The sequence below is a fragment of the Phragmites australis genome, chromosome 14 (genome assembly GCF_958298935.1).
Source record: "Phragmites australis chromosome 14, lpPhrAust1.1, whole genome shotgun sequence".
In the NCBI taxonomy this organism is placed as follows: Eukaryota; Viridiplantae; Streptophyta; class Magnoliopsida; order Poales; family Poaceae; genus Phragmites; species Phragmites australis.
The window spans coordinates 4545385-4617473 of record NC_084934.1 but is presented as its reverse complement, the minus strand read 5'-3'; the positions used below and the strand labels follow the sequence as shown (position 1 = coordinate 4617473).

Here is a 72089-nt window from a genome sequence, read left to right as displayed (position 1 = left end):
CGTCAAGTTATCATGGAATTAAACTAATTACCGAAATTAGTTACGAACAATCTTGTATTAAACTTATATCGGGGGATTTGATATTCTTTGGTCGGAGCGTGAGGAGCATGTTCCACGCAGCATAGAATCCGCAGGTGTTGCCTGATGGTTGTCGGTGGCACTGCTGAAAAGAAACTTTACTGTTAGATGAAAAGAAAAAAAAATAGCAACAGAGAATATTTGGTAATCTATTTGGTAGTACTTACCGCGTACTTGTCTTGTGTGTCAGCCTGCGACTGGCTTTCGCGTCGTAGTCAGGTTGAGCTCGAAGGTACTTGTCAAAAGCCCTGCATAAAGAGGGATCGATTATAGAGCCTTTGAATGTTATAAAAGTTTGATATATGAACTAAGACAGAAAGAACTTACGCGTCGAGGAGTTGTTTTACAATGCTGTAATCACGTGATCTAAGTTTGTTTTTTGCAGATATTGGTCTTGACGAGTCGACGTAGAACACCAAGTCCCTCAAGGCAAATGTTAAGTAAGATCCAATGACCACCAGTGTTATGGGCACCCATCAGGTACTTCACTTTTGAGTATTGTTGCATTGCCCTGGCCATATGATTCACAGCGTAGTCGGGGTGAAATTGGATGACCGATATTGTAATGACTTCAGGGTCAAGAAATGCGACGAGATCCTTGTTCTTCATTGTTTCTTTTATCAAATATCTACATATAAGAACACAATTAGATTCAAGACTTAATGATATTAATTAATGAATATCCAGTATCAAGGGACTTACAATGTGAAGACCCATAATAATGATACGTTCAGGCCATCAAGGTTGAAGATGTCGTATAAGTCGTTGAAACCCACAATGAAGTAGCCATCTTGATCAATTAAGAAGTATCATCGTTTGTATTGTACGACTATGGATTGAGCATTGCTGTCTCTACAAGCCTGTATGTAGTAATTATGTAGGTCGACACATGCTTTTCCCACCCTTGCTAGCTCATCTACCGTCATCAAGGGATTCCCATATTTGAATTTCGTGTTGGCCTGAGTCCACACGGGTGCAATGTCCGTGGACTGCTTCACCGGTACAATGGCCTTTGACATCTCCAACAGGGGATTCTTAGAGCCTTTCTTCTTGACCTCCTTTTTCTTCTTCTTTTTTGGGCTCTCTGGGGGAGACGATATGGGTCTGGAAGCGAGGCTGCAGGATGTTGAGGAGAATGCGGTGAAGCCGGCTTCTCTGGCTACCTTCTCTGGAAGTGAGCGGTGCGACGGCGGTGCACCTGAACAATTGATCTCAGTTAACTCACCAACCTGGAATGAGGAAAAACATCAACTCGCTAGTTGTCTTGCGAGTCATATACTACTACGGCAACTGCTTGTACCCGGTGGGCATCACCCGGATCATCATACTGGCGGAGGTGGTTAGTATGATGCAGGAGGTGAAGGAGGTGCTGACCGTGCGGTTCACGGACTGGATGCGCGACGGCGCCGGTGACAACCACTACGACATGCCGTTGGACTACGGTGACAGTGTCGGACCAGAGCGCGCACTCCAAATTTGTTGAGTTAGTTTTGATTCCGTTTTCTTGCTTAGCTTGATTCAATCTAGTCATCTAATGTTCTGGCTAGTATGTTCATTAATTTCAATCTTTATCACAGAAGGAATTGGAGGCCGTTGGAGGCATCGACGCACTGTTAGCGTGCCATCCACCAAATCTTTATCACTGGATGTATACATGACTTCCTATGTTTTGCACAGTTTACTCTTGGACTTTTGTTATATCTCACATATGCGTCCAGATATGTTTATAGTCATTGTATTCTTGAATAAATTGCAAGTTTGTGCAGCCTTTGATGGAGTGAGTTTAATTATGGTCCTAGGTCACTCACCATTTCATGTGTTTCAAAATTATAATTTGCTACATGGATAAATTGCAAGCCTGTAAATCTAAAATTCATATATGCATTGATAGATTATTCATTAATGGAAGACATAGGTACGAGGACCTAAGAAGTTTGAGACAAATGGAGTTGTTTTTACGATATTTGTCAGGTGTAGGTTGTAGGGATGATTTAGCTTCTTACCATATCTGTTTATGTGTGTTTTGTAGAACACAAATGATAATTAAAGTAAAGACATTGGCTAAGACGAAAAGCCCCTCCCAGGATCACAGCTATCTCCAACCTTTCTTCATTTTTTTCTAGTGAGCATCATTCAAGGGATCACCTTTGCCACATCATTTTTCAGTGTCCTACTAAAGTTGTCTTTTTTAACACAAATGTTACACAAGAATGTAGCAAATAGCAAGTCAAAGAATTGGAGCCTATCTTTCTTGAGATGAATTCAAAATTATAGTGCATGTAACAGAGTGCTATATCTTCCTAAAAGGCCAAAGGTAATCTGATGGGTTGACATCTTCACATATGGCTACCTCCTAATCCTTTTTGAGCTATGATTTAAAATATTTCTCTTTTCAATTCATGGTCAAGATATATGTAAATGTTTACCATACTACATGGATGATCCAAATTTGATCTTTGGATTTTTGTGCTTTCACAAAATTTGCAAATCCTGAGTCCATCTGAGATCCCACCTGACCTTTGTCTATGTGCATTATGTCACATGACAAGGTTAATTGATACATTGAACTTATAATATCTACATGGTGATCTTCGAAAATTGGGGCAGCAATATAATAGCCTTAGCCATAAATACAAGTACCTGCAAATATGATCCTCTTAGCCACAAGAATTACTGTGTGCTGCATGTTATCTTTTATTCATGCTATACCTAGGAATATACTAGAGTTAATATTTCTCATATTTGTAGGTTGTATCTGCAACGTGTTATTCTTAGTATTTATGTGTGCGTTTCTACTTCAGATATTTACTATTCACATGAGCATATATCAATTATGCTTTTTTATACAGGTTCCCATATCTCATATCTGAAGGTTGTAGCTTCACCACAAAATTCTTACGAGTAATAAATTGGAATAGTTCTTTGCTCCCTTTGATAATATTCTATTTTCTTACCCCCTTTTTGTTTCATTCTTTGCTTCAATGAATGGAGTCAAAAAGTTATTATCAATGTACTATGTATTGTGTTTAATTGTTAGCCTAAAATCCCAGGATGGTTGAAGTGATCAAGTGTTGATCGATAGTAGAGTAATTTTGTAGCATCTTTTACCAGTATCTCTCTTTACTTGGCATACAAAAGATGTTACTCCAATTCCAAGTTCAGTGATATCCCACTATCGAAATACTTGAACAGAATATGCTAATCTGGCATGCTTGGATTTTATCGTAGAAAAGATAGTTGCGCACTTACTGATCATATAGCTTGAAGTTGTTGTATGTTTTCCTTTTTGCCTAATTATCTTCACTCCTACCTGGGCTTAGCACTGTATGCTTCTTCAAGGATGATTCATGTATACAATATACTTGGATGTTTTGATGAAGTGATTCTTGACCAACCATTTTAGGGTGTAGTTCTTTCGAGGGTGATTGTTGCTGGGATTGTTATGGCTACATTGCCTACCTAAACGTAGTTTCATCTTGCTATTTGCGGTAAGTTTTTCTCTGTTACTCTACTATTCTCTCCTTTATTTAGGTCTAATACGTCCTGATTATCAGCATTTACTCATATATTTGGTTATCTAAAATCACATATTGTCCAGCTTTGCTATTATTACTCTTGTCATGAAATGCAAGACGGACGCAGCCTAGCGCGCCTTCTGTCTAGTAATACATATACCCTAAGGAAATGGAGAAGCATCTGAAGGGGCCACGAACCATAGAGGGACCGTGTATTGTGTGGAACTAGGATGGAAAATGCTCTGCAGAAGGTGTGGCAGATGAAAGTGAAAGGAAAACAGAGCACACACACAAAAGGGAGGGGGCCTAGGTATGCGAGCCATGTTAAATTGTTGATTTGTGGGATATACTTTGGACCTCATTTGCAGCCTATATATATACCAGATCAATTTTGTTAGAAAATTAACTATCAGCGAAAGCAACGGATTGATCTATCAAGATGATGCATACGATCACATACGATACTAGAGACGCGATATTTTTAGTTATAAACAGTGACACTCCTCTTATATTTATGAGGATATCTGGTTACAGCAATCCTATTAGGATTCCAATTAGAGTCCTACTAGGATTCCACTTAGAGTCCTACTAGGATTCCGTCATATACCGCTAATACAACATAAAGTCCTATACATAACCAACTCCGTACAATTATTTGACGTATATCCAACAAACTTCATCTTGGCAAATAATTTGCCACCTTAATGTCATCATAAGCGAATCTCCATATACATCGGACTTGAGTTGTCACCTTTGCCACTCAACGAGAGCTTCTCGATGAGTTTCACTCAAACTCATCGCCTTTAAGAGACACTGCTATCACTACAACTTCTGTCTCTATGACTCCACCTGCAACTGAGCACCTTTCTCTTCTATCAACATAGTCTCTTTGAGCGAAATCAGATTCCTCTTTAGCCTTAACACATGCTAACTCCTCGAAGCACACAACTCCATTATAGATCTGGATTTTGATAGTACCTTACTCCAACAACACGGTAGCATGCATTATCACATAAGTAGATACAACCAGAATCACCGGACTTCACGAAGGAAAACTGCTCCCTGTTGAGCGTCACATGAAAAAACCAATTGAATCTGACATCCATGCTCCCAATTGGTTGCTTCTTGATACTAAGAAATTCACTATTATTTTCTGAGTCACACATAGAAATTTTCACACTAGCATTATTCTTTCACATGACTATTTAGGTTATGATTCTCCGACATCTTACACCGTAGTCTCCTACAGTCCCAGACTAACTAGATTACTCCGGTTGCAAGTAAAGAGCATCTCTACTTCCTTCCAATTCAGCCCTTGATGCATCATCACGCCTATTAATCCACACTTCAAAAACTCATACGTATGAATCGATCCGCGCCCTTGTTGATTTGGAAGCACACAAGACCTCTCTCCAATGCAAATTTGCATCCTAAGCTCGCGCCATGTGTTGCCACGTCACAGAGAATAACCACCAGTAGCCCTCATGCTCATATGTCCTTATTGCCAGCCTCTTTATCTCTGCTACCCGCGGTATGATTGGCCTATCATCACCAACCTATCCACCCTGCACCATGGTATATTCACCCTTCAAGTGAAATGTCCGTCAACTTTCCTTAGACTGTCTGTCATGTTCCCGCAAACTGTTCAGCTACTATTGTTGAACTCTTATTAGTCGCCATATGTATTACGACCAAACATCATCAATAGTCCATGCTCATCATCGAGCACCGCAACACCGGTCTGAGGTCTGACCAACCGGTTAACTGCATCTCCTCTTTTGTTTGCTGCAAAATTCATCAGCGTCGCTGTGACCTTCTGTCGTACTCCAACACATGCGCACCTCATACATTTGCCCGCATAACACATCTTATCACCTGTACGCCAGTTCATCTAATATCTCACCAAAACTTCGATCTCATGTAGATAAGATGGGCGCCTATTCCAATATAAACATCTAATATCGTAGAAAAACCGATTTGTTTACCACTTAGGATAAGATGAGTGCCTATTCCTTAGCTTTTCCTTGGCCTCGTGGCTTGGTAAAGCATCGATGCTCCGTGATGGCCTGGTAATTGTTTAAACGATTTAAGCACCTTCATAAGTGATGTTTATATTGGAAGAGACAATTTTATGTAGATGCTTGCTGATTTGTCAATATTCTCTTCTCATAAGCACTTTTGATATAAGTGTTGTGCTTGATGCGCCGAGTTTGCATCATCACGAGTCACGGAGTCCCAAATTCGACTCCAGCACAGCTACCACGACAACTTCCTGGACAAGGATGAGCACCACGTCACACAAGACGAGACCCCATGTGAGTCGAGTCTGACTCAACTGAGTCCGACTCACGTGTTGCATCAAGCCAGCCGACCACGTGCCTCCGTGCGCCTCCTGTTCTGCTGCGCTCCATGTGAGAAGCATTATTGACTGGTGGAATTTGTTGCCTGCTGCATAACCTCGGGTCCAGTCTTGTCCTCTACTAAGTGTCAGCTCCCTGCTGCTTGGTTACAATTTCCTCAGTCATCAGTTTCATACCGAGCATTACCTTCCGATAATAAGGTGCTTTCCCGGAACCACTCCAGTCCCATGAGTTTGCCGAGTGAGAGCGATCCATTTGAGGAGGCGAGATTTAATTTGTTGACCCAATATTTTGTTATCCTCTTTTTTCAAGTCAATAATACTTCTCACATGGTGTAGACCTTAGGTGTGTAACTACCAATACAAGGTGTAGACCTTAGGTGTGTAACCACCAGTCATGGTGCCCTGAAGTGGATGTGGCCATACCACGTGTGCCACCGCCATGCCGTGTCGTCAGCTTTTGCAAGTAAGCACACCGGTTCGGCAATGTTCAACTTAAGGATGTACAATCGATTCCTTGATCGCTTGACTTGCGCTAGCAGCAGGCACACGGTGTTGAAGATGCTGAGCACGCCATCCTCAATGAGCACCTTGCACCCATTCTCGTCAAGCTACCTCAGGCTCAAAATATTGTTGTGCAAATGAGGGATGTAATATACCTTTGTGAGAACACGGTGATCAGCGTTCTTGTACTCGAATACAACGGAGCTTCTCACGTGAATTTCCACCAAGGATCCATCGCCAAACTTGACAGTGCCTTTCACTGATTCATCGAGCGATATGAGCATGCCATGGTTGCTAGTCATATGGTTGCTAGCACCAGTGTCTAGGTACCGTGAATCATGGCTGCTATCCCGCGGGATCACCTTCTCTTCATTGACGAAGACCTGCTACAGCATGCCACTGGGGTTCTAGACGAGCCCAACCATGAGGAGCGTGGGCTGATCATCCTGCACCTCCGCTAGATTCGCCTCCTGGCGCTCACGTCGTTGTTTGCTACGGCAGTTACAGGCCCAATGCACATACTTGATGCAGTTCCAACACTTGTCACACGAGAGAGATCGCACACATTGCCCTTTGTGTCGCGCGGACCCTCGCCTTTGCGCGTCATCGTCCCGCCACAATGCCGATGTTCGCGGCCCGACCTAGAGCCACCGGAGTGCACCTCACCAACTTGGCGTTGCTTCTGGCATGCCAGCCACTCCCCCTAAGTGAGCAACTGCTTGTTGCTGTAGTTGTTTGATCCCGTTTTGCCATCAAGGTTGTGGCGCTCCTCTGCAACCTTGAGTAGATCCACCAACTCCTCCACATACAGAATCTCTAGATCAAGCAATGTTTCAATTGAAAGCGCAATCTGTGAATACCTAGAGGGAATGGCCTGCAGAAATCTAAGCACAACCATCTCCTCATCATGAGGGCCACCGATGGTGTGAACTGCTTTGCGATGCCGGTGATCCTCATTGTGAACTCATTCACCGTTGCCCCATCACGGAATGTGAGAGCGTCGAAATCCCAGTGAAGTGTCTAGGCCTTGGCCTTGCGGACACGATCGACACCAATGTACATGGTCTTGATCGCGTCCCAGGCTTGCTTGGTGCTATTCTTCCCGGTGAAGCTCCCCATCATCTCTAACGGGATGGTATGGAGGATGGCCTCTAACGCCATCCTGTCCTCATGAAAGTTGGTGGTTTTGGTGTTGACGGTGCCCCACAAGCCTCTGGCCTGCATCATGACCTTCATGAGCGCTGCTCAGTTCGTGTAGTTCATGCTCGTGAGGGTGGTTAGTTCACTGTTCCTCCGATCTCTCCGACTATCTTGTGTATCAACAGGACGTAGTCGCCGCCGCCATCGCTGCTGCCATCTCCGACAGAGAAACTGGGATGGGGTGGTGGGTATGTGGAACGCGAAACCTGTAACATTGCCAATTGATACGACCTAGCTTTGATACCCACTATACCAAAACACATCATCAGTGCTGGTTCAAAATCGTCATCAGTGATGGGTTTTGAACCGACACTGATTACTCAGTACCGGGTATGGAACCGGCACTGAAAATCACTATCAGTGCCGGTTGGAGCTACCAACCGGCACTGATAGTCTGTCTCGATTCAATATTTTTCAGGCCGAAAAAAGTTTCAATTTTTTTTCGCGACCAGAGGAAGCCCACTTGACCGCGCATAATATTCGCAAACTCACGGGATATTCGCTCGCATGTGGCAACCAAGACTCGAACTCAAGACCTCCTGTGCGCACGCATGAACCCTCTAACCATCTCAGCTATCGTCCGTTCGTGAGTATAGTAGCAAAATAAATCCTTTTGACATCTTCTAACCGAACGTTTGAATAGATATTTGAATATATAAATTATCTCAAATACAAAAGTGATCAACTAAAAAGTTGTAGATCTCGTCGAGCGCTACAATTTTCATATAAACTTTTTCCGCATCCGACTTCGTCTGAAAAAGTTATGAATTTTTTTAATGTGAGCTGTCATTGACCACTGCTGCAACTTTATTATAATTATTTGGGCATTTAAATGACCTCAAATTAAAAGGTTTTCAACTACAAAGCTGTAGATGTCATCGAGAGCTATAGTTTTCATATAAAGTTTTTCCCCATCCGACTTCATGTGAAAAAGTTATGAATTTTTTAAGATGAGTTGTGGCAGTAACAATTATTAATGGCAGTTCGTAAATAGAACCGGCACTGATACTAATTATCAGTGCTGATTCGTGTCTATATTAGTGCCGGTTCATGTCTAGAACTGGCACTGATATAGTCACTATTAGTGTCGGTCCGTGGCTGAAACTAGCACTGATGCTAAGAACCGACACTGATCACTATCAGTGTCGGTTCTTATCTCCTCTGCTGTTGTTCGCACGCGGGAATATATGAACCGGTACTGATACGTCTTCAGTACCAATATTAATAGAGCGTTATGAATGTGATGTTCTGTAGTAGTGACCACATGTTGTTGCCGCTCCAAAGAACTCATCGTACCCTTTCACCTAGACACACTCCAACACTCACACATAAATGGCAAATCGAGAGAAACTTTCAGCTCACCGAGGCCTTCACTGAAGACGGACGAAAAACAGCCTGTTTTCAGGTGCGCTACAGTGACTGAAGAAGCTCAGAAACTAAACTCTGATTTTGGTGCTGCCTCACCCGAGATGTAGCGGGTTTTTCTAATTCATTAAATAGACAAATGAGAACAAGATTACATGGGGTGATTGCCCGACTCTTTACCCACGATGCTCGATCGTGGCATCCCACATCCGAGCTCCGTGGCCAAGACTAACTCGCTAACAGCCTAACAAACTAAACTGACAGACTAACTAACTGAAACCAACGCACACCCATTTCAGAGACCAGGTGGTCTGGGCACCGTGCTGTTATCTAACAAACTAAAGACATGATTAGATACTCTAATATGATCACGGTTTGAAGATTTGGAGACTTCAAAAAATTAGATCAATGTTTATGATGAACAGGATTGTACTTCTGTTAGAGTGGTAGTGAGTAGTGCAGCGGCTCTGGTTAGTACCAATGTGCTATGATTTTGAGGCAAAGGTGGTCTATTTTAATTTTGAGAATTAATTTCTTCGTTGTAGGTCTGTTTTGTGTGTTGCCTTGCAACTCTTGATGTGATTACCTATCGGTACAGATGACATTTTCCCTAAGTAGCTGCATATTATTGGCATGTTGCGATGGTAATAATTGATGATTGGAATATAGGATGCATTTAGCACAGGTTTTAATTGTGTTGAATGAGAATGATAACCATGCTGAATATTTGCACACATTTGATAGTGGCATGGGCAGTACCTGTATCTCCACTGTGAGGGTATCGAAATGCAAGGTTCCTCACCAACCTGTCCTGCATTGAACATTGTTGGCTCACATACACTGATTGTGTCCTGCATAAGTGATTCTCTTCATTGAGAGAAAAAAGATTTGATTATACAGGTTGTGTCGATGCTGGTAGGTTGTAATTCATAGGGGTACAGTCTTCTTAGGTCAGAAATGTATATCTTCAAGGGCTTTACAAGAAGGTGGGAAATTGTAGAGACCAAGGTTTGGGAAGTTTGCTGGCGTATATATCGATTTTTATTAAGTAATAATAGAAGGCAGATGCCATGCCAGATTTTTTGTTTTAACTTCCCGATCTCACATATTTGCCCATCACCTGTTTGTTCAAACATTTCTTATGTAGGATCAATTATTCTCTAATATGGCAATCAAAGGAGTGAATGATTACGAAAATCAAATTCAAAATTTAATTCACCCTAATAAAAAATCCAAACTAATCCCATATCCACTCCTAGATAGACTGCTAACATGTCACTAAAAATAATTTAAAGCAAGATCCGTAAGTCTGATCGTCCTCCAATTTTAACAGCAGAAACTATAAAATATTACAAAACTAACTCAACAAAAATTAGGTCAATAAGATATCAGGATCAAGAGTTATGACCACTGCTAAAAGAGTACCTTCACTGTTAGCTCTAGAGTGACCTTCACTGTAGGCTCTAAAGTGGCCTTCACTGCCGGTTTTAGAGCCGGTAGTGGGCAACGAGCAGTGATAGCCTAGGAATCGTCAGTGAAGGGGTTATCATTGCTAACTGAGATTTCAGCCGATAGTGATAGTCCGTCCTAAATCAGCATTTTTTGCCTGAAAAAAATGATTTTTTTGCACCCAAGCAACCCACGTGACCACACCGTCGTAAGTCACAAGTCATTCAATTTTTCGTGTGAAATACACGCTCATGTGGTTCGCGGGACTCAGGGCTCCATGCATAAGTGATTCTCTTCATTGAGAGAAAAGATTTGATTATACAGGTTGTGTCGATGCTGGTAGGTTGTAATTCATAGGGGTACAATCTTCTTAGGTCAGAAATGTATATCTTCAAGGGCTTTACAAGAAGGTGGGAAATTGTAGAGACCAAGTGTTAGGGATGATCTCCTGCTCCCCCTCTTCGGAGGATAGCTCGAAGTCTACTGGAAAGACCACATGCTTATCACTACGTGTTCATTTCAGGAACTGCATCTGAAGGTTGCGAAGATTGCGAAGCACCATCGGTCGAAGGGCGTAGGCGTGCCTGTAGTCTCGACTTCCCGTGCCGGTGAAGACGATGGCGAGCCTTCGACCGAAAGCCAAAGTTCGTGCCAGCAGTCCTGATTGACCACGGCGAGCGAAGGTAGCAGCCGGTTTTCGCTCCAAAGCCGAAGGCCATCCCGTGGACGACAGAATGGAGAAGACTTCGGCGGATCTCCGGAGCCGAAGATCATAACTGGATAGTGGGGCCCGCTTTGGTCGCTCAGGGCAGAGTTGTAATTATGTAAATATGCTTAATTGTACCATAATGCCCTCGAATATTCTGAGAATGTAGCAAGTAAGGGGTACGAGCTGTAAACCACACCTGGCGTGGTCGAGTACGGGCTATAAATAGGATCATACTATACCCGGAAGATGAATCGAAATAGTTCCACTCCAAACACGTGTCACCCCGAGGACCCTTCGGCATTCCCGTAAGCGAAGGTCCACCTTGTCTGGTATTTCGGTCCCAACACCAAGGTTTGGGAAGTTTGCTGGCGAATATATCGATTTTTAGTAAGTAATAATAGAAGGCAGATGCCATGCCAGATTTTTTGTTTTAACTTCCCGATCTCACATATTTGTCCATCACCTGTTTGTTCAAACATTTCGTATGTAGGATCAATTACTCTCTAATATGGTAATCAGTGGGGTGAATGATTGTGAAAATCAAATTCAAAATTTAATTCACCTAATAAAAAAATCCAAACTAATCCAATATTCCACTCCTAGATAGACTGTTAACATGTCGCTAAAAATAATTTAAAACAAGATCCGAAAGTCTGATCGTCCTCCAATTTTAACAGCATAAACTATAAGACATTACGGAACTAACCCAACAAAAATTAGGTCAATAAGATATCAGGATCGAGAGTTACGACCACTACTACAAAAAATGCATTCACTGCTGGCTCTAAAGTGGCTTTCACTGTCGGCTCTAAAGTGACCTTCACTACCAGTTTTGGAGCCGGTAGTAGGCAACGAGCAGTGATAATCCTCGACTATCATTGCCGGCCCAGGGACCGGCAATGAGGGGGTTATTGCTGGTGGCTCAAGGCTTCAGCCGACAGTGATAGTCTGTTCAGAATCGGTGTTTTTTGGCCCAAAAAAGTGAACACCCAAGGAACCCACGCGGCCGCGCTGTCGCAAGTCACAAGTCAAGCGATTTTTCTCGTGAAATACACGTTCGTGCGGTTCGCAAGACTCGAACCCGAAACCTCTCAGCTCGTGCGATACGTCCTTACCATCCCATCACAAATGTACTAGTGATTACAATAACATATGCAATCATTTTGATCTCTTCCATCTAAAATTTCAAATGATTATTTGGACATCTAAATGATCTCAAATTCAAAAGTTTTCATTTTCAACAACAAAGTTGTAGATCCAGTCGACGGTATAATTTTTATATAAAGTTTATACCCGTCAATTTTATATGAAAAAGTTATAATTTTTTAAGATAAGATGTCATCTATTATGAACCGACAGTGATACTATCACTGCTGGTTCTAGCCGGTTCGTGGCTAGAATCGGCAGTGATAGTCAAGTTTCACTGTCGGATCGTAACATGAACCGGCAATGATACTTGACGAACTATCACTGCTGGTTCATAATGCACATTAGCTGATTCTTCCCGCGTGGCTTATAAATCGGTAGTGATACCCCATCATTGTTGGCCCATTAGGTATTGGCACTGATGGGCCGGCATATATAGCCGGTCTTATAGTAGTGGACCCTCAAAAGTAGACTATGATAGATGGTGATCAAGAACTTTGTTAAACCCTGATTTCATGGTTAAGAAAGAATTACCTATATGCCCTAGAATGATTTTGGATGGATCAAAACCAAGATAAAACACATTGAATCAAAATATCTATAAAAAACAAAAACTGGAAGACAAGAACGATAAATGAGGAGAAAAGAACTAAATCACTAACTCATCAACTTACTAAACTCATCAATCAAGATGATCGATGAGTTCACAAGATGCATCTCCACAACATCCTTACTCACATCTCCATGAAATCTCAAACCCGAGCTGGGTTTTTTTTTCTTTTCTTTTTGTTGAAATTCTATCAACTAAATACTATAAGCTAAATCACACTAGATCAAAAGCCGCATCAAAATGTCTTTCTCTCTCTAAAATCTAAAACTTAGTCTCTCCTCTAGATCTTGGAGCCTTCCCTGGTCATGACCTATCTTTTTATAGCCTCCCAAACTAACGTTGGCTTGGAATCAAGAACTCCAAGTCGAATCTGACTCGGATTGTGGCCAGTAGTCCGCTTCCTGACAATTAGAAGGTTTTCTCTCAAAAACCTCTCTGGCGGTTAGACCGCCCGTATCAAACAGAGATAATTTTTGCCGGTCCACCTCCTGTGGCCAATTGATCTTCTGACAGTTAGATTGCCACCTGTGGTCACAGTGCACATTGCTTCCATATGTATTGTTCTCTAGCCTAAATATCTCATATGACAATCATTGATCACTAGAACCTCAATTCCTTCTTGAACCTAATTTTGAACCTCAGTTCCCCTGAACCTAGTTCCAATCCCGTTATTGATCATGTCCACCGTCGAGCAACACCTGCACATGAACAAACACGCAAATGCATACAAGCACAGGTTTTCCTAACTTGAATAAAGATGAGTCCACAACATCACTCACATAAGCATATGTCGAAAACCACAACTATGCTAACAAAAGCGTATAAACCAACGATTCTACTACGAACATATTAAATAATATCTTAGCAACTTATGAACATCGTACTAATATCATTATGCTAATTAAATCACTTTATTTTGCCAATTTCATAATTCAACTATTTTTTTGTCACATGATTTTACAACTTCTCATTTAGTAAAACTAATATTTATCTTGATTTTGGAAGATGAATCTGTACAAGAATTAAAACCTTCTGTAGAAGAATAAAAGCCTAGCTTCTCCAAGGCCACTTGCAATGTTATTGGCTTATAGCTGATCAGAGTTATTCATGTTTTCTTTACAATGTAGGAAGATTAGCTTTCACTCGATTCTGAATTTAACTGGTATTGATTTCATCTTCAGATCACATGCGATTTTTATTTCCCATCTATCTTGTTATTGATTCTGGATTTAACTTATTATTGATTTCTCTACAATGTAGGATGATTCTGGATTTATTCCCCGCGACTCATCCGCCGGCACAAGCAGACAGGAGGGGCCGCACGGCGGCGCTGCGGCACTGGAGCCATGTTCCTCTTCCCGTCCTTTAGCTCCTCCCTTCACTCCCGTCCTCATCTCGACTTCACGCAGCTGCTGCAGAGGCGAAGCTCGAGCTCTGTTCTTCCTTGCAGCTCACGGTGAGCTTCGTTTTTCCCTAAAACCGCCTCCAATCTTCCCCAAATCCATCCTCAACTTAGAGCTTTTATAGAAGTTGGTCATTCCATCGTGTTCTTCCTATTTTCGTGATTCTGTAGGTGCTCTCCCCTCGTCGAACTCGTAAAAAGTGCCGGAAGGCCGTTGTGCCTCACGGGACGCCAACCGCATGGCTGATGCCTTGCCGCCCCACAGATCTGATTCCATGAGCCGCTAGCCTGCTACCAACTGCGCCGCCGTGTCAGCACCTCCGCGCTGACGCCCTGAATATCACCGTATCGATCTTGCTCCGCTCATCTAGCCGGCGAGCTCTGGCGCCGGCCATCTCTTCGTACTCCACGCTGTTCCGGGGAGTGCACGGAGACCACCAACTCACCCCAGTGGAGTCGGAACTCGTCAGGATGGCGTCCTCAAGCTGCCGCGCCCTGCCTCCATGTGGAAGGCTCACAGCCAAGGGACTAGGGCAGTTTGTTGTTGCACGAGCCAACCTGGACAATGAACACTACGCGAGAGTGAACACACAGTAGTTTTTGCGCAGCATACTTGCTTGTTGCCTTTTCTCTTCCTCCTCTTATTTATACGGTCAATACCGTTTTGCTTAAAACTGAAAACGAACGAGAAAATAGCTAGGAACGGGTATTGCGGCCGTGCCATCCCACGTCCACCCGTACGTCGCTATGTTTGCCGCTGCATGAGCTGAAATCGTGCCATCCCATGAACTCCTACAACGGCCTGATCTAACTAACCGAAAACTAAGCCAAGACGTGCACATGCACACGTTGCATGGCGTGTTATTTCTGCACTAAAGAAAGAAAAACAGTAAAGAACTAGGCTCAACGGGATTACATGCATAACATTCACCCCCTTAAGCCCGTTGTGCAGCCTTCACCTCCATGACACCTAGCATCTGCCTCATTTCACCAAATTTGACTCGCTCAAGTGCCTTGGTAAGAAGATCTGCAAGTTGCCCATTTGTGCCAATATGTTCAATGTCAGCTTTTCCCTCCTCGATGCACGACCTGATGAAGTGGTACTTCGTGTCTATATGTTTGCTCGGCTCATGGTGCACCGGATTCTTTGAGAGTGCAATAGCTGACTTGTTGTCCACCTTGAGAGTGAACTTCGCCGGAGCTCGCCCAACCATCTCACCGAGCAGGTGGCTGAGCCAAACACCCTGGCACGCGGTGCTAGCCGCTGCAACATACTCCGCCTCGCACGATGATATCGCCACGACCTTCTGCTTCTTTGAACTCCATGTGACGATGCTACTCCTGAGCAAGAATGCAACCCCGGAAGTGCTCTTCCTATCATCAATATCTCTGGCGAGGTCGCTGTCGCTGTAGCCTGTTAACACCGGCTCCTTCGAGTCTGCTTTGTAGCAGCACCCGTTGCCAATTGTGCCCTGCACATACCTCAAAATCTGCTTGATGATCACCCAGTGCTGCTTGCTTGGAGCTTCCATGTATCGGCTAGCGATCCCAACAGCATAGGCGATGACGGGCCTGGTGTTGACGAGGTAGCGTAAGCTACCAATCACACTCCTGTAGTGTGTTGCATCGACAGCCTCACTTCCATCCCTCTTGCTGATCTTGAGACGACACTCCATCGGCGTGGAGCAGGAGTTACACAAGCTCATCCTGGCGTTCTCCAAGGTCCTTTGGGCATAGCTGGTTTGGCTCACCTTGATCTCACCATCACTTTGTTCAACCTTGATTCCCAAGTAGTAGGACAAGAGACCAAGGTCACTCATCCTAAACAGCCGCTGCATCTCGGCTTTGAAGGTGTCGAGGTCGCTCAAGCTGGTTCCGATGATGATGAGGTCGTCCACATAAACCCCCACGAGCAGAAACGACTCAGCATCTCCTCTCCTGTACACGGCATGCTCCAGTTGGCTCCTACTGAAGCCGAGAGCGTGCAGCGACGCATCAAGCTTTGCATTCCAGGCTCGCGGCGCTTGCCGCAGCCCATACAAAGCCTTTCGCAGCCGGAGAACCTTGTTGTGATCCTTCCCGTCGGTGAAGCCCAGGGGTTGCTGCACGTATACCTCCTCTGCGAGATCACCGTTCAGAAAAGCGGATTTAACATCCATGTGATGTACCTGCCATCTGCCGTGCACCGTGAGAGCGAGAAGCAGACGAACTGACTCCATGCGCGCAACCGGGGCGAAGACTTCCTCGAAGTCCACCCCCTGATGCTAAGCATATCCCTTCGCTACCAAGCACGCCTTGTGCTTTACGATGTTACCGGCATGATCTTTTTTCACTTTGAAAACCCACTTCAATCCGATGGCACGGTGGCCGGTGGGGAGAGTGGCAATTTCCCAAGTGTCGTTGTCGATGATCGAGTCAAGCTCCTCCTGCATCGCCTTGCGCCATGCGTGATCAGAGAGCGCGGCCTCCATGCTAGCTGGCTCCTTGGCGGCGAGAAGACACAGTCCCGCATGCTCGGACTCGTCGTCGCCGTCTAGGGCGTCGAAGTCGGCCAGCGCCTAGACCTCCTTGGTGGTGTCGAGGATGTTCTCGAGGCGACAGTAGCGGTGCGGCCCGCCGGAGTCGGTGTTGAGGTTGGAGTCGTAGGTTGGCGGCGTGGTGAACTCGACCGGCACAGGTGACGGTGTGCGCGGCTCCACCTCCGCGGTTGTCAGCACGTCCACAGCAGTGCGTGACGTGCCTGACCCCAGCACTGCATCAGCCTCGGCTGTTGTGCTATACGTGGCGGGCGCGGCCGGCAGCTCTGTGGTACTGTACTTACACCAGTCCCAGGCGCGGTGTTCTTCGAAAAACACATCGCGCGTCACGTGAAGCCGCTTCCCAACTGGATCAAAAATACGGTATGCCTTTGAGCCCTTCTCATAGCCAACGAACACTCCCAGGAAGGAGCGATCAGCTAGCTTGTGCACTCTGGGACCTAGTTTCTTCACGTGTGCAACACAACCAAAAATTCTCATGTGATGCACACTTGGTTTCTTACCATGCCACGCTTCGTAGGGAGTCACGCCGTCCAAGCCCCTCGACGGCGCTCAATTGAGAATGTACACGACTGTTTTCACAGCCTCTCCCCAGAACGGTCCCGGCACGGCCATCGCCTTCAGGAGACATCGCGCCATTTCGACCACTGTCTGATTTCGCCGCTCCACTACGCCATTTTACTGTGGCGTGTACGGCGCCGTGGTCTGATGGTTGATGCCGTTCGCCTCGCAGAACTCGACGAAGTTGCCGGAGTTGAACTCGCCGCCCCGGTCAGAACGAAAGGCAAGCAGCTTGCACTCGTGCTCCGCCTCAGCCGCGGCCTTGACTTTCTTGAAGAAGCGCAGCGCCTCATCCTTGGAGCTGAGTACTTCTAGCCACATGAATCGAGTGTAGTCATCGACTATGAGCATGAAGTACCTTTTGCCGTCGGCGGTTGGTGGAGTGAGTGGACCACACAGGTCGATGTGTACCAGCTCTAGAGCACGCCTCGTCCTGTACGAGCTGGCTCGGGGAAACAAAAGCTGGTGCTGCTTGCCGAGCGTGCAGCCGTCAGAAAATTCCTCCACATGCTCGATTGCCGGTATGCCGCGTGCCATGTCCTTGCGCGCCAGCGTCCGCAGTGCACGGAAGTGAAGGTGACCGTAGCGTTCGTGCCACAGCCACGCATCATCATTCTTCTGGGCCAGCAGGCTCACCGGTGTGGCAAGACGCAGGCGGACGGTGTAGAGATGATTGCCGGTGCGGTTTACACGGGCGAGTATCTTGCGCGACCGGTCGAGGATGCTCATGACGCCATCTTCAATGGTGATCCTGCACCCGTTTTCGTCGAGCTGCCCGAGCGAGACAATGTTGCTGCGGAGGCTGGGGATGAAGTAGACATCTTCGAGAACGCGGTGATCACCGGTGAGGCACTGGAACACCATCGTGCCCCGGCCCTAGATGTTGACGACCGAGCCGTCGCCAAACCGCACCGTCCTGTGCACCGACTTGTCGAGCGTGGTGAACATCTCACGTACGCCGGTCATGTGGCTACTCACTCCAGTATCAAGGTACCAGAGGCCATTGGGAGATGGCACAGGGATTCACCCTCTCCTCATTCAGGTACACCGCCTAGGGCGCGTCGTCGGTGATCTGCACCAAAGAGCAGAGTTGCGCCATGAGCAGCGCCGGTGCCTCCTCCTCTTCAGCACGTGCGAGGTTCGCCGTCTCGCCCTGGTTCTCCCGCTCACGGTCCCGCTTGGCCTTGCGGCACTCCTTGGCCCAGTGGCCGGCCTTGACGCAATAGTGGCAATTTCCTTTTCGACGCTCGCCGGAGCAGCCAGCACCGCTACTGCTCCCGGCCTTGTCGCCGTTGTGCGGCTTCGGTTTGAACTCCGTCTTGCCGCCCTTGTCGCCGCAGAACGAGGCACCCTGTCCGCGTTGGTGCTACCAGGCTGACCATTCTTCCTCGGTGAGGAGGAGCTTCCCAACGCCATTCCCCATGTCGTCGAGGTCGTAGCTCTCTTCCACAGTCAGCAGATGACCGCAGAGCTCTTCAATCATCAACGTCTTGAGGTCGATGAAGTATTCGATGGCCATTGCCATCTGCCGGTACTTGTGTGGCATTGCACGCAGAAACTTGAGCACGGCTCGATGCTCGGTGATGGGGTCGTTCAGGAGCTGCATGTTGTTGACGATGGTAGTCAGACGAAGCGCGAAATCCACGATGGACTCCCCATCGCGGAACCAGAGTTCCTCGATCTCGCGGCGGCGGGTTTGCGCCCTCGCCTCCCGCACGCGCTTGCACCCCATGTGCAAGGTCTTGAGTGTGTCCTAGGCAGCCTTGGCACTGTCCTTGCTGGCGAGCGTGCGCACCAGCTCCGGTGGAACCTCACGCAGCAATGCCGCCAGTGCCGCGCGATCGTCGCGCTCATCATCGCCGAACTCGACAGCCTCCCATAGCCCCTATGCCTGAAGCTGAACACGCATGATCATGGCCCAGTCGGCGTAGTTAGTGCGGGTGAGCATCGGGTATTGGGCAGAGTCGCCACCCTCCCTCACGACACGCTCACGCACTACGATCTCACAACCACTGCGGCGACCCGCACTACGGCCGTGTCGACCGACCGGAGACTACGACGCCTTGCGTCGTGGCGGCGATGTCCCTGACCCGCCTCCTCCGTTGCCGGTGTCGTCGGCGGCACGTGAGCTCCAGGATCCCGCCATGAACGAGGCTCTGATGCCACGTGTTGTTGCACGAGCCAACCTGGACGATGAACACTACATGAGAGTGGACACAGATGAACACACAATAGTTTTTGCACAGCATACTTGCTTGCTGCCTTTTCTCTTCCTCCTCTTATTTATACGGTCAATAACGTTTTGCTTAAAACTGAAAACGAACGAGAAAATAGCTAGGAACGGGTATTGCGGCCGTGCCATCCCACGTCCACCCGTATGTCGCTATGTTTGCCGCTGCATGAGCTGAAATCGTGCCATCCCACGAACTCCTACAACGGCCTGATCTAACTAACCGAAAACTAAGCCAAGACGTGCACATGAACACGTTGCATGGCATGTTATTTCTGCACTAAAGAAAGAAAAACAGTAAAGAACTAGGCTCAACGGGATTCTATGCATAACATTCACCCCCTTAAGCCCGTTGTGCAGCCTTCACCTCCACGACACCTAGCATCTGCCTCATTTCACCAAATTTGACTCGCCCAAGTGCCTTGGTAAGAAGATTTGCAAGTTGCCCATTTGTGCCAATATGTTCAATGTCAGCTTTTCCCTCCTCGATCCACAACCTGATGAAGTGGTACTTCGTGTCTATATGTTTGCTCCGCTCATGGTGCACTGGATTCTTTGAGAGTGCAATAGCTGACTTGTTGTCCACCTTGAGAGTGAACTTCACCGAAGCTCGCCCAACCATCTCGCCGAGCAGACGACTGAGCCAAACACCCTGGCACGTGGCGCTAGCTGCTGCAACATACTCCACCTCGCACGATGATATCGCCATAACCTTCTGCTTCTTTGAACTCCATGTGACGATGCTACTCCCGAGCAGGAATGCAACCCTGGAAGTGCTCTTCCTATCATCAATATCTCCGGCGAGGTCGCTGTCGCTGTAGCCTGTTAACACCGGCCCCTTCGAGTCTGCTTTGTAGCAGCACCCGTAGCCAATTGTGCCCTGCAGATACCTCAAAATCTGCTTGATGATCGCCAAGGGACTAGGGCAGTTTGTTGTTGCACGAGCCAACCTGGACGATGAACACTACGCGAGAGTGGACACAGATGAACACATAGTAGTTTTTGCGCAGCGTACTTGCTTGCTGCCTTTTCTCTTCCTCCTCTTATTTATACGGTCAATACCGTTTTGCTTACAACTGAAAACGAACGAGAAAATAGCTAGGAACGGGTATTGCTGCCGTGCCATCCCACGTCCACCAGTACGTCGCTATGTTTGCCGCTTCATGAGCTGAAATCGTGCCATCCCACGAACTCCTACAATGGCCTGATCTAACTAACCGAAAACTAAGGCAAGACGTGCACATGAACACGTTGCATGGCGTGTTATTTCTGCACTAAAGAAAGAAAAACAGTAAAGAACTAGGCTCAACGGGATTACATGCATAACACAGTTCCCTCTCGTGTTCGAGGTCGAAGAACGACGGAACATGGCATGAGTCTTCATGCGGCCTGGTGCATGGAGCCCTGAGTGACGCCATTGGCTTGTGGGCACGCTGCAGAGCTGCCGGTCTTGGTGGGCTTGTTGGGGGCACACCGTAACACTCCGCTCGACGCAGGGAGGCATGATGCAGTGAAGACACGGAAAATGTAACTCTGCATGTTCTTGCGTAAGTACTGATTATATTGATCGTCCATTCTTTTTATCTATCGGTTGATTCTCATCTATCTTATGATTTTTCTTACGTACCTCTCTAGCACAAATCTAAACGCAATGAATGGTCCTAATAAACCATACGATCGCGGAATTTTCACATAGTGAAGACAAGCGGTGCAAGGAAGGTGGGGGTGACAGGAGCGGCCGAAGCGGCCTGACCTTAGAAGTTAGAACCATGAGCCCGTGTCAGTCAGCTGGAGAAGCTAGGGTTGTGGACCGTCAGATGGCCAACCGGACCGAGCGTCGAAGCAGAGGGCCTCAGGCGCATTCTTGGAGTAATGCGTGGAGGCAAGATTGGAGACCCCACGCGCGGCCCCGGAGACGGAGCTTTGCACTCATGCACCAGGTGCCCAGATCGACGGCAACGGAGGCACCGAACTGGATCGCGGCAGGACGCAACACGGTGGTCAGAGGCGAGGCAGACCGCGCGTCGACCATGGAGCAGAGTTCTGGAGCGTGAGGGTGACTTGGGTTTGTCTTGAGCGGCGACGAGCTCTCCCGGTTTTTGCACCACCAGTGTCGACCCATGACCTGTATCCGATCCAAGACCACCTGTGAAGTCTTGCTTTGAATGCCCGAGGGGCGCCCAGGCAGCCGGCCCGAAGCTTGACGCGACCCATGGCCACGACTGCCCTAGAGATGGGGGAGAGTGGAGTGGCCGCCCTTGCCCTGCAGAGAATTCATGGTTCTGAACATATATAGTAGCTTGCTTGAAGGCTTCACACGGCGGTGGGCTCTCGAGGTGAAGGAGTGCAGGGGGCGATGAGCCTGGCGGGCGGCATGCATGCAGAGCCGGCCCTGGGGGGGCAAGCAGTGCGGCCGCTCCGAGCCCCCAACTCGCAGGGGCCCCCAACTCGCAGCGGCCTGCGAGTCTGCGACTTGCGCGAGGCCGGCAGTCGGCAGCCGGCAGGCCGCGAGCGGACTCCGAGTCTCCAACTCAGCGAGACACCGCTGAGGGCAGGAGGGCCAAGACCTCCGGCCTCCAGGAGCTCCAGCCGCCACCGCCTGGCCACCGTCCGAGTCCCGCCTGCAGTCCGCAGGATCACATAATGCCGACACCGAGCCGTCGAAGCCTCGAACTGAACCGCCGTCCGCCGACCGCCGTCCGCCGAAGGAGAAGGACCGCCTCCCGCAGGGCCCTGCCGCCCTGGTCTCCGTGACTCCGTCTCTCCGACTCCTGACTCTGCGTGACGCCGGCCGTCGCGGAATCGCGGCGTCGGCGCATCGGCCGAGAGCCCACTCGCTCCTCCAGGAGCCTGAGGAGATCGAGCCGACCAACTGGCAGCCACGGAGCCGCTGCCCACCACGCGGCAATGCCTGGCCGGTCCGCCGTCCGCCGGTGGCCCGGTGCCCCCCCTGGTCCGCCGTCCGCGGTCCGCCCGGTGGCCGCCTTGGCCAGTCAGCCCTCCAGGAGCCTGAGGAGCACCACTGCGCCAGCTGGCAACCGTGGAGCCGCCGCCTGCCCACCCTCCAGGCGCCAGGCGCCAGCGCGGCAGTGCCTGGCCGGTCCGCCATCCGCCGGTGGCTCGGGCCCCGGTGCTAGTGCCACTTCGTTCCTCACGTCAAACGCAGACATGCGAGTAGGCGACGGCAGAAGATTTAGATTCTTTTGGGGGAACAGTCGAACAGAAGCATTGCCCGATTTCAAAAATCACGAGAAACTGTTAATTTCAATTAAACAGAACAGCAGATTTCAGAAACAGAGCAGCAGCCAGCAGATTTCAGAAATCACAATTTAAGGTTAATTTCAATTAATCCCATTTTTTTAGTTTTGTAACTTTGTAATTTATATGAGTTCAACCACTAACATGTTAATCTTTTCAATTATCAGTTCGTCCTAGGTATCATGTCATTGAGAAAGTACGCATCGGGTAGCAAAAAAAGGAAAAAGAGAAAACAGGTGGATGAGTTAATAGAATCACAGAAGTGGGCAATGGACAAATTCTTAAAGAGTAATACGGGCAGTTCACGAAACCCAGATGATTGGGCGATAGTTGCTGTGAAGGAACAAACTAATGTGAACGATGACGACCAGGGCCCTACCCCTACGGAAGACAATGTTGACATCAACGAGGATGATAACAATGTAAGTGGTCATGACAACATATTTAATTCATCTGCTACAGAATCTGCTAGTGTTGATGAGCAGCCGGTTTTTACTACGGATATTTATGATCCAAGAAATTGGGATAATCTTGATAACAAAGCTAGGGATATATTAGTGGAGAAGGGGCCTATAAGAGAAGAAAATATTGTATTCCCTTTAGATGACAACTCAAGACATTTTTTGTATGCTCATTTCTCTAGAAAAATGAGCAATGGGCAGGTTCATGACAGAAAATGGTTAGTGTATTCGAAGCAAGTTGATAGAGTGTTTTGCTTTAGTTGTAAGATTTTCAATTCTAGAAATTGCAAGAGTTCATTGGGGCGTGATGGATTTAGAGATTGGAGGCATATTAGTGAGAGGCTAAAAGAACATGAAGTTAATGTCGAGCATATTACCAACATGACCTCTTGGAATGAACTGAGAGCTAGATTGAGGAAAAGTGAAACAATTGACAAGATTTACAACAGCAAATCACAAAGGAGAAAGAACGTATAAGACAAGTTTTACTAAGAATAATTGCCATTGTCAAATTTCTTGGTAAACGTAATTTGGCTTTTAGAGGATCCAATGAGCAACTCTATAATGATCATAATGGTAATTTCTTAGCTTGTGTTGAGATGGTTGCAGAATTTGACTTGGTGATGCAAGACCATCTTAGACGTATTCAAAATAATGAGATTCATTATCATTATCTTAGTCATAAAATTCAGAATGAGTTGGTTTCTCTTTTGGCTTCTGATATTACAAATTATATCATAAAGATCGTTAAAGAGGCAAAATATTTCTCCATTATCCTTGATTGTACCCCAGATGCGAGTTATCAAGAGCAAATGAGTTTGTTGGTTCGATGTGTTAATATGTCCGATGGCAAAATAAAATTAGAGGAGTTTTTTTGGGTTTCTTGATGGTGGATGATACATCTGGTTCTGGGCTTTTCAATGTATTGATTGATTCTATCAAGTCTTTTGGTCTTAATATTGATGATATTAGGGGTCAAGGTTATGATAACGGCTCTAACATGAAAGGAAAACACAAGGTGGTGTAAAGACGGTTGCTTGATATTAATCGAAGAGCTTTGTGTATGCCATATGCTTGCCACAGTATTAATCTTACTCTTTGTGACATGGCTAAATCATGTGCTAAAGCTATTTCATTTTTTAGAATTGTGCAACGGATATATGTATTGTTTTCTGGTTCTACCAAACGATGGAACGTTTTGCTTGAACATATTCCAAGTTTAACTGTGAAATCGTTGTGCAATACTCGTTGGGAGAGTCGAATCAAAAGTGTAAAACCAATTAGGTATCAAGCTCCTGAGCTAAGGTCAACTTTGTTAAATTTAAGGGAAGCTGATGATACTGATCCCAAGGATAAGAGCGATGCAAAAAATTTATTTGAAGTGCTTGGCAGCTTTGAATTTATACTTGGTATGGTTATTTGGTATGACATTTTATTTGTTGTTAACACTATAAGTAAGAAGTTGCAATCACCATCCATGTGCATTAAGTCTACCTTACAGCAAATTGAAGGTATAATGAATTACTTTCACAGCTATAGAAATGAAGGATTTGCTTCTAGTCTGATCATAGCCAAAGATATTGCATATGAAATGGGTGTAGAGGCATCATTTCCAGTAAAGTGTCGTTCTATTAGGAAGAAACAGTTTGATGAAACTGATTATAATGAAGCAAATTTGCAAGCTGAGAGGGCTTTTGAAGTTGATTACTTTTTTGTTATGGTTGATATGACAATCACTTCATTGAAAACTAGATTTGAAGAACTCCAAGAATTCAAAAGTATATTTGGGTTTTTAATGAGTTCAACAATCTTGAAGTCGTTGGATGGTATTGAACTAAAAGACCGTTGCACTAAATTTGCAAAAACTTTCTCTCTAAAGGGTTCATCTGATGTTGAGTTAAATGATCTAATTTCTGAGTTAAGTGTTATGCAGTTGACTTTACCAGATAGACCAATGTCTGCCATGGAGATTTTTGAGTTTATCAGAAATGCAGATTGTTATCCTAATATTTCTGTTGCTTATCGGATCTTATTTCTGTGGCATCTGCCCAAAGAAGCTTTTCAAAGTTGAAATTATTGAAAAACTATTTGAGGTCTACAATGTCCGAAGAAAGATTAAACGGTCTGGCAACTTTATGCATTGAGAAGAAATTATTGGATGAGATTAATATTGATACAATCATTAATGACTTCACATCTAGAAATATCCGAAGAAATTTTTAAGTAATATGTATGAAGTATTTCATATAAATATTGTTTTTGATGCAATTTAAGTTTTTGTCGGTAACAACTCAAATATATTTAGAGCCCTGTGTTTAATTTTGCACCGGAACCCAAAAAATCTCAGGACCGGGCCTGCATGCATGCGGCCATAACTGAAGCGCAAACCAGCTCCAGACGGGCGCCTTGGTGGGTGGAGGCAGGGGAGCTGCCACTGGCAGCGCGACCGGAAACGCCTCCCTCGTATGCGGACGACATCAGATATGGCTCCTCCACTCGAAGAAATTGAAGTAGCGGTGACAAGTCATACTCCCTCCGTTTCGCAATGTTTGTCCACGCCCACCATTACGTACAAACCAAGGAATACTAAAATCGAGTGAAAAAATACACTGAGATGACCATACTACCCCTAATCAATGTAAGAATAAGAGTAAATAACTCACTAGTGTTGGAGTAAATGCATGCATACACTCAAGGGTATAGCAGTAAAATAGACCATAAAGTATTCTTGATTACCGTAATAGACAAACAATTTGAGACAGATACTCCCGAGACCATGGACAAATATTGCGAAACGGAGGGAGTAATCGTTAAGGCTGGTTTCAGACCTATTAATTCTGTGCAATTGATTTTTTTGAATCACAAAGCAGTAGATGCCTCGGAATGTTTCTATCAGATCTGGTGGGTAGATTTGCCAGCTAGGCTGTTGATAAGACCGACGTCCCCAGACAATGCAATCCTTTGATAGAGGGGATGGAAAAAAGGAGATACTTTGTGACTAACGCATGCAAATAAGATAAACGAGATATCAATGTCACGTGAACAACTCTGTGAAGAGTTGTTTTACAACCCCTTCACTCTCAAGTCAGAATAACATACGTACCGGAAACATATGTTTTACTATGAAATGAAATTTTCCAAACCATGTGCATGTGACAAGTGGGTCGGTGTGGAATTTGAAAAATACAGTTCAAATGAAAAGCAACAGCAACGCCCTAAATTAAAAGTGAAAAAAGGAAACAGAGCAATAATTAAACAAACACAATTTGTTTCGATGTTAAGGAGAAATAAATAAAACGACAGAATGATCACCAGTCTTTCACTACAATTTGAAACTGATTAATGGAGTCGAGGCGGCGCCTTGTGTTCTCCTCCTTGAGCTGCTCCAGTGCACGGCCTAGTGCAGGGTTGTTCGTGCCACCCCACAGATGTACCTCTTTTAGGCTGGTCAGGTGCTCGATGCCGACAATCTTCTTCTCGTAGTCACAGGTACTGAAGTTAAACAGGAGGGTCTCTACCTTTGCCATGGATCCTTTCTCAAACCGAAGAACAGTGGGCGTTTTATGGTTACAGGACACTCTCAGGTTGCTGAGCTCTGTAAACCTGTGATTACTGCGTGCAACCAGCTCATCGTGGATGTAGCACATGTTCTCAATGACAATGGTCTTGAGGCTGGGCAACTCACACAGGGCATCATATAGCTGGTCACCAACAAGGTGTCCCCACGACATGTTAAACTGAACAAGGTACCTGAGTGACCTGACCCACGTCGGCAACCCATAGATGCCACCGGCGATCATAAGGTAACGGAGAAGTTGTGGCGGCGCGGGAAGTCGATGGAGAAAGTTGAGTCCTCCCTTCTTAAAACCCACGTCTCCTATGATGAGGCGCCGGATGGAGTATGACTTACTCAAGGATTTGGCAAACTCTTCATGAACCTCCTTGTTATAATCGATATTTTCGTTGTCGAGGTAGACACTTATCTCTTCAAGTTGTTCTAGTTCACCCACATCTTGAGCAACCTCGATGTTGTTTCCGAGGAGTGCAAAGCCCACCTCACGCAACGCTTTCATCTTCTTGAGCCCCAGGGGCAGCCTCCACATAAACTCCGGACCTCTTAACCCATGGGAGATCTGCACTCGCTCGAGTTTATAGAGCTTCTTCATAGTTTCTGGTAGCCCATGAACTATCGTGTCACGTAGATCAAGCGTTTGCAGATGCTCTAGCTTTCCAATTTGAGGAGTCACCTCGCTGATATGTGTACCCTTCAAGCTCAAGAACCTGAGTAGGTACAACCTGCAAACATATATCATATGATCATTTGTTACGTCTTTACAGTCTTCCAGGTCAAGTACCCTCAGCAGGGTGAACTTGTCTAGGTGTTCTAGCAGCTTTTGCCCTCCGTGATGAAACATGCTCAATGATCGAACATGCTCCACATCTATCCCCTCGATGCCACGTACTACCATCTTCTTCTTGGTCTGCTCTACTCTCCGGTGCCTCCTGTCATCGTCCCCCTGGATGGAGAGGCGACGAATCCTATCATAGGACATGGTTGCATACTTCCCTCCTAGCAGGCTGACAAAGTTAGACTCCAGCGACTTGGACACCATGACCTCAAGAAGCATATCGTGCACCCGACACGACTCCACCTTCCAATAGTAGGTGAAATCAACTCTTAACTCAATCATGTTCCTACTCACCAGCTCATCCAAGTAGGATTCTGCAACCTCCATTAGGGTCAAGCCTCGCTTCTCCAAAATCAATCCTTCAACTATCCATCTGCACAAGAGCCGATATTTGTCGACCTCATAATCCTCTGGGAAGATGCTAAAGTACATCATGCAACCCTTGAGGTGATGCGGCAGGTGATTGTAGCTAAGTACGACTATCTGCCTCATCCCCTCAAGGCTAGGGTTGTTCTCCATCTGAGAACCAATTGATTTGCATATTGTATCCCACTTATCTTTGCTTCCCGATGATCTATAGCCCACCAGAACACTAGCAATGCTAACAACGGCCAATGGCAGCCCACCACATTTCTTTAGAATACTGTCCATTACATATTTGAGATCATCGGGGTAAGATGCACTCTCGGAGCCAAATGCTCTGCTGAGGAACAACTTTTTGGAATCTTCCAGCTTGAGGGGTTCCATATGATGAACGTAACACCCGCTAACACTACCAGAACTGCATGCTTTAGCCACACCCTTTATCCTAGTGGTCACGATGATTCTGCTGTCACACTTGTTCCTTGGCAACACGGATTGGATTGCCTCCCATGATCGTATGGTCCATACATCATCGACCACAATGAGGAACCTGTTTAGTCATATGCATACCATGGTTAGTTGAGCTGAGTTGAGAGCACTAATTTAACAAATAAAATTGAGCTATATATGATGCCAGTTTTAGCCTACCTGCTTTAGTCAATTCCCATGTCAAATTTTGATTTAAATGAGTAGCATTATCATGATCATCAATACTTTAGAAATGCTCATGTCTGTATATGTGCTTTAGGCCTATGACAATTACGAAATTAAAATACTGGATAATTATGGAATTCATTTAATTGGAATATCGCTCAATTCATGATTCCTACAACGAAACTTACATTTAATTGGTATTGTCCAATAGCCTAGAAATAGGGCCAAGCTCATTCTAGCACCGTCATTCTATTTCTCTCACGTTGGAAAGTTTTCCCAACATTGGGGTTGTCCGTGGGCAGCAAAATCCACGACTAAGCCCCTTCGAAGCCCAATCGGCAAACCGGAGGTAAAAGCCTCTGTGCCCCTCTTACCAACCACCCTATGCGATAATCTGCAACGAGTATGTCCCAGCCGGGAATCGAACTCATGTCGTATGGTTCAAATTCTGAGGTCCAAACTGTTAGACCACTGGTGCCTTTGTGTCTCGTTAGGCGCGGTTTATCGTTTTGGTTTCGGGCAGCTTGACCTCTCGCCAAACATACCTCCTGTAGGCTTAATTTTATTTCGCGCACTACTACTGCTCCAGTAAATAGATTAATTAGATCAAAATATTGCATATTTCATAAGCGTTAAGTCTGTAATGGCTACACTAGAACAGAACAGATCATCTACGTCGGGTCATCAGTGTCAGCTAAATCAGAATCGACACTGATGAAGTATCAGTGCTGGTTCGTAACATCCCGTGCTTGATCAATGATTGAGCCTAGTTGAACCGACACTGATACTCAGTATCAGTGCCGGCTCTTGGAACAAATCGGTACTGATACTTTAGTGCCGGCTGGTAACCATAAACCGATACTGATACTTAGTATCAGTGCCAGTTCATGTTACGGACCAGCACTAATAAATCTATAGTATAAAAGAGGTGCCTTCTTCTCCCCCAAGCTCGAACAAAATAGAGAGGAGCTCTGTTCTGCTCGGCTCCTGCCATTTGTGTCCAACCTTGCGCTTGGAGACTTCAGAATTTGAAGGAATCTACGTGCTCCAAGGTTAGTAAGATGATCTATATTTTATTTTTACTTAGATTTACTTACTAGATTGTTCTAGGTTTGAAATTACGTGATTGCTCTATGGTGATGAAATTTGGGAGGAGCTAGAGCTCCAATTGAGCTCTAATTGAGTAAAAGAGCTAGAGCTCCAATTGAGCTCTAATTGAGTAAAAATTACAATTTTCTCATTGTAGGGCACATAGAGATGATCTACATTTTATTTGTGGTTAGATTTATTTGTTTGATTGCTGTAGATTTGAAAGTATGTGATTATGTCATGGTGACTTAGATCTCTAATTTTCTAATAGTGATTTAAGAAAAAAAAAAGGTTAAAATCACCTCTAAATAGATTAAAACCTAGATCCAATTTTCTAGTAATGAATTAAGAAAAATATTAAAATCACCTCTAAATAGATGATCATATTGAATTTGAATATTATGCTATAGGGACGGCATGTCCACCCTCTAGTCGCTAGTGGACCGGCAACATTTAGAAGGTGGGTCCTCTGACCTAGGCCAAGTGCCGAAAGGAGATGGGTCCTCTAACATGAAGCAATCAAGATGTGAGGTAATTCAATAAATTAGATGTGCATTTTGAAATATTGCATGGTTATCAGTTCAATGGTTTTTTATTGATTGCTAAAACGTAATGATAATCATAAACTTGTAGATGGACTAGACATGGATGTACAAAGCTGGCCATCGCGACCTAGAGTTCTTTCATGGCGCGAAGGCTTTTTTTAGGGCTGTCATGGCATACAGGAAGCCAAAAAACAAGCGCGAAGATCACTATATATGATGTTCGTGTGTTGATTGCAAGATGAGAAGCAGTTCTCAGGCATAGAGCAGATCTGTGCACACTTATTTTGCAGGGGTTTCAAGCCTAGCTATATCCTCTGAACCGAGCACGATGAACATGAGGAGGTTGTGCATGAAGAGCAGCTCACAAATCGAAGAAGACAGAGGCAATGATATGACAGCTGACGAAGATATTAATATGTCGACGTTCGAAGATACTTTTGTCGGCAATGATGATGACAACATAGACAAAATGTTGCGCAATACGGAGGAAGACTTCACTAGTGATAGGCAACATGAAAAGTTCCAACACATGATAGAGGACTATAAAATACTGTTGTTCCCATCCTGTAAGAAAGAGCACAACAAGCTATTCAGCAAGCCAGGAAGGACCAGTTAGTCGTCCCTTTATAAAACCGGGTGTGACAGAAGCTTCAAAAATCCATCTGTGGATTGAGGTGAGCATCTCAGAGTTGGATCTTTCACTTTGATGAGATGGCCAAAAGAATTTGACTCCATCGAGAGTGAGCAAGAACCTTGTGTTTACAACAAGGCTAGTGGGGGCATATTTGTGTTTCTGATCTCATAAATATGTATGACATATTATTGATCAGGATGACAATCCAATGCATTAAGTTTCTCAAATCTTCATTGAGAAATGGTTTCAAGATGAAGTTGTGGGAAAGACAATATAAATAGGGCATAAAGACCTATATAGATAGATAAAAGGAGGCCGAAGTGTTGGCACTTGCGAGAATCAATGTGTTGTGACACCTGATGAGCATGATATCTTGAATAAAATGCCTGAAAAAAGACAAATGAGATTAATTCGAAGAACGCACATTGACAAGGTATTGAAATAGTTCAATATGCAGGATTCCAAGTGAGGTTTCTTGCCAATGCCATGTAGCGTCAGTCTTTGTGTAACTCAACATGTTGTGACATTTGATGAGCAGGGAAATCTTGATATCAATCACAAGTCTTGTTGATAGTCATCAGAAAAAATCATCCTCTAGTATTGGATAAGAAGGAGGATGTGACTATGGTTTTTGGAGGAAAGAAAATGTCTTCGTAAATGGTTACATTGATGCTAGATTCCAAACCAACAAAGGAATCATGGTGTGGAATCTGGTTTTATGTAAATGATGGAACGGTGAGCTAGAAATGTTTCATGCAAGAACCGTTGCCTACTCTACAACTATTGCTAAGTACACCACCGCTTTTGAAGTCGCATTGGAGATTGCGTGGATCAAAAAATTAGTTTCTGAGTTATGTGTGGTTTGCAATGTGTTCAGTCCAATGGGTCTCTATTGTTGATAGTAGACCTATTGCTCGAGCACTAGGAGTATTAGTACCACCACAATTTGGAGCATGTACTTTGGCATAGGTACATTATTTTGAATTGAATGGAGAAGTGATGTAAGTACATACAATGGGTATTGGATACCTATCGGATTGAATCTATTAGCTTGTCTTATCCTACAACCTGAAAAAAGGTGCACTATCAAACAATAGGTATTGGATACCTATGTGACTGGCTCTAGTGCAAATAGGAAAGTTTTGGTGATATGCCATAAAGGCAATACTGGAGGTGATTATATCACTTCTATGTTTGTGTTGTCTCGAGTAATTCGTTACTTTGTTCCTTGAATGACCATTATAGATATTGATCAGCAAGTATGTGACTTGCTCATGAGACTCATTGTTTGATGTCATTCTAAAATGATCCCTGGTTTCACATCATCATAAGGAACAATGATGATTCACAAATCGACACATGTATTGATTGATGATCATGTTTCATGTATCATAGATATGGAGATATTAAATAAATAATGTGGACACATGTTAGAGAACATGGTGTTGGATTGACCCACCTTGAGACAATGCTGGGATGCTATTTATGGTGTCATCAGTTGTAGTCTTGAATAGTGTACCTGAAGAATCCTTTGACCTGAGATCGTCATTGATTCCAGAATGTGTAGTAACACACTTAGGAGCTTCCAAACGCTACTCTGTAACCGGGTAGTCATAAAGGTTGCTTTCGGGTATGTTATGAAACATGTCGTGAGCTGTGAGCGATCAAGATGGAATTTTCCCCTCCTAGATAACAGGAGAGATATCTTTGGGGCCCTAGAGGTAGTTGGATTAAGAAAGTGCATGGCCATGCCAAATCTTATTAAAGAGTTAATCATGATGAATCCACTACTTGATCGAGTGAATGGTCGAGCTATCACAAGGGTGGCATGAATCTCGCCTTAGTAAAGGGATTGTTGCATGGGTATGTCAAGGTTCGACTGATATGATCTTTGTGTGCATTCAGGAGTCAATATGTCCTGCTAGGTACCATTGTTGACTTGCAATTTGGAAAGGGTTTCTGGGTACCGGCCATTTACACATGAACTTAATGGGTCACACACTTAAAGGGATGGAATTTAAAACTTGCATGAATCGACTCTAGTGCAAGTGGGACATTGTTGGTGATATGCCCTAGAGGCGATCACGTATGCAGATTGGATCTGCGAATGAGATTTAATATGATTGAATGTTCATTTGGGTTTAGAGTCATGATGGGCTTTAATGTGATTAAAGTCTCATTAGCGTACTCTATATAAGAGGAGGCAGGAGCCGTGGGCGCATGAGTTAATTCCTCCACCAAAATTCTGGCTGCCACCTCTTCCTGAATTCCCTGCGAAACCCTGGTCCCGCGCGCAGTGCTAGCACACCGGCGTACGGCGTTCCATCCCTGTACGTGTGGGTACTGTGGAGGCATTGCTGCGATTGCTGCGGTGCTGATCGGCGACAAGAACACTAGGACGAGTTCGATTACTTCCTCATCACAATCGAGGACGTGGTCGAGGCTTCCTGTTTGTGGTCAACGAGGTGGTCGACGTGATGGACTACTTTCTCTACGTGGTCGCGGAGGTGATCGACTACATCCACTTCGTGGTCGTGAAGGTGGTCGAGGAACACACGGTACTGCTCGAAGCTGGTCGAGGACGCTGTGCACGTGGTCGAAGTTGGTCAAGGATGCGATGCACGTTGTCGGGGCTGGTCAAGGACTCGCACGAAATTGGATCGTCTACTCTAACTCTTCTTCCTCTGCGTTGTGCATCTAATGGTAACGATCTATGATCCTCTACTTGCATGGTTCCTTGGTTGAACGCAGTAGAGAAAAATTGTTTTATGCTAGCGTAGCTCCCCGTTCCCCAACAACATCACCCTCGAGCTCCATCACCACCACGAAGCCACAACACTGCCAGAAGCCGACATCGCACGAAGCGGAAAAGTGAGTGAAGATGCGGACACAAGCTGCCTCACCATCACCTTCTTGAATCCACGCCAAGGCCGCACCAAGCGTATAGGGGAATGGGGATGCAGGTACAGGATGCCCCGCCAACATCTTCTTCAACCTGTCGTCGACACTGCACAAAGCGAGTAAGGAAGTGAAGCCATGAGCATAAACAACCTCGCTATTGTCCTTTTCACTCCATCACTGGTGTCACACCAAAGGTGCCCAAAGAAGTGAGATGCACATGAAGACCACCTCGTCACCACCGCTTTCAAACCGCCGCCATCAATGAAGGGGATAGAAATAATTGAAGGGCCAATAGTTCATGGCCTCCTGCTACCAGTTGTGCAAAGGTGCATCGAATAGTGCTTAGGAGATACTCCCCATTTCGTTGACATGTGGAGTATTCCTGTGGGAGTAAACCTCCCATGGCTTTGTTGACTTAGACTCCGCTCAGGCTTCATCGACGATTTTGACTGCACTCAAGATTCGTCAATGGCTTCGGCTCCACCAGGCTTGGTCAACGCGTGGAGTACGCCCAAGGGAATACGCCTCCCTCAACTTCGACTCTGCTCAGGCTTCGTCGATGACTTCGACTCCGCCAGGCTTTGTTGACACACGGAGTACGCCTGAGGGAGTACGCCTCCCTCGGCTTCGTCGACTTCAACTATGCTTGAGTTTCATTGATGACTTTGACTCCACCATGCTTTGTCGATGCATGGGGTACACCTCCCTCGACTTCATCGTCTTTGACTCCGCTTAGGTTTCATCAATGACTTTGACTCTTCTAGGCTTTGTCGACACGCAGAGTACGCCTCCCTTGACTTCATCGACTTTGACTCTGCTCAAGCTTCATCGATGACTCTGACTTCGCCAGGCTTTGTTGACGCGTGGAGTACGCCTCAGGGAGTACGCCTCCCTCATCTTCATCGACTTTGACTCCACTAGGCTTTGCTGAAGCACGGAGTACGCCTCCCCCAACTTTGTCAACTTCAACTCCGCTCAGGCTTTGTCGATGTCTTCAACTCTGCCAAGATAGGTCGACGCATGGAGTACACCTAAGGGAGTACACCTCCCTCAACTTCGTCGACTTCGACTCTGCTCTGGCTTCATCAATGACATCGACTCTGTCAGGCTTTGAAGACGCACAGAGTATGGCTGAGGAAGTACGCCTCCCTCAGCTTCATAGACTTTGACTCTGCTCAGGATTCATCAACAACTCTGACTCCACCAGGCTTTGTCAATGCGCAGAGTACGCCTGAGGGAGTACGCCTCCCTCGGCTTCGTCGACTTTGACTCCGCCTAGGCTTCATTGACGCATGGAGTACACTTGAGGGGGTATGCCTCTCTCAGCTTCATCAACTTTGATTCTACTCAATCTTCATCGACGACTTTGAATTCACACAGGATTCATCGACGACCTTAACTTTGCCATGTTGCGTGAGCTCTGGAGCACGCTAGAGGGAGTATGACTCCCTCGGCTTCAGCATGCTGTGACGCCACTGACTTCATCAGGCCACGGGACTCCAGCGACGATTCCTTTGACTACGTCGATGACCCCAACTTCACCAGACCACGTCGATGACATTTTTGATTGAGCCTAAGGATTTCGTCAACAACCTCAACTCCTCCTACGCTGTGTCGATGGTTACGACTTTGCTAAGCTTCGTCAACACCAAAGTGCTTCACTTTGATGAAAATCTCTCCATGTCGAGGTTTGACCTTCGTGGATTGAGCTTCGCTTCGGTGGTAATCTCTCTACATCGAGGTTTGGCCCTTGCGGATCGAGCTCCATTTCGGCGCTTGAGGGAGTATTTCGTCGACTTTGACTCCATGCACGCCTCCATCGACTCCAGCGTGCCAGAGGGCGTGCTTCCTTGATTTCGGCTTTGGGCGCACCTTCATCGATTTTAGCACACCTAAGGGAGTGCTCCATCGACTTCAATGCAACTGAGGGAGTCCTTCATTTACCTGGACTCTACTCATGCCTTCGTCGACTTTAGCGTGCTGAGGGGAGTCCTTCATCAACCTGGACTCCGCTCATGCCTTCATCTAATCCAGCATGCCTAAGGGAGTGCTTCATCGACCTGGACTCCGCTCATGCCTTCGTCGTCTTCAGCACGCCTGAGGGAGTGTTTTGACAAATTCTATTCCCTCAGCTTCATCAAGCATCACTGATGCTATTGGGAAATGGACGGCTCAAAGGCTTCATCTCCATCACCCTCGAATCCACCAGGCGTCGCTCGGGTGCTGGGGGAGAAGTGTGCGGCTTGTTCTCTAGCGATGGTTAAAGAGGGAGTATGGGTGATGCTGAGGGTAGCGACAAACCCTGCAACATTATATGAGTTTAACCATTACTTTTGAACAAGCATCGTTGGTGCCTTCGGCCTCTCGGCTAGTTGCATAGTCGACACTTCAAACTTCCCCAAGCGACTTCACATGTTCTACCTCGTTAGTGCTGCAAAACTACCTCATCAGTGCTACAAAACTTCTGTTTTGGCTGCATCCACAACTTTAGCTATGCCAAGCTTCGCTAACACCAGGGTAGGCCGGGGGGAATTCAACACTGGGTTTCATCGCCATGGCTCTCCTTTGACTATGCCAAGCTTCAACAACAAGATAGTATGCATGAGGGAGTATGACTCCCTCAGCTTTGCCGAGAGCCACTGCCTCTCTCTGCCTACGTCTTCGTCAAACCCCACCACCGCGGTTCTCCTTTGACTTCAGACTGAACAACTTCGTCAGGAATCCCTTCGACTTTGTTGGGCTGAAGGTCTTCTAATACACGCTCTTTTCTCGAGGCCCTTTTTTCCCACTAGGTTTTTGGCTAAAGTTTTTAGCGAGGCATTCCGATATCGAAGGTTCCTAGAGTAGATGCTCCTATTCCTAAGAGGCTAAGGGTCATCCTTTTGTTGTAGCTATAGGCCCCAAATGCTTAGGAGCCTGTAGCTAAGGGAGTACTGTTAGGGGATATCCCAATAACCTAGGAATAGACCCATTTCAAGATTCAGCTCAATCTATGTAATGGCATAAGTTGTAAATTATGTGTTCCACCAAAGGCAAGGGGTGATTTACAATATTTAGCTATATATATAGGGGAAATTTGCTCCAAACCACAAGGGCAAAAAAGCTTTTCATCAACACTTTCTCACCACAAATCAGAAGAGATATTAATCTATTCGCTGCGGTGTGTTGTGGCAAAGAACCATGATTTTGTAATGGTACCCAGCTAAATATTGAAAGTTTAATGTGAAATGGAAAATGCCATCAAAGTTCTATACCACAACAAATTTCCCCTATATATATAAGACCCCAAGGGGGTCATGAGCTCACAAGCTCATTCTAGCACCACCATTCCATTTCTCTCACGTTGGGAAGGTTTTGGATTGTTTCTTTGATCAAAGTCAACTTATACTATCAGATTTTTAGTACTTGACAGGAGAACCTCCTTTGCATCCCCTCCAGTGGCGACACGAGGGGCAACCAGAGCTCCACCTAACCACCTCACGCTGTCGACCCTAGCCGGCCGCTGCCACCCTACTGCGGCCAACGGCGGATCCAAAGCTCCCCGTCGTGGTTCTCATCTCCTTCCCTCACTCCCTCACTTTCCCATCCCGATCTAGTTGTGGTAGGGGAAGATGGTTGTGCCGGGTGCGGTGGCCGATGCAGTGATGGCTGATCTACGCCGGCATGTCCAAGATCTTTGTGGAGGTGGCAAAAGTTTATGGGATCAATGGCGGACTGACGGTCATCGTCATGGGGGGTGGTCATCATCGCCTCGCTGCTACGCGCCATGTTCCCCCTCTTGCTGCCTTCGACCCCGTGTGGTAGGTGACGTCCAGGGAGGGTTCGGCGTCTAGTAGAACCTCTAGGGTGTGTGAAGGTGTACGCTGGTGCTCACTCCAAGGGCAGTGCCATCCATGTTCCCCCTTCCACATCTAAACCTCTCTTTCAGTTTGGATCTCCTCTCCCGCTTGTGGCTAGATCATATCGAGCCTCGGTTGGCCGGATCCAGCCGGGAGAGGCATGACCTCGGCTGATGGTGTGTGGTTCCTTTATGGGCTCGTGGAGGTCCTACTGGAGACTGTGTAGAAAAAGCTTCACACTTGGTGCACAGGGAGATACTCAACCTCCACACAGTCTAGCGGGGCTCTTGATCAAGGCTGACTGATGCGCATTGTGGACGATGCTAGAAATTGTGCAGCAAAGCGTCGCGCCTGGCATGTTGGAAGGTGCTCCACTTCCACACAGCCTAGCTAGATCTGTGGCATCACCTAAATCCCTATGGTACAAACTGTACATATCTGAGCTGCCGGTGCTTGTGCAGCGAGAGCATATCGTTCCCGGTGCGTGGGGAGTGTCTCCACCTCCGCATGGCCTGGTGAGGTCCCCTGTTGCCTCCAGATCATTGGGTTATGTTGGAGTGAAGATTCTTGGCTGATGCTCACAGCCTGGCTGATTGGGTCGCCAGACCATCGAGGCCCGCATTGTTTGTGTGCTCGTGTGTTGGGATCACCATTTGATGGTGACTGTCGGCATTGCGAAGGGGCCTTCATGTGGTTGTGGTTGGTACAGTTATTGTGATAGTAGCATCATGCGGTTGCCTGTCTCTGGTGGAGGTGGCGAAGGGGTTTTGATCTGACCAAACAGCCACAACTAAGATTTTGGCTATCGATGCTTGCGAGCTACTTTAGGTACCTATGTTCTTCGCCTCAAATGTAGGATTTTAGGGGTTCTTCCTTATCCACTCGATCTGTGGTGGAATAGCAATGTAAAGTGCAGCAAGTAAGCATTTTATTAGTGTAGAAAGGTCTTATTTTATATTTAATTTTGATTTGTGCACACTGATTTCAGAATTTTCTCCTTTGTTTTTTCCTTTTTTTAATGACTATATGTACCCCTTGGTGCAGAGGCTGGACATTATTAATTACATATTAGAATAAATCTTCCTTCATTAAAAAAGTCAACTTTGCTACAATTGGAGTTGCATGAAGATTATTGGGTTGTCTGAATGTGTCTTGATCTACGGGGCATATATAAGAATGTGAGGAAAGCAAACAATTCCTGATGATAATACGCGCCTCGTCGAATTGGTAACTAGTTAGTTGTACGTACCTTTTGTCGTTGATAATCTCCTTGACCTGGTGGGCTAGCTGATCAGCATCCAAGCCGTCGATTTCACCGAGGGACCCCTCTTCCTTGATGCCTTTCTCGTTGTCTGATTTGGGCTTGACGATCTGCTGAAGCACGCGCTTGAGCAGCGCCTTGAGGTCTCTGCTGGGCTCGAACGCCTGAGACACCGATACCATCGCCTGGCACGGGAACTCCGCCTCCAACCGCCGGCACACCTCCATGGCCAGCGTAGTCTTGCCGAGGCCCCCGAAGCCCACTATGGAGAACACCTTGCGCTCGCGCTCTCCGCCCGCCTGCGCCTTCAGCCGCTCGACTAGGGTTTCCGCCTGGTCGTCGATGCCGATGAGCTGGTGGTGGTCAGCAGCAGGGTCTTCGGCAGGCCGGAGTGCACGCGCGGATGCGGACGACGTCAGCACCTGAGGGGCAGATAAAGAAGGGGAGCGGCGCAGCGCGTCGCGATTGACGCCGTACCGCGCGTGGCGCTCGCTGATGGCCACGGCACGGTCGTGGAGGGCGCTGATTTCGCCGGCGAGGCGGTGGCGCGAGAAGAGCGTCTCGAACAGGTGTTTGAACCTGGCGCGCACGCCGTCGCCCGGGCGGCACCTTATGCGGAGCAGGTACTGGTCGATGCAGTCCTCCGCATCGTAGGCGAGCTCGCGCAACTGCTTCATCCAAACCCGGACGAAGTGGTCGACGGCGCCGTCCTCGGCCTCGGACTGCATGACGAGGAGGGCATTCATGGTGTCAAGATCGTCTCGCAGCTCAGCAACCTCGCCACTGACGCCGCGAAGCTGCCGGTACTCCTCACTCAGCAGCTGCCCAGCGTTGGTAAAGAGGATCTGGGCCGCACCTTCCATCTCTCTCTCTCTCTCGCCCCCCCCCCCCTGTGTGTTCGCGCGCGCGCGCAAATGGCAATTCTTTGCCAGTATTTATATTGATATTTCCGTCTAAAACTTAGTAATTTTCCAAGCTGGCTTGTGGCTAGCAGCAAACATATGCTTTCTCTCTACCTCTCTTAGTTTTCCGAAGAGGATATATTCTTTCTCTTTTCCGAATAGGATATATGCTTTCTCTTTCTATTTCCGAAAAGGATATATTCTCTCTCTTACATATACTATATTGTATATGCTTTCTCTTACTTTTCCGAAGAGGATATATTCTCTCTCTTTTCCGAATAGGATATATGCTTGCTCTTTCTCTTTCCGAAAAGGATATACGCTGTCTCTCGCATGCTGCAGGTTCACACAGAAGCTTAGCGTGCTGGCTAGTGTTGAGCTCATCATTTTTTGGTAAATGGGAACATGGACTAGAATGGTTATGTATGCAAAAACATTACCATGACTAGTAAGGTGGTATGCGCAAATTACGTGACTAAACTTGTTATAATTTATTATTGCAGTATTATCCGTCAGCATTGGCAGTATATCTATGGTTCATTGCACAGTCATTTGGAAAGAACACAAATAATTAGTCTTGTATAATAACATATCATGCACTTAAGTGTAATTAAGTGCAATGTGATCAGTAGTTTAGAATATTGCGAACCAAGTATTTAACATTTCACTATTAAATTGTTTTACACTGCTATGTGTATAACTCAATTTCCATATATACTCAGGATCAGATTGCTCAATCACCTAGGTTGTTGGCTTATTTATAAATTCAATGAGTGAACCAGTTAGTTATAACAGAGTTGTACAAATTGGATGAACGTGAAATATTTCACAAGTTCCTTACATATACTTTTGTAAAAAATAGTTGAACGTGAAGTATTTCACAAGTTTCTTACATATACTATATTGTATAATGCTACCTTTGAAATTTATTCACTACTACAGAAAACCCTAATCGACGACTGCCTATTAGTACCGGTCTTGCTAGCACCGGAAGTGATATCTTATTATTTCCGATTTATTACCACCAACAACCAAAAAATGATGAGTTCGTTGATGCAAATCGGTAGGGATATACGCTTTATCTCTGCCGGTTGATGCCACCAACCGCCAATGTAAAGTAAGACACCAAGTTTGGACCTCAAGTCCGGATTACCAAAAGCTCCTGATTACAGAACAAGACTGGATTACATAAAAACTAACATCCGGATTGCAAATACAAAATAAGACACTAAGAAATATACAATTACACTAAGAAATAAGATTATGATCAATTACAAAATATATATAAAGTCAATCTTGTTTATAAAAGAAGTCTGGATTAAAAAAAACCAACATCCAGATTGCAAAAGATTGATTGAACCTATGCTATAGCTAACCTACTTATATACTAGCTTATGCTTCTTCGCCAGCGCCCTCGGAGTCAGAAGCATCTTCCTCGTCCTCGGTAGAGGAGGAGTCCTCGAAGCCAGATGCGTAAGAGCTTGAGAGGACTGAGAGAGGAGAGCTTGGGAGGACTGGTTGGAGGCTTGATCTCTGAATGGAATTGATTTGTTGAAGTGACTAGCAAGTAGCAAAAGAGAGACAGCAAGATAGAGATGTATGGCCGTGGTGGGTGGCTGGGTGCGGTGGCCTATTTATAGGCCAAGTTTTGAGCCTCTGAGCTTCTATGTCCCATCCGGCCATCCCTATGAGCACTGTTGCATGTGACAGACAGTGAGAGAGAGTAGAGACTAGAGACACATGAGCACTCTTGCCTCTAAGCTCACATGTGACCATGTCCCATCCCTCTAAGACCATCTCCAACCGTTTCCTTCCCTTCCCATCCAAAAATCCCTTCCCGAAGAGATTCCCTTCCCAGATTCGTTCCCTTCAGGTTCCTGCACTCCAACAGCATTCCCTTCCCTGTTCCCTTCCCCAACAGAATTGTATTATTTTACCATTTCCTCATAACCGCCACATGGGATACAATACGGCTGCAATACGTCGTATACCGAAGGCTAGCTCCTGTGGAGGAAAGAAGAGTGTATGAACCCCAAGGTGTTTGCCCTCACATCAGCGCGATTTTGGTGAAACTCCGGCAAGGCGCCATCGTGACCCGAGCCTCTGGCGCTGCCATTTTGTTCTGCTCGCCGAAGAAGGTAGATGACAGTAGTCAGTGAGCACTCCGGCGACCCATGCTTCGTCCACAATCCAATACAGAAGGGCGACGATGAAGAACGAAATACTTTGTGCATTTTGTTCCATTTCATCCGGACTCCTTGGATCTGGAACCACACATTCGTCGCCCTCACGCAGAGCTGGCCTTCGGCCCGTCCTCGCGCTGCAGCGCCTCCACATCCATTCCTCGCACGGGAACCCTACTCTCCACCCGCCCCCCACCGGAGGAGACCGCCTCCTTGAGCACCCGTACACCGGATTGCCTATTGTACCGCGACATCCACAGATCCAAGTACTTTGGGGGAAAAAGATTCGTACCTCCCGTCGTCACTCCGCGTCGCCGCCGCGCTTCGTACGCTGCTCCCTTGGCCGGCGCCGCGTCCCTGCACAAGCACCCGTCGAGGCAGCCGTCCGAATCCCCTCGCCGACGCCGCCAACCTTCCTCCTCCGTCGCGGTCGCCGATAGCGCCTCCCCTCGCTGCCGCCTCTTCCGCCCGAGCGCGCGCCCACAAACGACTCCCCCTGCCCCGCGCTGCGAATCCGCGAAGGGAAAGGAGAGAGGTTCCCCCGGGCGTGGGAACCTCTCTCCTATCCCGTCCGCTGCCGGCCCGGGAAGGGAACTCCTTGGAGCTGCCGCCTTGTTCCCGTCGCACGCGTTTACCCATCGGGAAGGGATTTGGGACTGCGACGGGCAACGGTTGGAGATGGCCTAAGCATTGTTGCATGTGAGAGTAGCTAAATAGGCAGGTAGGTATAGGTGCACCATACGGCTGCCCTACGCTATGTCTCGCTCTAATGCCTAAGGCCTGACGCTCTGCTACTACACTTGTATGACATCATTCTTCTGTAGTGCTAGCTTGCTGCACTGCTTCTTCTAGCCCGATTGCCCGAAGTTGTGTCGTTCCGACCGTTGATGATGGGCCAGGCCATGCCAGACATGTTGTGGGCTGTGCCGTGCCGATGCGAAGTGTTACGGTTCTGATCTGACATGATTATAAATAGATCGTGCCATGCTTAGGTCGTACCTATAATATTGGGTCGCGTGCTGGCCTATTTGGCCAGCTCTACCCATCACTAGAGCAGTGGTGGTCAAAGGGAGGGAGGAAACGGAGGAGAGAAGGATGCGCTCTGGTCCAATTTCAAGGGAAGGGGAGACGACAAACGAACGGGATGGGGTTGGGGAAAGGAAAGTTGATCTGCAGATTTCTTTGTAATTTCTCTTTACTTGCAGGGATTATGTTGTAAAATATTGAATACTACATTATACGAAGTACTGTGAAATGCAAATATTTTTTAGTCCAATGAAACCACTAAGCGCAGGCAGTACTGTAGTAGCCCGACGTTATGTGTATGATAGTGCGAGTATCAATTTATGTTATGCTTGCATGGTCGTACAGGTACAAGGCACTATGTGTGTAATAACTTTGGTTTTCAAACGAAATCTCCAACAGTAATTACACCACATGACTCGAACTAATAAATGGGAATCGGATTCGGGAAATACATTGGACGAAAGGAAAAACAGCAACACCAGATAAAAATAAACAAGCGGAACTAATAATTTTGATGTCTGGAAGAAAGAGAGCAACAACAGAGCGATCAGTCGTACTTCACCACAACTTGGAACTGATTGGACTGGGGGCGCCTCCTGTTCTTAGCCTTCAGCCGATCCAGTAGATGGTGTAGTGAAGGGTTGTGCTTATTAACTGTGAGCTGCTCCATATCGATGCTCTTCAGGTTGGGCAACTTACACAGGACGCTGAATAGTTGGTCACCAACAAGCCTTGCGCGCATGATATAGAACTCAACAAGGTATGTGAGTGACCCGATCCAGCTAGGTTGGCAACCCACCATCTAGGACGCCCTCGATCCTAGGGGATCCGAGGAGTCATGGCGACATGGGGAGGTTATAGAGAAAGGTCATCTTTCCACCGCAAATATTCATATTCGATATGTCTGAGTTTCCAGAGGGAGTATAGCTTACTCAAGGACAGGGCAAGCTTTCGGATAACCTCGGCGTCATCATGGCAATCTTCAATGTACATAGCGATACGTTGAAGTTGTTGTAGTTCACCCAACTCTAGGGCAACTTTGTTAGGGTAGCCTAGTTAGATGGGGATTGGGTAGGGATTGAACAGAATCTGGATAGAGAGAGAAAGTGTTGGGATCGAAGTCCCAGACAAGAGGGGCCTTCGGGGGTGGAACCAGCGAAGGCTCCTTACGATAACGTGTACTGGAAGTAGAACAGTCTCAGTTACCGTTCATGTTTACACTGTGGCTCTATTTATAGCCCGTACCCGGCGATCACGGACCCGGTTTACACATATTACCCCCTGACCTGCTACATTCCCGGAATATCCGGGGGCAATATAGTACAAATAAGCATGATTCCATAATTACAACAGTGCCCATGATAATTGGGCCCACTGTCCAGCTGCTTTTCAACCGAAGGGTATGGAAGACCTCTCCATCCGACCTCTTGACGAGCTACCTTCGCCGCCTCCAGGCGAAGGCCTGGTCTTGTCTTCGCATCAAGCGAAGGGCGCGGGACATGAACTGGAGCTTCGCCCGACAGTCGAGGCAGATCAGTCTTCGCATACGCCAATTTGATTATAGAAGATGCAATCAACACAGCGGTTGTCCTGCAGCACCACCAACTAACTTCGCAGTTCCCTTCGGGTACGGGGACGGCAGGAGATGATCCCCAACAGTAGCCTCCTACTGGCAAGGTTTATCTTCGATAGGCCGAGCCTGTAGACTTCGAGACATCTAAGCGCCGTCCCCCTTCGGCCTATCGAAGTTAGTTGGATCTAATGCATGTTGTTATATGTATATATATTATATTATTATTATTATTGTTATTATTATTTAATTTTTAAATTTTTTTTGGGTGTAGGAACGATATGGGTAACTACCTGCATTTAATGTTCATGGTAGTTATCTGAGCGCGGTTTCCGGCGTCGGTTCAATTTTCGATGCTGGTAGTGTTAACCGCGCTCGATTTCTCCTATAAATATCAGAAGCTGTCAAAAAAAATTTTACCGTGCCCTTGCTTAGAGTTGTTGCTCTCGTACGAAGTAAGTTTGAGTCCTTCGGACGCCTTAGACTTAGCCCCCGATTGTCTTCGCGCTGCTAGAAGATTTCCTTGAATTAGATGGCTCCGAAATACAGATCGTCGCGTCCGAAGACTTACTGGATTGGACAGTCCAACGTGGATAGCGAAGTTTTAGCTGGCCTTGTCAGGGAAGGGCTGATTAGCGATGCATCGAAGGTCCGGCTTCCCGGGAAGCAGGAGATCCCGGAGCCCGCTGACGATGAAGCCATCGTGTTTGTTCATTACTTTAGGGCTGGCCTTCGGCTTCCCTGTGACGAAATGGTAATCAAGGTGTTGAAGCTCTTCGAAGTATATTTGCATCAGTTAACGCCTAACGCCATAGTCAAGATGAGTCTTTTTGCCTGGGCTGCTCGATCTGAGGGAGTTAAGGCTTCCGCAAGGGCCTTCTCCGCTGCGCACCGCCTGCACCATCAACCAAAACCGGTTTTTGTTCGCGGAGTACAGAGCGAAGCGCACTATGGTTGTCTAAACTTTGCCTATCACGCCGGCCTGTCCACTCCCGTAGTTGTATACAAGAACAAGTGGCCTAGCGACTGGACTTAATGGTGGTTTTACCACAAGGTTGAAGTCGAAGATTACCTTGTTTCGAAGTGCGAAGGGGTCAAGGGAAACCGTGCACCGGATGTGCGGTTGAAAGCATCGCGACAAATAGCGCTTGAAGCCTTCGCACGGTGCGTGAAGCATCTATCAACTCGTGACTTGGTCGAGGAGTTTTTGGCCGCCGGGGTTTGGCCCCTTAGCCGCAACTGGAGTATCCCGGCCTTCGGGGAGAAAGGGCCTGAAGGGCTCTGCCGTCCTCATCCTAATGTAGAAGGCTTCGCAGGTACCCTCTTGACCGTGCACTGTTACTTAATTTGAATCTTCTCGTCTAACAGTTGTTTTAAAAAAAATTATTAGATTTGTCGGTAGCCAAAGTGGAGGCGAAGGCTGTGATGCTGGTTGGCAAGGTTACTCCTGGCGAAGCGCAGATGTGCGCGGATCAGGGACTTAACCGCAGGTTAAACAGAATCTTCGACTATCATGGTATGTCGTATGATGAGCGGCCGAAGATTTCCGCCGTTCTGCAAAGCAATGCCGGAGGCTCCCCACCAGTGGAAGTGAGCGAAGAACCTGCCGCTTGCCCTCCGACGAAAAGGAAGGTTTCGGAGCGATCGCCAAAAACTGGCCGTACCAAGAAGGCTGTCGCACTCCGTAAAAAATCACGCGAAGCTGTATCCGAGTATCACGCAGAAACGTCGCCGGAGGGCTCCGCTGCCTCACGCGGCCTGACCCGTCGGGAGAGTTCCGAAGGAGCGCAGGAGGCCCAGGCGCCGAAATCCCTGTTTTGCACGCGCGTCGATCTTCCAACGTTGATTTTGAGCGACGACGAAGAATTGACGGGGACGGGCGCAGCATTGGAGCCCGGTGTTCCAGAGGAGCCTGTTGAAGAAGGTGGCGACGACGTAGAGGTGGTTGTGCACTCGTCGCCCTCCTCGTCCTCGAGCTCATCTTCCGAGAGCGAAGATTCCACGCCAAGTGCGCCCCGTCGCCGAGGGAAGGGCCTGATGGGTCTTGGCGGGCTGCTTGACGCGAAGGCCCTTGCCCCCGAGGCTTTGCGGCCCACCGCTTTTGAGCCGAGTGTCGGGGAGGTAAGCGATGCGAAGAAGATTTTGGTACCTTCGTTCTTCCTGAGGTCGAGATCCCGCCTGGTCAGAAGTCTTCAAGCGAATTGATAGATGCTTCCGATGTGGCCATCGCGAAGGTATATCGGATATTTTCTTGTAATGAGAGAAAGAAAGCTTTGTATTTTACTAACTTGTAGTTGAAATTTCAGGTTTTACTTCTCTCCCGGGCTCAACGCAAACAAGCAGAAAAGTCCGAAGCTCGTGCCCGAAGCACTCAGGCCCAAATTGAACTGCTACAAAAACGGGCGGAGAAAGCTGAGAGCCAGAAGCGCGAGTTGTCGCGGCAGGCGAAGGATGCAGAGATACGATCGGAGAGGCTTGAAGCTGAGCTCGAAGCCCTGCGCTCAGTGAAGGGTATTGCTGACAGCGAAGTGAATTGCCTTCGCCAGAATTTGCAATCTTCCGAAGCGCAAGTTTGCGAATTGCAATCACAGTGTGCATCGGAGAGAGAGAGAGAGGAGCGGCTGCAGAATGAACTAAGTGAAGTGAAGGCTTACAATGACGATGCCCTTAATGTCATTGGGGAGCTTGAGCCGAAGGCGGTTGCCGCCTGCGAAGCAATCAGCCATACCTTTGAAGGTATAGGCACCTCGGCGACTCCTCCATCACTTGAACTCGTCGGACTGGGTGGGCTTATCGGTTGGATCAACGAGACCAGCAGTAGCCTCCTTCCAGCTGCTCAGCTGTACGGCAATTTCTGCGCCATGGTCGCCGCCCGGAGCCTCGTGCAGTCTGTGGAGATGACGGGTTGCGACCATCACACTGCTCTTCAACGACCTTCCTTCCAGTATCCTTCGGATCTGTCAACTTCGGCCGTTACCAATTCGTCAAAGAGCACCGCTCGTTCATTCACCACTAATTATTGGTGTAAGCATGGCCGCGAGCTAGCTCTTCGAGAGGCCGAATTGAATCGTCAAAGGGTACAGATACCAAACTTGTGTTTTCTCTTGTCGAAGGTTATGAAAGTTGTTATATGTGGCAATAATGTATTTATTGTTGTTGAAATTTTTCAGGCCAAGGCGAGGGAAGACACCTCGTCGAAACCGACTAATATGGCGGCCGAAGATACTGGGAAGGTGGGATAAATTGGCGCGAAGGGTCATGTTTATGCTTTGGTTTTTGTAATTAATGATGTGATACACTGGCTGTGTAATACATTATATATTCATGTCGAAGTGATATTGACCTTTTTGCGCTCCCTGCGCAAGTCCTTGCTTCGGACACTGCGCAGGTAGCCGAAGAAGCTGTGCCTTTGACTATGATGAGGGATAATTTTTATGTTTCCTGGTCCTGCTGGGAATCATTTCACCGGCGTCATGCTAATATCGACTTGGAACGGTATTGGCACGCGAAGTGTAGATCGTATGACGATATGAATGCTAGAACGAAGGCGTTTTGGAAATCTGTTTGTCCTTCGACGATAGTTAGTCGACGAGTTGAACAAAATCTGCGCCGTGCGGCAAGAGAGGACGTTGACGGCACATCGGTGCTCGTTGAGCCGAAAATTGAACCTCAAGACAAGGAGCCGTTTTCACACAGACCCCAATTGTGTTATCGTCGTGGTCCCTCTTCGCAAGTAGCTAGGCGAAGTGGTAGTGATGGCAAAACTCCTATGTCGACGGCGTATTGTAATCAAGTTGGGGCCACTTCGGCCCCATCGTTGCGTTTTCATGCCAGCGAAGGCATCGAGTATCAATTTTATTTTAGTCGTTTGTATAAGGATTTTGTTGATCCAGAGGTTGATTTGGATGCTGAATAAACTGGGTTTGTGTTGTGATTTGCTCTTTTTGTACACCTTTACCGGCATGTCGCGCGAAGTATGTTTTTTTTGTGGACGAAAACCATCCCCCGATTTTCGCCGCAGTTTCCTGCGATTCTATTGGGATGATAATTTTCTCTTAGTCGGTGTTACTTTTGCGAAGCGCCGTCCCCCCCCCCCCCCCCTGACTTTTACTCGCAGGTAACTTCGGCCTATTTTGGTTGGATTGGTCTCTGACGCTTAGGTTTTGAAGTTTTTTGGCTTCAACTTGTTTGACCGTTGATATTTGGGTAGGCAGTGCTAGCCCCCTGTACTCGACGAAGTGTGCTGCCTCTTGGTTGGCTTAGGGGCATTTTGTCTCGAAGGTTTGTTTATTCCTTCGGTGCGGGGGCAGGCACTCTTAGCCCCTGACTTTTGGCGAAGTTTGCTGCCTTTTCTTTGGCTCGGCGATACTTCGTTTTAGCGAAGGTTTGTTTTTTCCTTCGTTGCCGGGGTAGGCACTCTTAGCCCCCGACTTTTGGCGAAGGTCGCTGCCTTTTCTTTGGCTCGGTGATACTTCGTTTCAGCAAAGGTTTGTTTTTTCCTTCATTGCGGGGGCAGGCACTCTTAGCCCCCGATTTTTGGCGAAGGTCGCTGCCTTTTCTTTGGCTCGGCGATACTTCATTTCAACGAAGGTTTGTTTTTTCCTTCGTTGTAGGGGCAGGCACTCTTAGCCCTCGACTTTTGGCGAAGGTCGCTGCCTTTTCTTTGGCTCGGTGATACTTCGTTTCAGCGAAGGTTTGTTTTTTCCTTCGTTGCGGGGGCAGGCACACTTAGTCCCCGACTTTTGGCGAAGTTCGCTGGCGGTTTTTATAATTCCGCAAAGGTCGTAAGTGTACGCTTGCATGCCTACACTTTGCACCTTGTTCTGATCGTCGATTGGTGCGCCAATCTCCTAGCGTGGCGCACTTCGACGAAAAGTAGTACTACTCGAGACAAACAATATTTTTTGGGGGCCACTATCTTTGTTCATATGGGTTGCTGCCTCGTTAAAAACCTCATGTAACACCCAAAATTCAATTTTTTGCAATAATTTAAAACTTTCTTAGAATTAACTCAGGTGTTGCAACTTAGCTCAATAGGAAATTAATTTCTAAAATTAACTTGGCCTAGGATAATTGTTTGAATGCATTCATGCCGTTGTAGATGCAATAAGTTTTTATTGGGTGGAAAAAGTTTGCAAATTTCCCTAGGTTTCGTCGCTTTAAAACTTCGTTGGAAAATATGCTGAAATTCAATTGGAAAAGGTTTTGAAATTAAGAAAATGCGCTCGGGCCGATTCTTTCTCCCTCGGCCCATTTTCCCTCCCCTTCTTCTCTCGTGGGCCGTCTTCTCTTCCCCCGCGCCGGCCCATCGGCCGAGCCGGTCTGCAGCCGCCCCCCCCCCCCCAGCCGGCCTCTTCCGCCGACCCCTCTGTCGGGTGGACCCTCGGCCTGAGCCGCCCGCGCCGAGCCGGCTCCCCGCCAAGCCGATCCCCCTCCCCCGCCTTGTCTGACCGCCAGGTGGGCCCGTTTAGCCGAGCTGAGCCGCCAGATCCCCTTCTCCCACCTCCGTTCGCCCGCCTCTCCGTTTAAACGCCGCCGCCGCCGGTTTCGGTTGGAGCCTCCCCCGTTCGTCTCCCCGCCTGAGCGCCGAACCGCCGCGTGCGCACGCCCCTTCCCCTCCTTTTCCCTTCTTCAATTTGGTGAAATGGCTGCCTGTTGCCGTTTTCAGTCGCATGGAGCTAGCACCGGCATTGAAGTCCGGCCGGCCGTGCGTCCCTCTCCCTTCCTTCCCCTCTATAAAATCCGATGCCTTTGAGTTCGTCGTTCTTTTGTGCACCCCGTCCAACCATCTCCACCCTTTCTTCTCCCTCGGTTTGCCGTCACCATTGTCTCCGGTGAGTCCAACGCCGCCGCTGCCATTCTTGTGTGCTGTGCCATCTCCGGCCTCCCTAACCACCTTGCCGGCTTTGCAGGTGACCCAGGAGGAGTTCCCGCGACTCTTCGTCGCCGATTGGGTGCCGGAGCCCCTTCCCCGTCGCGCCCCGGTCGCCTCCGCCGCTTGCGCTCGTCGGCCGGCTACCTCGTTGCCGCCCCGACCTCACCGAAGCCCGGGGTAAGTTCGTCGGCGTCCTCTCTCTCCCTTCCGCCGCTCGTTGGAGCAACCCGGCGGCCGAAGCCCGTTTCGGCCAACTCCGGTCACGCTCCGACCACCCCGCCGCCGTCGGCCGCCGCTCGCGCCGTCGGACCGAGCCCGGATCATTCTCGGCCGTCCGATCTCCTTTCTACGGCCAGGATTAAAACCTCTTCATTATTTGAACTTCGGTCCACCGTGGACTCATGGACCGGCCAACCGGTCCTGGTCCATGAGCTCATGAACCTATTCCATTTCCTTTCTAATAGAAGAATAAACCAATATTGTTTTTGACATCATAAATCCAATTTCCAGTATAAAAACAATTCGGATTTTCTCTGATAATAAGGAAATTTTGCAGAAACACCCCCGAAACTTCAAATAATCATAACTTTTTGTTCGTAGCTCCGATTTAGGCGATTTTCGCGCTCTAGCGATCATAGCGTCGCGTAGAATCTGTTTATAGGGTTTTCATCTAGTTTTAGGAATGTTTGGTGTACTGTCCTTATGTTAGATTGTGTGTTCGTGTAGACGGTTCAGCCCAGGAGTTCGGCAACTTTCAAGAGGAAGATTTTGAAGGTCCTGTGCAACACTTCGACGAAGGCAAGTGTCTTGACCATGTTGCAAACCCAGTTTTACATCAAGTTAGTCTTTCTCAAAATATGCATGATGCTTTACAAAAATGGGTAGTATAGCAAATACTAATATTGGATATAGATGCTTTATCCATACAAGGTCATCATGTTTATGCTTAGCCATGCTTTAGATGAACATGTAGCGTGTAGGATGATGAATCTGGAGTTATGAACTAAAAAAAATTGATATAGGAAGAATATCATGGAAAATTAATGTTGTTAAGGGAGTTAACAACAGAGATAATTGGGGTTCTGGGCAAGAAAGGGCTACTTTTCCCGACATGGTTGGTTGTTTGGTTGTTGGGTAGTATACCCTTATGGGGTTATTGGAGGTCTTGCCCAGACCATTTTGAGGACCGGTTCGTGGAGCGAACACCTAGGGCAAACAAGGCAACCACGAGACCAATATGGTACGGCTTGGCCTAGTAACTAGATGTTCTCCCAGGGTTGTATGAGCCAATCGGATGTGTAGATAAGGAAGGGTTACTTCCCGATTCTACCCGGCACAAGAGGGGGCCCTCTAGGGTGGAGGGTTACTCCACTTATGTACGGCGGTGAAACCTCAGTGGGCAAGTGCATACTGGGAGACTCTCTGGAAAAGCCTCGTAGTGATCTCTTGGCGCACACCCCGGAAGTGTGTAAGGTACCATCAGGTGCCGGCAACAGAGAAGATCACGACTCGTGGGTAAAGTGCACAAACTCTGCAGAGTGTCAAACTGAATATTCAGCCGTGCTCACGGTTATGAGCAGCCTGGACCCTCGCATGATTAGTCGGGGTGGGTGTTTTTTTTTTTTGTCTGGGAATTGGGTTGAATTCCCGGAGGTTAAAGAAGATCTTTGGGAATTGGGTTGAATTCCCGGAGGTTAAAGAAAATCTTTGGTACATCTTTTCTCGGTTAAAATAAAAATTTGTTTCCGTAGTTCAGGGCTAAAAACCGGCTTTTATGCAAATGAAACCCTAGATTAGGAAAACCTTGTTTCAAGCCACCATATTAGATTCATTTGTTTCCCCCACTTGTTGAGTATTGGAAATACTCACGCTTGCTGTTTCAGAAGGTGACACCTTTGAAGAATTTCCTGAGGATGACTTCCCCGAGGATGATGCCGAGTTCTAGGCTTGTGGAATCTCTCGGTCAGCTGCCTGTTGGTTTGGAGCTGCGCCGTTCCCTTTTCCGCTGTGGTGTTCTTTTCTTTAGACCCGTGGGTGGTCATTTTGTAATATTTTAGCGTTGTAATAAGAAACATTGTGTCTGTTACACTAATGAAGTCGCTATATGTATGAATAACTGATCCTAACATACATATAGTTTACATCTGATTTTGGTCTTTAAACTGGGTGTGACACCTCACCCCCTAGCGAAGGGGTCCCCCTGTGAGGAAAAGAGTGCAGTACCCTTACATGGTGATTACAAGAACTATTACGAAAATTAAAAAATTAAAAATTACATTGGAGTCTCGGACTCTTGCTGCCGATCTTCAGGCGTAGAACTTGCGAAGGTTCTCTGCATTCCAGGTGTGTGGAAGCTCTTCACCCTCCATATTGGCTAGATGATAAGAACCGGGTCTCATAGATCTTTTAACTATGAAGGGGCCATCCCATTTACTCTGAAGTTTGCCAAACGATGCTGCTGTACCAAATCTTCGTAACACCAAATCTCCTGGTGCGAAGGTCTTTTCGGATACATTCTTATCTCTCCATTTTCTTGTCTCTTTTTGGTAAATGGCCAGGTTTTTTGCGGCTTGCAATCTTACTTCTTCGAGGGCATCCTTCGATGAAAATTCATCGCATTGTCCTGGTTCATTCCCAACCCTGAATGATTTTGCTTTGCACTCTTTTGGGGTCATGGCCTCTTCGCCAAACAGTAGGCGAAACAGCGTGTATCCTGTTGGTCTTGCAACCGTTGTTCTTACTGACCATAATACCTTGGGCAATTCTTCGACCCATTTTCCTTTTGGCAATCCTTGAAGACGCTTCGCAACCCCTGCGAAGATGATGCCATTCGCTCTCTCAACTGCGCCATTAGATTATGGGTGGTAAACTGATGCAAACATTAATTTTATGCCCAGGCCATTACAGAATTCTCTAAATCCCGCGCTATCGAACTGGGTACCGTTGTCCACGGTTACTTCGCTCGGAACCCCGAAGCGGCACACAATATTCTGCCATAGGAATTTTTGTATGTTTTTTGACGTTATGCTCACGAGTGGCATTGCTTCTACCCATTTTGAAAAGTACTCTACCGCCACCACGGCATAGCGCAAATTTCCTGGGGATGGCGGCAGCTGCCCGACAATATCGATCCCCCATTGCCGTAATGGCCAGATCGGCGGAATGAGTTGTGTCTTCGTTGTCGGTCTGTTTGATCCCTTCGCCCAGAATTGGCACTGTTGGCAACTTCGTACCAGTTGGTCCGCATCACTTACAGCCGTTGGCCAATAGAAGCCCTGCCTGTATGCTTTTCCTACCAAAGCCCTTGTTCCGATATGTGAGCCGCACAATCCGCTGTGAATTTCGCTTAACAGTTGTTGGCCCTCTTTCTGAGATATGCATCGTAAAAATGGTGCGCAGACTCCTGCTTTGTACAGATCTTCGTCTATAACTTTATAATTTCTTACTCTCTGAGCCATGCGCTTTGCTTTGACGTGATCTTCGATATCCCTTTGACCCCCCAGATATGCCATTATCGGGAAACGCCAGTCTTCGCTCTCAACTGATGTGATCAGTCGTGTTTGGCTGGACTTGTCATCGCAGGCCGGTTCACTTAGTTTCTGATAGAAGACATCTGGAGGCATGGGCATGTTCTGCGAAGCCGCTTTGGCTAGCTCATCTGCTTCGTTGTTATCATTCCTTGATACACTTTTCACCGTGAATCCGACGAAGTATTTTTCCATCCTTCGCACTGCTGCCCTGTACTTGATCAGCTCTAGTTCCTTTGCCTGGAATGTTTTTTCAATCTGGCTTGCTACAACCTTCGAGTCTGTTTTGACAAGTATTCTTCGAGCTCCCAAAGCCTTCGCCTTGCGAAGTGCCAGGAGTACAGCTTCGTATTCCGCCGTGTTGTTTGTGGATCGGAACTCCAACCTGGCGGTGTATCGCAGTTTCGCCCCTGACGGTGAAAATATTACTGCCGAGACTCCTGCTCCTGCAGCTCCCCAAGCTCCGTCGCAGTACGCGGTCCAAATTGGTTCTACTGCTTCGTCATCCGAAGCCTCAGATGAAGGTGTCCATTCTGCCATGAAATCCGCCAGCGCTTGCGATTTTAACGATGTTCGTGCCACGAAGACAATCATGAATGGAGCTATCTCCGTTACCCACTTCGCTATTGTTCCGATGGCTTCTTTGTTTTCGAACATGTCACGAAGGGGTAGGGAAGTTGGCATTGTAATCTTGTGAGAAGTAAAATAGTGGCGAAGCTTGCGGGATGCCATTACAAGTGCATATGCCACTTTTTCCAACTCTGTGTATGACTTCTTCGGTCCTGCTAGTACTTCGGATATGTAATACACTGGTGCTTCCAGCAGCCTGGTATCTTCGACTTTTTTCTGCACGAGAACAGCGCTGACTGCTGATGGGGAAGCTGCTATGTATAACAGCAAATCTACGCCCGGATCCGGGCTGGTCAATGCTGTAAGCTTCGTCAAGTATACTTTTAGCTCATCGAAAGAAGCCTGCTGCTCGGCACCCTATTGGAAAGGTTCAGAACTTCTTAACACCTTGAAGAGTGGTAGACTTCGCTCGGCAGACTTCGCAATGAACCTGTTCAATGCTGCTAGTCTTCCTGTCAAGCGTTGGGCTTGCTTTCTATTATGTGGCGGTTTCATATGCAAAAGAGCTTGTATCTTCTGAGCATCCGCTTCGATTCCTCTCTTCGACACTAGAAACCCTAGGAGTCTTCCGGATTGCACTCCGAAGACGCATTTCTCCGGGTTTAGTTTTAAACCTGCTCTTCGCAGATTATCGAATGTTTCCCGGAGGTCTTCGATGTGTTGGCTTTTCCTGGTACTTTTTACTACTATGTCATCAACATAGGCCAATACATTTTGTCCCAGCTGCGGCTTTAACGTGGCTTGTACCAATCTTGTAAAGGTTGCTCCAGCATTGCAGAGTCCAAAAGGCATTCTTACGAAACAGTATGTTCCGAAGGAGGTTCTGAAACTTGTTTTTTCTTCGTCTTCCTTTGCCATCCATATTTGATGGTACCCAGCATAGGCATCGAGGAAGCTTAATATCTCGCAGCCGACTGCGGAGTCTATAAGCTGGTCAATTCTAGGCAATGGAAAGTCATCTTTTGGGCAAGCTTTGTTTAAGTCTGTGAAATTGATGCACATTCTCCATTTTCCATTGCTTTTTCTTACTAATACTGGGTTGGCCAACCATTCCGAGTGTATAACTTCGCGTATTACTCCGGCATTGAGCAATTTTTCTACTTCGATCTTTGGTGCTTCTTCTCTTTCCCCCAAAGCCTTTCTAAGCTTCTGTTTCCTTGGCTTCGCTCTGGGGTCCACATTTAACTTGTGTTGAATGATGCTTCGACTTACTCCTTGCAGGTCCCTAGGGGACCATGCGAAGACGTTGCTGTTTCTGCGAAGGAACATGACAAGGTGTTGCTGATCTTCTTCCAGGGCCTCCGCCCCTATTGTAATCTTCTTATCTTCTTCATGATTTAGCAGCACTATTCTGGTAGGTCCTTCTGGTGCAGCCTTTGTGCATTTCTCTATGATTTTCCTGCTTTGCCCTGCTTCGGCCCCCGTCGAAGGGACTTCGATGTTGTGGACATTTCTTCTCCCTGGGGCTATGCCTACTTCGATTCGCCTAGCAACTTGCTGATCTCCCAACACTTTTATGACTCCTTCTGGGCCAGGCATCTTCATGCACAAATAAGCGTGGTGCGGTATTGCTCCGAATTTATTGAGGAACCCCCTCCCAAATATCGCATTGTATGGGTAATTAATGTCCACCACGTCGAAGGTAATTTCCTCTGTGCGGAAATTTGTCTGTTCGCCGAACGACACTGGGATTGTTAATTTCCCCAGGGCGTTGATTGCGCTTCCGCCGAAGCCTAGCAATGGCGACCTAGCTTGTTTCAAGTCATCTCTTCGCAGCCCCATCTTATCGAAGGCATCAGCGAAGATAATGTCTGCAGAATTTCCTCCATCGATCAATATCCTGTGTACTTCGTTTCCCGAGATGTTCGCAGTAATGACTAGGGCATCTGTGTGCGGGTAATCTAATACCCTCGTATCCTCTTGCGATAATGTAATGGGAATGTTAGACCATCTTGAATTGATGTACGCTGGTCCCACTCCGACGTGGTTAACCCTTCGTACGTATTCTTTTCACTGCCTTTTGGATTCTGTTTGCTGGTTGGACCCCCCTGAGATAGCCAGCACCACATTGTACCCATTGTTTATGGTATTGACTGATTTGCTACTTTCTGGTGGTGCCTCGATTGCTTGTCTTGGCGGAGGCGGGGGTAGATCACCCCGAATGTTCAGTTGCCTGGTTTGATCAAATTGGACTGGAGGTGCGGGTGTAAATTGTGGTGCTGAAACTTGATGCCATTGGTTTGGAAACATCATGTTTTGATTGTGGTTCTGCCACCCTTCGCCTCTTGCGGAGCTTGTTGCGTGGTGAACCGCTCATCCGTTATCTACTGACTGCTTCGCTATACTTTCTTTCATGGCCACGACTTGTGGACAATGTTTAGTCCGGTGTCCTACTCCTTCGCCGTGCAGTTCACAGTAAAAGGTTGCTGGGTCATGCGAAGGTCGACTTCCTCTACCTCCGCGCCTCTACCCCTGCCCGTCCGGCCCCCTCTATTGGACGAATTGTAGGCTTCGCACGAGCTTTGGACTGCTTCAGGCGGGCCGGGGTTGATCTGGTTGATTTCTTTTTGGCGTGGATAATCCGGACCTTCGGGTTTTCTTGGTCGCTGAGGTCTGTCTCTCGGATTGCCACAAACTGCCTACTTATGTGGTGCATGTTTTGCTCTTGAGGCCGTAAACTCGTTTTTCCTTCGTAGATGATCTAATTCAGATCTTGAGTATTCTTCCATCTTGTTTAGTAGCTCTTGGACGCTTGTGGGTCTTTTTCTAGTGAGCTTCCCTGCCAAAAGGCCCCCTCTGATGCCCTGTATTGCAGCATCGATGATGGTATCTTTGCTTAATCCCTTCGCCTCACATCGTATGTGTACGAATCGGTGCATATAGCTTTGTAGAGTTTCTGTTGGTTGTTGCTTCAGCGCGAAGAGGTCGGTTGCGGTAATGTTATCCGCTCGGTTTCCTTGGAAGTTGATGTATAGGGCAGTGCGCAGCTGTTCCCATGAATATATGGACCCTGGGGGCAGAGCGGAGTACCACGACCTTCCTATTCCCTTGATTGCCAATACAAAAGCCTTCGCCAAGGTTACACCGTCTCCGCCAGCTGACTCCACGGCTGCCTCGAAGCTCATGACAAATTCCCTCGGATCCGATTCTCCATCGAACATAACCACCCTGGGCATCTTGAATCCTATCGGCCATGGCTGATTTTGCAGGTCCATTGCCAGGGGTGACTCAGGATCTCCTATGGAAGATCTTCGCCGAACTTCTTGCGAAGCCCGTATGAAATCTCTTGGTGGCGTCGGTCGGCGAGACATGCCTTCTATTTGGAGTATATCGATTTCCTCCTGGATCCTTTCCAACGTTTTTCTTGCTTCTTCCGCCCGCCGGCGGTACTCCGCAGCTTTCCGGGTTGCTGCTAGGCCATCCAACATGCGCTTTTTGTGCGCAATCTGTCTTTCCAACTCCTCAACTTCTAGCCTAGCATTTCGTTCTTCGTTTGTTTCTTCATCATGTTCCAACTCGGCGAAGTCACCTAGTTCCTCCCATTCTTCGCTTCGCCCTCTTTCGCCTTCTTTTTCCGGAACATCGAAGCGAATGCGATCTATTGGATCCATGATCGGCATTTGCTCCGCGTCCACCTGTAGTGTATCGTCATGTCGGCCATCGGCAGGTTGTTGTTGCGCTGTGTCAACTTCGCAATTCTGGTGTTGTGCGGCCGAAGTCCCCCCGACTGAGGCATTTCCTAATTCTGGTACCACCGAAGTGGTTCTATCGGCCGAAGGTCCGACTGTGGCTGTGAGTTCTAGTAGCGCCTCCGCTACTCCAGGTGGCTTCACTTTCTTTTTCGATACCACGTGGTCGTGGGTTCGATCCCCACGAACGGTGCCAACTGTTGGGATCGAAGTCCCAGACAAGAGGGGCCTTCGGGGGTGGAACCAGCGAAGGCTCCTTACGATGACGTGTACTGAAAGTAGAACAGTCTCGGTTACCGTTCATGTTTACACTGTGGCTCTATTTATAGCCCGTACCCGGCGATCACGGACCCGGTTTACACATATTACCCCCTAACCTGCTACATTCCCGGAATATCCGGGGGCAATATAGTACAAATAAGCATGATTCCATAATTACAACAGTGCCCATGACAATTGGGCCCACTGTCCAGCTGCTTTTCAACCGAAGGGTATCGAAGACCTCTCCGTCCGACCTCTTGACGAGCTGCCTTCGCCGCCTCCAGGCGAAGGCCTGGTCTTGTCTTCGCATCAAGCGAAGGGCGCGGGACACGAACTGGAGCTTCGCCCGACAGTCGAGGCAGATCAGTCTTCGCATACGCCAATTTGGTTATGGAAGATGCAATCAACACAGCGGTTGTCCCGCAGCACCACCAACTAACTTCGCAGTTCCCTTCGGGTACGGAGACGGCAGGAGATGATCCCCAACAGAAAGCATTTGGGGAAGGAGCAGAGTTGTGTTGAGGAAGACGAAACCAGTTCAGTACCATATGGATACCCCTCTCTCCTTTCCACTCTAGTATTTGTCGGTACCAGGTGGCTCACAGGCCATTCACACATTACAAGCCCTATGGACCGAAGCTACTTTCCCCATTGAGAGCCCACGAACTTGTTGTTGGGTTTCTTAGCTTGTTCTGGACGACGCGATGGTCCGACTTCAACCTATTCCTTCCTCTTCTCTACTGGCAGACACCTCGCATTCTCCCCCTCTTGAGACGCGGCTTGACCTCAAGCCGGTGCAAAGGGAAAGCTTGATGCAGAGCTTCTTCATCCTCCCAAGTCGCCAAGGAAGCAGGCATGCCAGACTACTGGATGTATACTTGAGACACCGTAGTAGTGCCCTTGCGTCGTACCCTCTTGTCCAGCACACGTTCAGGTACCTGAAACTCAACCTCCACAGGAGGCAATTCTTGAGTTACCTGATGTTTCGCACCAACTGCTTTCTTCAGTTGTGAGACGTGGAAGACACGATGGATAGAACTCCCAGCTGGAAGCTGAAGTTTGTAAGCGACTGCTCCAACATGCGCTAGCACAATATAAGGGCCAAAGTACTTGAAGGATAGATTGTGATTGGCCCACGCTGCCACCGACGACTGCACATATGGCTGCAGTTTCAGATAGACTGAATCACCCACAGCAAACACTCTCTCGGTCCGCTTCTTATCTACCTGAGATTTCATCCGCTGCTGAGCTCTTTGTAAATGCTGATGTAACAGCTTGGTCATGAGCTCTCTACTATGCAACCAATCAAAGTCAGGAACTGAGCAAGCATCTGCAGCAGAAATCCCAAAAGCACGAGGTTCACAGCCATAAAGGACAAAGAAAGGAGACTTGCCCAAAGCAGAATGAAAGCAAGTATTGTACTAGAATTCTGCTAGCGAAACCCACTGTGACCATTTCGTTGGGCATGCTTGAACAAAACAACGCAGATACGCTTCGACACACTAATTTACCATATATCACATTTTTTTCTCAGATCCAAAATCAGACACATATAATATTGACAAATATCAAACACAAATACCAGTCACCTCATATTTGCTTCGCAAATACGGACGGCGGACGGAAAATATCCTTCCCGTCCCGTTTTCACCCAGGGGGATAGAATCTCCCAGCTGTACGTACTTTTTGTCCTTGATAATCTCTGGTCGGCCAGCTGGTGCTCATCCAGGCCGTCGATTTCTCTCAGGGTCCCCTCTTCCTTGACCCCTCTCTCATTCTCCGTTTTGACCTTGACGACCTGCTGAAGCACGCGCTTGAGCAGCGCCTTGAGGTCCCTGCCAGGGTCGAACGCCTGAGACACCGACACCATCGCCTGGCACGGGAACTCCGCCTCCAACCGCCGGCACACCTCCATGGCCAGCGTAGTCTTGCCGAGGCCCCCGAACCCTACGACAGAGAACACCTTGAGATAGCGCTCTTCGTCGACCCGTTCCTTCAGCCGCTCGACCAGGGAGCGCGCCTGGTCGTCGATGCCGACGAGCTGGTGGTGGTCAGAAGAAGGGCCGTTGGCTGGGCGGAGCGCATGCGCAGACGCGGACGCCGCCAGCATCTGAGGGGCAGATAAAGAAGTGGGGCGGCGCAGCGAGTTGCGGTCTGGGTCGATACTCCTCACCCAACAGCTGCCCAGCATTGCATAAGACGGTCTGGGCCGCTCCCTCCACACTCTCTCTCTCTCTCTCTCTCTCTCTCTCTCTCTCTCTCTCTCTCTCTCTCTCTCTCTCTCTCTCTCTCTCTCTCTCTCTCTCTCTGTGTGTGTATATATATATATAGATAGATAGATAGATAGATAGAGATAGATAGATAGATAGATAGATAGATATAGATAGATAGATAGATAGATCTCTTTGCGTGTGTGTGAAATCCTTGAGTGCAAATGCCAATGCTTTGCCCTGTATTTGTATTGATGTTTCCCAATTAATTTAAGGGACTCTTTCTACCTCCATGAGCTGGCTTGTAGCTAGCAGCGCGGTTGTTCTGTGCATACAGGCTCCCATGTTCTGTGCGAAAGCGTGAATCCATGCATATGATAAAATCCCTGTATTACCAAATTAGCTTTGTCAGCACAATGGCCAGCTATTACAGAAGCCTGCATGTATACTCGTCAATCTTGCGTTCTTTTTGCCCCTAATCGGTCCATGGTTTCACTTTTACATGGCTTAGTCACTTGTGGGCCTTGGGGCCACATGGCAAGCTTCTTATGAATATATTTGTTTAATAACTTCTTGTTTGAATGCCATAAAATAAGTCATGTTTCACTTCATGCCATCAGGAATTCGAAAACTTTCACTCCGTTGACACGAGTGGTAAACAGGTTCCGTTGACATGAGTGGTACACAGGCCTGTATATCTATTTCTTATCTCCGTCGTGCATCCAGCCAATTAGATGGTGCATTAGCCTTACCTGCTGCTTGTAAGATGAGATCAAGGTGTGGTACCTCTGATGGAGGCCACGGTATGTATTTATACATCAATACAGATAGAGTTTATAGCTTTGAATGTACATCTTATCTTTCAAGGCAAGTAATTACTCATGGCAAGGTCTGTTACTGTGCTATCTCTAAGATACAACAAACTAGTTCTATCTCTATCTTAACATCCCCTTCAATCACAACTTACATAAGTTGTTCCTGAAGTTTTCCAGTTTGTGCACTGTTAATGGCTTTGTAAACCCGTTAGCAATCTGATCTCCTAATGATATGAACCGAATATTTAGAAGTTTTTGTGCTACTCTTTCCCTAACAAAGTGATAATCTACCTCAATATGTTTTGTCCTTGCATGAAATATAGGATTAGCAGAAAGATATATAGCACCAATGTTATCACACCAAAGGATCGCAGCCTTGTGTTGATAAACACCCAGCTCTCTCAACAAAGTCTGGATCCAAATTACTTCAGTTGTTGCATTCGCCAATGCTTTGTACTTTGCTTCTGTACTTGATCAAGAAACTGTTGCTTGCTTTCGTGCACTCCATGAGACAAGTTTAGATCCCAAAAACACAGCAAAACTGCCTGTTGACCTTCTGTCATCTAAACATCCTGCCCAATCAGCATCTGAAAAAGCACTAATCACAACATATGACTTTGTAACTTTCAGTCCATATTCCAGAGTACCACTGATATATCTCAAGATCCTTTTCACTGCCGACCAATGGTAAGTAGTGGGCACATGCAGATACTGACACACCTTACTAACAGCAAAAGCAATATCAGGACGTGTCAAAGTTAAATATTGCAAACCTCCTACTATGCTTCTATAACGAGTAGCCTCCTCACTGCTCAAAGGATCTCCTATAGAACTTGAGAGCTTCTCAGATACAGACAACAACGTATTCATGAGCTTGCACTTCAGAAGACCTGCTCAGTGTACCAAATCAGAAGCATACTTGCTTTGTGATAGTACCAGATCACCTTGTTGCCTTGTCACTTCAATCCCCAGGAAATAATGTAACTCACCCAAATCCTTGAGGGCAAAGTCACCACGCAGGTCTTCAAGCAATGCTGAAATGGCTTGTTCACATGAGCTCACCACAATAATATCATCGACATACACCAAAAAATTAATAGTGATATTTCCCTTTTTAAAGAAAAAAAGAGAAGTGTCATCCTTAGATGATGTGAACCCAATCTGTTTCAACTTGGTGCTAAGACGAGAATACCATGCCCGTGGAGCCTATTTCAGACCATAAAGAGTTTTATCAAGCTTACACACATGATGTGGAAAATGTTCATTCTCATATCCTGGTAGCTGCTTCATATAGACATCCTCCTTCAGAACATCATGAAGAAACGCGTTCTGTACATCTAGTTGACGTATGCTCCACTTGTTGGACACAGCAAGAGATAGCACAAGACGAATAGTGGTGGCCTTGACGACTAGACTAAAAGTATCATCGTAATCGATGCCGTACCTTTGTTTGAATCCCTTTGCCACCAGCCTTGCCTTGTATCTGTCAGTGGTCCCATCAGCCTTTTTTTGACCTTGTACACCCATTTGCACAGTCAATCACATTCTTCCCTTGAGTATGAGGAACAAGATGCCATGTCTTATTCTTCATCAACGCAGCATACTCTTCTTCCATGGCCGATCTCCATTTCTCGTCACCAAGTGCTTCACTTAAGCTCTCAGGTTCTCCTGTGGATGTCAAAAAACCATATCTTACTGTGCCATCAGTAAAAATCCTAGGCTTACATATATTATCTTGTAGCCTTGTTCTCGGACGTGAGGCTACTAATGGAGAAATAGGGAGTTCAAGTGCAACATCTGTAGAGGAACCTTCTATTGTCGATGTAGAAGAGTCTGGCTCGTGTACACTTGATAAGCCTAGCTCATGTACGCTTGTTGTACACACATCCGTGCCTGCACCAGCCGCATCAACCTGAGTCCCCGCACCTCGGAGACCTGCGCGGGGGAGCACCACGGTCGAAGAAACATCCTCCGATCGAACGTCCAGGCAGCAGGCAAAGCACCGGAGTCTACGCCTGGGACGATGTTGGGCTCCAAAACCAGCATCTACTGATCCTGGGGCATAAACCGAGAGCTTTCCTTCGAAATTTCATCTGCTTCCTGTTCTTGTCCCTACACACCAGGCACCTCAACCAGAACATTAGTAGGAGCATTAGCCAATATATGATCAACGTTTTTCACACCCCTAGACATTGGATTCAACAAGGAGGGTGGAAGAAGAAGGATTTTTTATTGTACCCGAGCACCAGCATTTTGATGAAGATGAGCAAAGGGAAAAATAGATTCATCAAAGATGACATCACGAGATATATAAACGTGCCCAGTAGAGATATCTAGACACTTATATCCTTTATGTCGCTTACTATACCCAAGAAAAGCACATTGCTTGGATCAAAACTGGAGTTTGTGAGTGTTGTAGGGACGAAGATTAAGCCAACATGCACACCCAAAAACACGAAGGAACTCATAACTTGGTTTCTGATGAAACAATTTTTCCAAAGGAGTTGAAAAATTGATGACACGACTAGGTGTACGATTAATAAGATATGTAGCTGTGAGAAAAGCTTCGTCCCAAAATTTTAGTGGCATGGAAGCATGGGCAAAAAGGGCAAGTCCAACCTCAACAATGTGTCTATGTTTGCGTTCAGCGGAACCATTCTGTTGATGAGTATGAGGGCAAGAAACATGATGAGCAATTCCAATTTTCTGGAAAAAGGAATTTAATTTTTGATACTCACCACCCCAATCAGTTTTCATGGTGAGAATCTTCCTGTTAAAGAATCGTTCAACAAGATGCTGAAATTTAAGAAATACTTGAAACACTTCAGATCTATTTTTCAATAGATAGACCCAAACGACTATGCCATCAAGATGACAAGGGCTTGCTTGTACTGAGAGCCTGTGGTGCAGACTTTTTCAAGGGAATAGGATAAAGACCTCCTTCACATCTACCACAAAGAAGAATTTTCCTCGTTGCCTGATCCTTGACACAAAAGAAATTAGGATGAAATTCAAGTAAGGCATTGTTATCAGAAGAAAAGCGATGAACAGAGATCAGGTTTTTCTTTGCCATAGGAACATATAAAACATCGTTCAGATAAAGACTTTTGGTAGGGGTATGAAAAACAGATTGACCAACATGACTAATGCTCATACCCGTCCCATTTGCAATGTGAACTTGATCTTGCCCGTTGTATTTCTCACGTGTTGTGAGCTTCTCCAGCTCACTGATGATGTGGTCTATAGCCCCGGTGTCCGTATACCAGTTGGTGTCGACTCCATATGATGTCACTGCAGCTGATGCAGACTTCTGGAAGGCGCTATCTTCACCGAAGAAGTTGCGGTCGAATCTCTTCCAGCAGATATGAACCATGTGCCCTTCCTTGGAGCAGAGTTGGCATATAAGTCACGACCCGTCGCCACGACCATGTCCACCGCGACCTCTCCCATCTCCTCGGCCACGACCTCTACCTCAGCCACGGCCACGTCCACCATGTAAAGCCGCATTCACTGAGGATTGATATTGGTGACCATCCAATTGCAGGTTCGAGTGAGCTTCATACGCAAGAAGTTGCGCATAAAGATCACTTAGGGAAATATCATCCCTAGTAGTCATCGATGACACGAACCCATTGTAGTCCGAGTCTAAGCCTCCAAGAATATATGAGACATCATCATCATCATCCAGCTTCTTCCCGGCCGTCGCCATCTCATCAACTAAGCTCTTCATCTGGTGAAGTAGACAGCTGCAGAGAGGTCGCCCTTGTGCTCTCGGGATAGCTGAGTCCAGATTTGCATGATCTGTGACTTGAACTGGGAGGCAAACATCTCGCTGATTGCCTTCCAAACATCGGCAACATTCTTCAAGTGCACCACCTATACAAGCACCTCCTTCGACAGAGACAATAGGAGATACCCCAGAACCTGCTGATCTTGCGCAATCCATTGCACAAACGCAGGATTTTCAGCTTCTTTCGTGGTCTTGTCCGCCTTGGTGACAACGATCTTCTCAGGCGGAGAGTTTGAAGATCCATCTAGGAAGCCGGTCAGGCGCGCTCCTCGCACTGCCGGTAGAACCTATGCTCTCCAAACTAGGTAATTTTCCCTGGTGAGTTTCTCCGACACCGGGTGTCCAAGGGAGGATGAGCCTAGAGCCGAGCTAGATGACGACGCCATGAATTAGATGTGTCTTGAGGATGCATGGCTCTGATTACCATGTAAGATGAGATCAAGGCGTGGTACCTCTGATGGAGGCCACGACGTGTATTTATACATCAATACAGATAGAGTTTACAGCTTTGAATGTACAACGCATCTTGCAAGGCAAGTAATTACTCACAACAAGTTTTGTTGCCGTGCTATCTCTAAGATACAACAAACTAGTTCTATCTCTATCTTAACACTGCTAACCTATCTGCCAGCATTGGGAACAACAACTAATAACTCAAACAAGATGCTAAGACTACTCCCAATGGGTGTTTCATTCTCATTAAATAGATTGTCATGTCCATTTTTTATGATGTGGCAAAGAAGTAATGAAAAAAGAAGAAAAGGGTTTCATGTAGATGAAACCACCTGGACATTTTCTCCAACATAGACACTCTCTTGCATGTGTTGCCTATGAAATAACAAAATGAAACAATATATCGTAGGAGACTATTTCAACCATCAACTAAATGCATTTTTGCTTATGTGACACTTTTGGAAACATAAATATGAAACTTCCCATTGGGAGTAGTCTAATGGTTATGCATTATCCTGAATTGGCATTTGTTTATGGCAAGTAGGCATAACAATACATCAAGATGCATAACAGCATATGCTGGTCCTAGGCAATTTTTAGATTGCTTAATCCAATTCGCAATTTTAGACTGCTTCTTCTACGTTCTTGCTTGTGATCTCGTTGCATTTGCAGGGATTTAGTCTTATTGGCAATGTCAATCATGTTTGTGCATGATTCTAACAGAGCTGCGGTGTAATGATTATAAGGGGATCGATTTGTTCTGATTGGAGCCATTGAATCATTAACATCAAGTTCTCCATAATCGAAATATCACTGTCTTTCAAAAAATAGGGTTAATTCTCCCAGTATAAGCACAACTTGGAGTAGTTGACTACACATCCTTCCTTCTAAACAAAATGAAAACACGCATCGTACTAATTCATATGGAAAATCAGAAATATGGGAGCTATTTTCTCGATTATAAGAATAATGTGCACGAAATACAACACCACACATACACACCACACTCACACATCCATAAGAATGTCACTATCATATATGAATGTCACTATATATATACCAAAATAATTGTAGAAAGCACTCACGTGTTTATAAATCATGGGTATTAGAGTTTAATTTAATCCTGGTAAATGGAGTCGTGCCCTCACACCTTCACCACCCACTACTACAGAAAGGATCATTCCTTCCCTCCTTTCACTATCGGTTCATAAGCTCAAGGCTCACATAAAAGGCCGAGTCATAACAAAAAAAAAAATCGTACGGATTCATACGTCCGCCTGCTCGACTTATCCCAAACACCTTTAAATGTTTCGCACTTTGATCACTCTTGCTCTCATTCTCACCCTCTCCCCTCCAATGCCGTCGTCCATCACTGTACACCAAAAACAAAAGATGTGCATGACCACACGCAAAAAACCCTAAACCCGCGTGTGCAAAAAAACCCTAAATGTACACATTGTGTATACCGGTCGGCCGCGATGACGAAGAAGTAGTAGTCGTCTCGCACAAAAAAAACCCTAAACGTACGTGTTGCATATACTAGTCGGCACGATGATGAAGAAGTAATAGTCGTCCTCGTCCTCGTCCTCATCGTCGTCACCTGGATCCTCCTCCTCAACAGAGCTCAATCGGGGCCTCTTCGCCTTCGGTTCATCGAGAAAGTAGTCCCACATACCGTCGTCCTCAGAGGGAGACCTTGCTGATTCGCCAGAGTCTGAGGTTTACGTCTCGTTCGAGCTCTCCGGCGGGGCCTTCGCCTCATCATCAAACGATGTCGCGGGTGTGGGTGGCATGGTCGAAGAAGGTGGCAGCAAAGGTGGTAGTGGAGTGGCAAGAGCAGGAGAAGAATCATGTGGATCCATCGCTGATTTAGTGACTTAATTATAGATTAGTGTGATATAAAACTCTAATTTTAGAGATTAATAATATAAAGCTCGGTTAAATTATTATCAGCCTATTTAAATTTTATTTTTTTATTTTTGTCCTGGATTGAGTGATATCGGTTTGCAACTGGAACTGGCAATGATAAGTATACAAATCAGCAGAATAAGTTCAAGAACTAATAGTGATAGTTTGTATCACTGCAGTGATATGCACAATTACTACTAATTCTATAATTGGTTCAAACACCGGTATTAATGTAGTTTTTGAACGGACAATGATGATATTTTCTGTAGTATTGACCGCACCAGGACATCACTATCACATGCCTAAAAAACTATATGAAGTACTCACATTGTTGATAAATCATGGGTTTAGAGTTTAATTGAATCCTGGCAGGTGGAGTCTATCTCACACCTTCACCACCGCACTAGGACATGGATCCTAAAACATCAGAGCTATTGAAGAGCCTTTGTTAAACATGAGCTCGCAGAGTCGAAATGTATGCAAATGCCTTTTCAGAACAATGGAACTTTGGTCAATTCCTACTGGAATTATATTATTTTCTCAAAATTCATTGAGATTCGAATGAAGTTTTTTTTGCTTTAATTGGCCGTTAATAGTCCTTTTCTCCTTTTCAACATTTATTCTTTCTGAAAATACATTTACATTTGATGTCACATCAACATAAGCTATTTTGAAAAACTCATGTGACTTGGAGGACTAAATCAGATGCCATGGTGTCAAGCAGCTGAAACCGTTAACTCATATTCAGTTTAACTGAAGTAGACTGCAGACTACAAATATGGATGGCAATCCAGGCCTATTTGTCTTCTATTTTCATCAACCAAAACAGAACATTTTCCCTTTTCACAGTACAAAACAAAAAAATTGACCACACGAGGCAGTAAAGTGTCGACGGAATAGTATATTAAGTGAATTCTTGAAATTAACTTTGAGTTTATTGAAGTGTACCAGGGCAGTTCGATGGTATAGCACTAAGGTGGTCATCTTTCGGTGACATGAAACTATTTTTTCCTTGCTAAAAAGTCTAGGGTGCTTGCCCAACATACCATTTTTTGCGCCGTCCTAAGTCATACCATTTTGCATGAGGCACATATCCTTTTGCATGAGGCTGCCTTACCATTTCACCATAGAGTATTTGCTAATGGTAATATGATATGTTTTTGTTTTATTTCTTATTTACTGAAACTTCAAATGATTATTTGAACATCTAAATGATTTCGTATAAAAAAGTTTTTAACTACAAAGTTGTAGATCTTGTCGAAAACTATAATTTTCATATAAAATTTGTCCTCATACAACTTCGTATGAAAACTTATGAACTTTTTAAAATAAGCTATTATGCATTATCATGGCTCTACCCAACCCGTTCAAATATCATGCACTCGACCACGGTCATCGCTTTTTATTTGAGATTTTAAACAATTATTTTGACATCTAAGTGATTCAAAATAAAAAAAATTCAACTACAAAGTTGTAGATCTTATTGAGGGTTACAATTTTCATATAAAGTTTATCCCCATCTAACTTCGTATGATAAAATTATGAATTTTTAAAGATAAACTATCATCCATTATTACTGTCGGTGTGTAACAAGAACCGACAGTGATACTTGACGAACTATTATTGTCGACTCATGGTTAGAGTTGACAATAATAATCAACACATCACTACCGGTTCATAAGAAGAATCGATAGTAATAGTATCACTGCCGGTTCATAGCTAGAATCGGTGGTGATAGTCGATTATCATTGTTGGTTCTTTTTGAATGAGCTTTTAGTGTCGATTTTTGATATGAACCGAAGCGATACTTCTATCACTATCGGCTCGTAAAAAATCGATAGAGATGAATCAATATATAAATTATATTCTATAGTAGTGCAATCACATTATACACATATTCTTCTACGGTCCACACACGACGAAGCACGAAGAGCTGACCAGGCTTTGTACATACAATGGTGCCGATGCAGTAGCTTGTTAATCATCATCTACCATTTGGTGATCACTTATATTTAAATGCTAGCTCCACGGAAATACATATAGTTGGAAGCACTACAACAGAGTTGATCAATAGCAACATGTTACCTGTTGCTATAACCTCTATCAACACATATGATACGTGCTATTATTCATGGTGTCACAAGGATAGATCAATGTTGTTATAGATAAGAAAAACGGTGTATCTGGCTTACAGCATCTGCAGCGCATTAACTTGTCGGAATGCAAAAACGACAGATTTGTTAGTTTCATGTCTTACTGACGTTTATAACACTTGTTACATCGATTTGGTATCGGAAGGCGTGGTTCCTGCCCTAGCTCAAGCCCCTGCCATCATCGGCGGACCCATCTTGGTGCATGGGTATGCAATTGTATACCTAACTTTTTTGGAAAAATCAATTGTATATACAGTATATATTAGATATACGTGTAGTATGTAGCTAATTGGGTTTAAAACTCACAACCTTAGTCTTCTATTCAATATCTGTTGTCAGTCCATCCTCACATCCACATGCTCCCATCAGTCTACGGCTTACGTATCTAGTCACCCACCAGCTCAATTACACTTCGCGAGTTCGCTTCCTAACAATCTTGTATACCCAACCTAGAATTTCTAGGTCCGCCACTGTCTGCCATCATAGAAAACTATAATTTTCATGTACTTAGGCTCAATCCCCAAGTAGCGAGCGTATGAGCCCGTGGGCCTTGAACAAATTACATGGGCTCTCCAGACTTTCCTTCACAAAAGAGACCAGCAGTGCATGGGCATTGCTTAAGCTTTGCTTACACTAGAAAATTGTAGTAAACACAACAAATTCTTTCTTGCGATTTGACGGCTTCCTGAAGGCAGTCCGAGAAACACGAAACCTCTTCATTATTAATGAAAATCAGGTAGGGACCTCCCATCCCGACTTCCTTAAAACAAAAACAAAAAAGAAACACGGAGCAATGGAAGAATCGCTAGCTGTGCTCACCATAACAATGTCTGGAGCAACGAAACTTCAACTCACCAATTCTGTTGCGTCCAGTTGAGCTCCATTTCCACCGGTATCCAGTACTAACTACCTTTACACTGCTCCAGTGCAGAGTTGCACAGCCATGGTCGGCACTCTGCAGCCATCGTCACCGGCAGCACACAAGGCCTCACTGGCTACATACGTAGGTGATCCTAATAGAAGGAAATTTTATAAAAAACTTCGTACGAAAGACTCTGCGAGATTCTGATTCACACCGTTTCTCTTCTAATCTAACAGCTGACGCGTGTGTAGGAGAGAGCAGGGACACGTGTTACACGAGAAGAGCGAGTTTTTTGAAAGATCAGAGTGTTATAAAATTTCTTCCCGATCCTAACCATGGTGCTTAGGGCACAGCTGCTGCGCTGCGTAAATTTAATCAAGCCGGTCCGTATTGTCATGCGTCGAACCGTTTGATGGGGGAGAAAAAGAAGAGGAAGGATAGGGGAGGCAGATGCCAGTAGATCCAGCTTAACTGACTTGACTCCAAAGTGATCAAGAACAGAGAGATCTTTGACTGCCTTTCAACTTCCAGGAGTTAACAACAGCACATGTCTCGTCTGCTTTGATCACGAGACGGCTAGCGAATCTCTTCAAGCCAATTCAAGATATACAAGCAGATCAAAGTATCCAAATCGTCCAAAAAGAAGGTCGCAAAAGCCTCACTGGATATTTAGTCTATTCCGTTTGCGTCCAAAAGAAGATCCAAGCCAAGTACTATGGCCAGAACTAATTTTAATACCACCAACCAAAGAATTAACTATTCTGCAAACCCACTGGAACATAAGGTATTGGCACTCTGCATTACTGCTGGACGGTCGGATGATCATCGCGATTTAATCTAAGACTACTGCCAACGGTATTCTTCGAGGACGAAAAATCTCGTTGTGAAGGAATTTTCATTCCCTTCAACACTCTAACGGTTTCTCTTTACGGTTCCCATCACGAAGGGATTCTCAATATCATTCCCTTCAGAACAGGATTATCTATCATTTCACTTCGTGATTCCCCTTAAAGAGAAGCTATCGAAGATGAGAGAAAATAAAGAGAATGGGAATGGAGAAGAGAATCGAGAAAGAAATAAAATGAAAGGAATATGATTGGAGATGATCTAATGCCTCGTATTTGAACATCATGGCCCTACCAATGGCCTTCGAATT

General features: G+C 46.4%; 1 protein-coding gene and 1 pseudogene across 1 annotated transcript; both read right to left on the bottom strand.

The window, feature by feature from the left end:
* Positions 1-26605: 26605 nt before the first annotated feature.
* Positions 26606-39951, bottom strand: LOC133890110 (disease resistance protein Pik-2-like). The gene is made up of 2 exons (XM_062330555.1): positions 39068-39951; positions 26606-28706 (listed from the first exon to the last, which is right to left on the bottom strand). The coding sequence occupies exons 1-2, from the start codon at positions 39940-39942 to the stop codon at positions 26693-26695; spliced, it is 2889 nt and encodes a 962-aa protein (XP_062186539.1). The 5' UTR covers positions 39943-39951; the 3' UTR covers positions 26606-26692.
* A 25379-nt stretch (positions 39952-65330) lies between these two features.
* Positions 65331-65458, bottom strand: LOC133891833 (small nucleolar RNA Z247; annotated as a pseudogene).
* Positions 65459-72089: the final 6631 nt, after the last annotated feature.

What these genes read in the sequence shown, in the direction of transcription:
- LOC133890110 (XM_062330555.1), bottom strand. Translation starts at nt 39,942, where the DNA reads ATGGAAGGTGCGGCCCAGATCCTCTTTACCAACGCTGGGCAGCTGCTG. An exon ending in GAGATTATCAACGACAAAAG is followed by an intron (nt 28,707 to 39,067) that starts GTACGTACAACT and finishes ATGACTAAACAG; the next exon opens with GTTCCTCATTGTGGTCGATG.